The sequence below is a fragment of the Lepisosteus oculatus genome, chromosome 1, assembly GCF_040954835.1.
Source record: "Lepisosteus oculatus isolate fLepOcu1 chromosome 1, fLepOcu1.hap2, whole genome shotgun sequence".
Classification (NCBI taxonomy): Eukaryota; Metazoa; Chordata; class Actinopteri; order Semionotiformes; family Lepisosteidae; genus Lepisosteus; species Lepisosteus oculatus.
Window position 1 is genome coordinate 7318644 of NC_090696.1, and position 62178 is coordinate 7380821.

The 62178-nt window shown below is 39.2% G+C and overlaps 1 protein-coding gene across 2 annotated transcripts; it reads left to right on the top strand.

Annotated features, from left to right (window-relative positions):
• Positions 1–29950: 29950 nt before the first annotated feature.
• Positions 29951–60617, top strand: smox (spermine oxidase). 2 transcript variants are annotated; one of them, XM_015343925.2, is made up of 7 exons: positions 29951–30059; positions 37667–37901; positions 42191–42417; positions 45704–45877; positions 52016–52715; positions 58408–58568; positions 60145–60617. In XM_015343925.2, exons 2-7 carry the CDS (start codon positions 37694–37696, stop codon positions 60295–60297), a joined length of 1623 nt encoding a protein of 540 aa, XP_015199411.2. In that variant the 5' UTR covers positions 29951–30059; positions 37667–37693; the 3' UTR covers positions 60298–60617. The 2 variants fall into 2 exon arrangements, with proteins under 2 accessions (XP_015199411.2, XP_006629214.2); XM_006629151.3 differs by having other exon boundaries at positions 29957–30069.
• The last annotated feature ends 1561 nt before the right edge of the window (positions 60618–62178 follow it).

Sequence of the window (62178 nt, forward strand, 5' to 3'; positions counted from 1 at the left end):
GTAATCCAATGGCTTTTTTAGACTATTTCATGTGAAATTGTCCCCTGGGTCAACACTTTCTATATACCTTGGGTGTTTACACACAGTGCCTTGAAAAGGTATTCAGACCTTTCCCATGGTGTCCTGTTGTGCAATTACAAAATGATGTAGATGCATTTTTTAAACTGACTATTTTAGCAGCTATATCATCAAGCAACTCACAACTGGCACCCCACTGAAGCTCAACAGGTGTGATCCAGGCCAATACCTGGATAGGATACCTCCTGGGATAAAGGATGCTGCTGGAAGAGGTGTTAGTGGGGCCAGCAGGGGGCGCTCACCCTGTGGTCTGTGTGGATCCTAATACTCCAGTATAGTGACGGGGACACTATATTGTAAATGTCGTCCTTTGGATAAGACTTAAAACCAAGGTCCCGACTTTCTGTGGTCATTAAAAGTCCAAGGGTGTTTCTCGATGTCCTGACCAAATTTCCCATTGGCCTCTACCAATCATGGCCTCCTAATAATCCCCATCTATGAACTGACTTCATCATTCTGTTCTCCTCCCCACTGATAGCTGATGTGTGGTGAGTGTACTGGCGCACTATGGCTGCCGTCGCATCATCCAGGTGGGGCTGCACATTGGTGGTGGTGGAGAGTTCCTAATGACCTGTAAAGTGCTTTGACTGGAGTGTCCAGAAGAGCGCTATATAAGTGTAAGGAATTAATATTATTCCATGGATGTGCAAACTGGAGACTTATACTGTATGTGTAGGATAAATGATAGTAAATGTCAGCAAAAAACCAAAGAGAAAACTGAAGTGTTGATCAGACCTGTGAACTCAATATTTGGTGGTAACACCATTGGCAGCAAATTCAACCACCATTTACACTAGGTATGTTTTTGCCAGCTTTGCACGCTTGAAGCAATATTAGCTCAACCTCTCTCATATTGCTCAGGGATTATTAATGGACCCCACTTTTTAATTATTTTCACAAGCTCTGTGTGGGATTTATGTCAGGACTTTGCGTGGGCCACTCAAGGACATTCACTTTCTTATACTTAAGCCACTCCAGTGTAGCTTTGCATCATTTTCCTGCTAAAAGGTGAATTTTCATCTCAGTTTTAGGTATGGAGTAAGATTTCCTTCTCTGGAACTTTAGAGATTTGCCAGTACATTGTTCCATCTATTTTCTCACAAGCTTAGTCCCTGCTGATGAGACTTGGGACTACAGTATATACAGTAACATAATGTTGCCACCACCATGCATGATAGGGATAAGCATATTTAATCATGTGAACCACTATTGTTGCACAGGAACAGAGGCCACTCAATAACATGTGTGGCTAGTGAATTTTTGTCATCTAAATTCATTTACGTTTACCACAACAGTTGGTTTAAATATTTATGTTTTCCATTTTTCTTTCATATCAATTGCTTATTCCTTTTTGTTTTTTGTTTTGAATGTGTGGAGAAGGTCATGTATATAACACCTTTGAATAGCTTTAAAGTGTCAAGACTGCAAGCTCTAAAGTATCAAAATGCAAAAACTGTGCAAGGTGCTGAATACCTTTGCAGTATACTGTACTCGGATCTTATTTCCTCCTAATTTCCTTTGTTCTATACTGCAGATATTTAGCTTGCTGAACATGTTAGTGAGCTAAATATAGACATTCCTGAGATCCTTGAGATCAGGAATCATTTATGTTGTCCTTCTTTATATTATCCTTATTATCCTTAGTCTTACTAGTGTGTTGTTAAGCTTCTGTATAAAATCACTTGGCTTCACTCTGGGATGCTGAGGATTTGGGTTCCAATTCTTCCCTGTTCTTGTGTTTGAAAAAAGGTTATTTATAAATGAAAGTCATTATTGTTATTAATTTAAATGTCTCAATTTGTCTATATACCCAAGTACTCTGTTTCCTTTTTATTACTATTTCACACTCATGATGATGTTGAAAAAGACAATGTTATGACATGTAGTAAAGGCATTTAATCCCTTTAGTGTTGACCAGAAGGAGACCTGATTCAAGTATTCAAAAACTGGAGGACACAAGTATAAGGAAACTACAAGGATGAGCACTTAAAACTAGGAAGAGGAGTTTTTTTTTGCATCACCTGTTCTTGGAGTGTAACAATCTTAACAATTTGCTAAAACCAGTAACCTGGCTTCTCTAAGAAATAGGAGAATTACATTATTGAATCAATTAGCTGTTAGCAACTAAAAAAGCTAATGACCTGAATGACTTCCTATTATTTGTAACATTCATCATTTTCCGAAGTCATCACTCATTCAAAGAAATGGAGAATCTATAACCCTTAATTTTCCCGTATAATATTTGCTAGAATAGTGGCTAATAATTTTAAATGTCTTCAAGGAGCGGAAAGGGTGTGTAAAAAAGCACATTTCTCCTCTTGGGTGGATCCAATCAAAAGCAATAAAAGTATCAGCTGCAGAATTATGTCAACTAAGTAGTTGTTTTAGCAAACTGTATTGTTCTACAATGAGACTGCTTGATGCACAATGAGAGGCATGATGTGAGTAAAATGATGGAAAAAGTCAGTTTGCAGGATGAGTGAAACACAAAGTGAAAAAAAGGAATTTATAAATAATACTGTTTTTAAATTTCCACTATGTGATTAGTTTGACAAAGAAAAGTTTCAGCAATACAGGACAAGACAAGATTATGTATGGCACACATACTTGAAGGTGAAGAGCATGTTAATTAGGGGCAGAGGTGACACTGTGGCTAAGGATCTGCGCCTGTGGCTAGAAGGTTCCCCGTTCAAATCCTGTGGCCGGCAAAGGAATCCTACTCTGTTGGGCCCCTGAGCAAGGCCCTTAACCCCAACTGCTCCAGGGGTGCTGTTCAAATGGCTGACCCTGCGCTCTGACCCCAAGCTTCTCTCCTTGTCTGTGTGTCTCATGGAGAGCAAGCTGGGGTATGTGAAAAGACAAATTCCTAATGCAAGAAATTGTATATGGCCAATAAAGTGATCTTATCTTATCTATTGGATGACATATGAACATATGAAGCAATGCATTTAAAGGAGTGGTTATTTTGTGAAACACGAGAACATATTCTATCGAATTTCTCCTCTGTTAACTCCACTTCTTCAATGCCTCAAAGGCAAGAAATACAAATACAGAGTTGATTAAGCAAATAAGCAATTGTTTCTAGCAAATGCAGAAAATCAAACTTTTTTCCTAGCAAATATAACAATTGATTTGGTATGCTGTCATCCTGCCACATAAGGGCTCAGTTTAATTTTGACAATTTTTATTGATCTGAGTTTTTTGTGAAAACGTTTTTCATTCTGGCCACCTTTTCAGTAGTATCTGTTTATATAACAATTCCCCTGGATTATGAGTCTGGGAAGTTATTAGGTTTAAGTGTATAATCCCTCAGAAGTATTATTTTGGCTTGTTTTGTCCTTCTGTGTTTGTGAAGTTAAGTATTTTATCCAACCCAAACACTTCAGGTCTACCTTTTCATGAGCTAACTATTCAGATGTGTATTACAAAGACAGTGGCACAGTGTTTTTCAGTGTGTTTAAACTCGCTCAAGTTTTCACAATCTTTTCTTCCCAACTTGGAAGAATTCAGACATTCTTGCAGCCTACTGCTCTTGGAGAATGGAGGGAATGACACAGGGCTAACCACTCACTCAGCACAATGAACGAAAATAGAAAATGTTCTAACAAGAGGAAGCTATTCAGTCCATAAATCCTGTTTGGTAGTGTGTAGTGTATTAATCCAAGGATCTCATCCAGGTGTTTCATGAAAGAAGTCAGGGTACTGAAGTGCAATCTGTTCTCACTTTTAAATATTCTGCATAGTGTGAAGTTACAGTACAGTATGTCTTCTGGTTCATGTTTCACAGTTCATTCTGAAGAGGTTCCCTGGGTTACGTTTATTCAGCTCACTTGAATTCAAAAGCAATTCGAAGGAATTCAAATTACTTCGAGCATTGTCATGGGCTCAGTACATATATCACGCCCCATCATGGCTTTCTCTGTGCAGAACCAAAAAGGCTCAGTTCTTTTCCTTTGTCAGTGTAGGACATTGCTTTAACAGTGGGAATGTATCTGGTTACTCTTTTCTGGACTGATTCCAAAGAGTGTTTGGCAAAGCTGTAGGAAAGTTCTAAATCCACCTTTATTTCTTGCTTAAAGTGTGCGAGCTAGGGAAGTTCATTCTATGAGAGCTGTATTCATGTCACAATCGCTACTCTCCCTCTTAAGGGCGCTCAACCCTATTCCTCGTTTCCCTCATTGTTTACACCTGTTCCTTATTCCAGCCCCTCTTTAGTTCCACCTTTAAAGCCAGACGCAGGCGTTTGCCCGAGGCTTCTCATTGAATCCCGTTTCGTGATAGCCCAGGGTCCTGCGTCTGGCTCCGTCATGGTTTTAGTTTCCTGTTCCTGATTCCCTGCCCCGCCGGTCCCGACCCGGTTCTGGTTTTTAATTACTTTGGATGGATCCCCTGGTCTTGGACTCTGCCTCCTGTATTGGCTTTCCCTTTTGGATGTATGCTTGGATTGTTCGCCCCGGACTCACTTCCCCTGGACACCTGCTCACCTCGGACATGCCCCCCTGTCTCCTGACCCACTCCTGCATCATATTTTTCCCTATTGTTTCTTCACCTTCCGGATCGTGTCGTCCGCATAGGGCCCGGAAAGAACTGTTCGTGACAATTCACTTTACCCATTAAATCAATTAAAGAGTGTGAGTGGCTAGTAAGCTGCTCTGCCTGCCTGGTTCCTAACAGTGCAGGTGTCTGTTCCTCAAGGACACGCTGACTGGCTGACAGAACAATATAATAATACAAAGGCATTTCCGTGACCTCAGTTCTTGGACAAAAAGAAAATCAAACCAGTCCAGGGAGCCCTTCTAGGTTATATTGCCTGTGGTCAGTTTTAGAGTGGATAGACCCTGATTTCCTTTGTTAAAAAGGTTTTATTGTCCATAAAGCATTTACAATTTTCAAAGCACTACAAGCTTCTGCCTCTGTGTTTCTTCCTAGCTTGCGCAGAGGACTGGCCTCCCGTAGGGTTTACAATTGTTCAGTGCCGTTAAGAATATTATTTTGTATGACGCCTTCACACAATATAAGTCACAAAAAGCATTGTGAGTAATATCTTGAGTTCAGCTGTCAAGGAGACAGAAGGGGGGGCAGCAACAGACAAGTGTTGTGTGTGGAATAAACAGAACATTGAGTACCGACAGATGACCAGGGAGGATGGAAAAAAGAGAAGTAAGAAAAAAAGAGCTGCAGCCGCAAGTAAATTCAGGAAGCTTCACATACGCTGTGTGGAAATCTTGTAGTGCACTGAAACTGCTAACACTGCTTGCCACAAACAATGTGACCATGAAAATAGAGTTTAAAACATGAAAGTATTATTATTACTATTATTATTTGGCTAACACGTAGATCCAAAGCAATTTCCTTTTTTGTCCATTTAGAAAGTTTTGCGCATTGAACTGGACTTATCTGTTTCAAGGACCTTGCTAAAGAGTTCCCTAGTGCCCTAACCACTACTCCACACTGCAGTATGTCAGTGTAAAATATCTTAAAACGAGTGGTATTTGGGACAGTGATAGGTATGCATCTTTACTAGCTGGATAAGCAAGATTCAGTACTCTAAAAAAATGCCATACTGTATTTCACAGAAGCTGATATTATACATCCTTCTAAGTTTGTGGACATTAACCTTCAAGTGATTGTAAGAAAACATCCCCTGATATTGCAAAATGTGGATATTGTGTCACGCAGAGGGAACATTCAAGGTCACAAAGTCTATAACTATAAAAATAATGACTCATTATCTAGGAGGCCATTCTTTTCTCATCTAATATCGAAAGTCAGAAATGTTCAGGGGAAGAGATAGTTAATGCAAGATAACTACTGGAAGCTGCGGGTCTGTGCTGATCCACTGAGTATCTGAAAGAGGAGGAAGAGAGAACTTTTAGTTTCACGCTAAAGATAAGATCACTTTATTGGCCATATACAATTTCTTCCATTCAGAATTTGTCTTTGTGCATACCCCAGCTTGCTCTCCGTAAGACACACAGGCAGGGAGAGAGAAGCTTGCAGTTAGAGTGCGGGGTCAGCCACTTACTGTATACAGCAACCCTGTATAAGCCACAGGATTTGAACCAGCAACCTTCTAGCCATAGGCATCGATCCATAGACACAGAGCCACCACTCCACCTTGATGCCATACATACAGAACAAAAGATTAGAAGTAAGAATGAAAACTGGTGTCAGAGAGGAGCCAAGGTTTTGAAAATGGCACCTAATCTCTGTCACGTTTCAGGATTACAAGAATCTTTAGAAGACTTTTGCATTTGTATAAATTCTATTTGAATAATCAAAAGTAATAAAGGAAATAACATTAACAATAACAATAAAAATAATATTAATAATAAAGTCATTGAAATCCAATATGCGCTACGCATATACAGTATATGGATCAATCCATCCAATACAGTAAATTGAATTTTATAATAAAGACACAGAGTATTTCGTGCCTCGCTCATAACATACAGAGAATTTTGGTTTTGTTTAAATCACAAAACAGAAAAGGACATAAGGAATGTAACCATTGTGAAAATGATTGGCATTAAATAAATTGCTTTCATCATAGCAAATTAGATTTTTGCCTGTCAAGTCTGTAAGGAATCTGCCTTCTAGGCATGAATCATATTCAGCTTTTTCAGCTTGTCTTCTCCTATTAAATGAAAAACAACAATAATATTTCAAGAGGGACATTAATCTAAATGCATCCAAAAGTCTGCCAACTCATGTACCTACGTACCTGGCCCATCCTTTATGGAGTTTCACCAATCCTGTCACACAGAAATGTCTTCTGTACAGAAATTCTAGGATTTAGCCTGATCAGGGAGCCTAATGTACCAAGACTGCCTTTTCAATGTCTGGACTTGTTTCTGTTTAGTACAAACTTCTTCTTTCACCTGATACATCTCCGAAATTTGGAAGCAAACTGGACTCACTTTGCGGATTCCAGAGTGACTCCTTCTATGAGTTTGGAAATACAGTCACTTCAACTATTATTTACTTTGTTCTGGTGCCTCAAAGCTTTTGGGGCCCTGTACATCTAGGAAAGGGTCTAGGTTGCCTCACCATGGATAAGTGATTTTCTAGTAATGGATGGATGGGGTCCTAAACTGTTGATCAGTGCGACTGGGTGCCAATCCAGGCTCTAGCATAAAGGGAGAGACCACCGTCATATCTCTTGCCATTTGTCATGTTATCAGCTCTGTAGTACCCTGTAAGAGAGCTAGCACAGATTAGAGGAGTGGTGCATCTCTCACTGACAGCACTACAAGCTCACAGTTGCTATTGATGCCAAGCTGAGCATACCCTGGGGTACTCCAGACCATCAGACTTTGTGGCTAGCAGTCTAAACTAGCAGTCCAGACTATGGGGCTTATTCTGTATATAAAAAACAGCCTAAGCTCTCATCACCATAATCATCTACTGTATATACTGTACAATATGTCCACTAGGATTCTTACGAAAATATCATCTTATTTCAATTTTCCATGATCATTTTAAGTTATATTTTCTCATTTTTCACTTAGCTTCATAAATGATAAAACTTAGTTCCGGTGATTATTTCTCTGAATATGGTATACATTGGCGCTGTGTCTTTTTACCATTTGGTTTAAATCTGCTATGGGGAACCATAAAAATATAAAAAAATGTTACTCTACAAACCCAATTCAAGATGCATCTAGGGTCCGAAAAAACCTTACTGTATTAATATAATTTAATTGCTGAAAATAATTTGAATTTATGTTATTCCATCAAAAAATAAATCAAAACTATTTTACCTGGGTATGTGAGCAATCAATAACAATCAATAACACACATCTAGTCCTAATGTGAAGTTATCCTTGTCAACAATAAGGCCTGTATTCAGCAAACCACTTGGCTCACTGTTACTGCTTACAGTCAAAGTTTGTAAGGTTTATAAGTCAAATGTTACTGGCCATGAAAACATTAATTTTGCACAAGCCAAGCAAAAACAAAAAGACAAGGACACTATATTTTATACATGAACATTACAGAATGTGCTGTAATATATGCTGTTACCCCCTTCTTGGCTTTTATAGATAGATAGATACTTTATTGATCCCGTGAGGGAAATTGCAGTGCAACAGCAGCTTAACACACACAACACAGCCACAGTGTAACAAATTATATACTAATAGTACAATACATACAATACAATACAAGAGTTACTCACAGTCCGGACACACAAGAGGAAACTAGAACAGAACAGTACACAGAAAATCTTATCACACATATGAATATAAATATAGATGTAACTATTGATATAAATATAAATGTATTGCACAGGTCCCTGGCATATATTGCACAAAAGTGGTTGTAAACGGGAAAAAGAAAAAGAAAAAGAAAAAGAAAGAGAACAGATGTAGCAGTAGATGTTTATATGCGTTTAGTCCAGAAACAGGTCACTGTCGATGTTGCCTCTGCCAAGACGCAAGGTGGATGCGTTGTACAGTCTTATGGCAGACGGCAAAAATGACCTCCTGTAGCGCTCCCTGTCGCACCGTGGATGAATCAGTCTATTGCTGGACGTGCTCTTCATTCCTGCAAGCCTGTCATAGAGGGGATGGAAGAAGTTGTCCATGATGGCCTCTAGTTTGGACATCATTCTCCTCTCAGCCACTACCTCCAAGGGGTCCAGGTCAGACCCAATGACAGAGCTTGCTCTCCTGATGAGCTTGATAGATTCACCAGAGACAACATACAGTAGCTGAGAAATATCTCTATTGCTTTGCTGCTTTTGGTTAATGAGGGCCTTATGGGTATCTTTCAAGGGGTTTGATTGGTTTACTTTTGGTTTAACTGGGAGGCTGACTCCTATTAAGGTGTTAATTTAGGAGACCTCACAAACTGGAGAACCCTCTAAAACGTGTGATGGTGGGTACTATAAAAAAAAACTTTTAACTTTTACTTATTTGTATTTATAAGAGGTGGGATGTTCTCTGTTAAATACCATCCTATCAGATCTCTCGTTCTGATTAAGATAAGATCACTTTATTGGCCGTATACAATTTTTTGCATTAGGAATTTGTCTTTTCGCATACCCCACCTTGCTCTCCATGAGACACACAGACAGGGAGAGAGAAGCTTTGGGTCAGAGCGCAGGGTCAGCCATTTATACAGCACCCCTGGAGCAGTTGGGGTTCAGGGCCTTGCTCAGGGGTCCAACAGAGTAGGATTGCTCTGCCGGCTGCAGGATTTGAACAGGCAACCTTTCAGCCACAGCTGCAGATCCTTAGCCACAGTGTCACCTCTCCACCACTAATTAACATGCTCTTCACCTTCAAGTATGTGTGCCATACATAATCTTGCCTTGTTCTGTATTGCTGAAACTTTTCTTTGTCAAACTAATCACATAGTGGACATTTATAACAGCATTACTTATAAATTCATTTTTTTTCACTTTGTGTTTCACCCATCCTGCAAACTGACGTTTTCCATCATTTTACTCACATCATGCCTCTCATTGTGCATCAAGCAGTCTCATTGTAGAACAATACAGTTTGCTAAAACAACTAATTAGTTGACATAATTCTGCAGCTGATACTTTTATTGCTTTTGATTGGAATGAAGCATTTAGCATTCTGGCAATCTGCTTCTTGAAGTCTTTCGCTAATGCCAGCCTAAAGCTCATCTTCAGAACGATGCAGTTTCCCAGTAAATCCAATTTTCACACATCTGTAATTCCATTTAACTTAGATTGGCTGCACCATTTGTTTTTATAGCATTCTGCTGCCAGGCTGTGTTTCAGATAACTGGGATGACTTGTAATAAAGCCATCACGACACCGGTAATGCAGAATAGAGGTGTGAGTGAGGCTCTGGACTCCTAGCTGGTTGATTGTAGGTTCAGGTACCAATTGCAGAAACTACTGTAGTACCTTGAGTAAGGGTCTTGCCCAATTGCCCTGGCTTGACCTTAACCTTGTTCTGGATAAAGTGATGAGAATTGTATGAAACACGAATGCATTCAATCAGATAATGTATGCTATGCTGTAGTATTTCATTTGCTAGTCAAACGGCACAGACATCTGCGTGGTTATGCATCTGAGTGGTTATATCTGTGTGTGCCCTGCGATGGAATGGCGTCTCATCCAGGGAGTGGCCTGCCTTTTCCTGAGTGTTTCCCAGGATAGACCCTGCGCCTCTGGGAGCCTGAATGGGACAAGCAGTTCGAAGTGATGTGATGGGGTTTTCCATTTTGCAATAAATGCTCCCTAAACCCAGAATTGATCAAGTCTAATAAATAGGGGGCAGTAATCTAATTAATGTCTTCAGTTAGCTCTGATTCCATTGCTGAGACGCTTACTGTACATAAGGGTTTAAACCTTCGGTTGCTATATTGTTAAATGTGAACAACAATGAAATATGAAGTATGCATTGCACATTACAGATGAGTTTTCAATTAATTGTGTGGCATTAATTGTATTCTTCTGGATATTAATTAATATGTGACATAAGTATACAGTTCTACAGTAAAGAGGTGTGTGTTTGGATACAGTCAACCATTCTATACTGCTACCACTAGTAATTATTATAATACCTTAAACTGCTCTCTTGTGATCAGATCTTATTTATAAATGACTGATGATCGTATCTTGCAACTTGCTTGAATTTTACAGTAGTTAAATAACCATACTACAGTACATACTGTAAGAGATTAAGAATGTTCAGTAGCTATGAGAAATGTTGATCATACACCCTAAATCCTTTTTTGGCTCAGCTGGGTAGTTAAAAAACATGTGGCTATCATAATGGTCAAAGGGCATTTATGAATTTCATTAGAAAACAAACGTTCTCTCAAAATCTTACATACAGTATAAATGACCACTGTTGCTATGTGGATATACAGTACCTTTTCAATTTTGCAAAGTTGCTTCATTATTTTGTTCCACCACCTGTAACCTAAAGGATAGCTGTTGACCTGTTCATTGATTATACCTTTATAACCACTTGTAATGGCACACATCTTTCCTGCTGAAAACACCACACCAAAGATAACGTTTTATTTCTGTGAAAACCTGCTTTGTCTCCGCTTTGCTAAGCTTGTGTAAGCAGCTTATGATCAGGTCCCATCTGACAAGCGATCGGCTTAGGAGTCTGCACCTTATGCTGGTTTGAAACTTCCTGGCTTGGGAAGCTTGGGATTTTACTGCCTGGCTGTCCATGTGGCACTTGCTGATGGACCTTTGGTCAGATTGCTTTAGTTAAGGAAGTGACTACTCAGCAAAAAGTTTCACAATGTCTGCAGTAACCGGGGAAATGCAGAAGAGTGTAGTTGGAGCTTGACGAAAGGGCAGAGAAGTCATGAGAAGGCAACAACATAAGCTTTCTACTTATTACTAATTCAGCTCAGGTTTCCCAGTCCCGTTGGTTTTAATTTATTCAGCTTGTTATACTTCACAGAAGTCACTTTCTCTCTCAACCTGTAAGGGTTTTCTTTATGTGTCTGTACCCTAAAAGCCCGCTCTTACATTTTTTAAGAGTGTCTGCTCATGAACCCCTTCTACTGGACTGGAGTTTCTGAGGTATTTTTTGTACAAAAAAAAACTGACATCTTAAAAAGCACTACAGTAATTGTCTAACATTTTAAATCTGAAGTTTTAATGGGGAACTGCAACGTTGTTTTCATCTTTCGGGGTTAGAAAGAATCAGCACTGCTGAGTGCATTTTGAACCTCAATGAAAGTAAACTGTACACAGTAACCTGTAAAACCTCCAATTTACATCACAAAAGAGACCACGTTTCCAGGTCAGCTTAGAATGAGGCATCAAAACGTTTGATGATGTGTGCAGCCCTATGACATTGTAAACAAGTAGGTTTGTGAATACATCTTTTTTAATCCAATAGAAATACTTCTTTCGGTTTGAGATGGTTTTGCCAATAAATACTAATTACTAGTTAACTCTGCATTCAGATCACATTGGAGCAGATTTCTGAGGTGAAATTTCTGTTGTACAACCTGTACCTATTCGCTCGTACATCACATGACATGAGTGAGCAGGCAGGCCCGCATCACATCACAATTTGTGGGAATTCAAATGCAAGTTTGCGGCAACATGGTAACTTATAGCACTTTTACAAACTTCACAATTTCGCGCTTAATCCGAAATGTGTAATTTTTTTCTATAACTTCAATTAGTGATCAATAACCGTTCTGAGAAATTGGGCCTGTAGTTCCCCTTTAAGTTATTTCTGTCCAATCAGTTTAAATGACTTTCACCTTTCAATAAGGTATCTAATTAGTGTAATAATGGAAAGGTGACATGAACATTTATTGTAAATAATTTCAGGAAAAGGTTTGGCAATTGTTATCCAGATCTGACAATGGGGTCATCTTTTACGGTGATACACAAGATTTTGATTCATTAAAACAGATCAACTCTTTCCAAACATTTGACAAATGTAGTTAATTTTTTTTGTTGTTTTTAGTGGAAATTGTGTTTTGTTTCTTGCTCTCAAGTAGACCAGTTATGGCAGAACAGATTTTTAGATTTCTTTCTTAATTTGTACCAGTAAATTTGACCTATTCAAAGTTTTGCTATGAACACAGAACAAAAATACATGGGGAAAAAATGTTTCTTACTGATTAAACAGAAAAATAGGAGCATTTGCTTGCAGAAATTCTCAATAGCAATCAACAGTAACAGAGACTAATTCATTCAGAAATAAATGGAAAAAATGCTCTGTTAAGCAAAACCCAATTTTATAGGCAGGAAAAAGGGTCTTAAAATGGTAAAAGGTCTTGGAAAACAACCTCCTTTGTTTAATCCCATAGATATCTCTTAGACTGGCAACTTAGAAAACCTTTAACGTATTACAAACAAACAAAAAAGCTTCTATGAATTTTATGCTTGATTCAAAAGCCTATTTTGTAATTTATGTTTTTCTGTTTCTCAGGTTTTTTTTTCTGAGTACAGTAAGAGTTTGTTCTTATTAAGCAGTCAAGGAATTATTTTATGGCTCTATAAAGGCTACTGTAGTTGTAGCCTGGTAACACAACTGCTTTCCTGAGTTTGTGTACTTGCTCCCCTTTCAGTGAAAAGATACTTTCTTCTCCTCTTTTGTTTCTGATAGGGCAGAGGGTATGTGAGGAAACTGGCAGTGCGTAAGTACAGGCCCAGCTCACAATACAAGTTCTATTGGCTGCCATTGATGGAAGGAACAGAGAGTTCTTTCTGCTATCTTAGAGGCTTGGCACAGAAAGCAATAACATTCCTCCTTTCCACTTAATCAGCAGCTTCATAGATCACGTGGAGAGTAAGTTTGGACCTTCCTCTTTGTCAAGCGTCTATTCAATTTATGTCAAAAGCTTCTGGGCTACAAAAAAGCGACTTTTTAAAAATCTCATACTAAAGCATACAAAAATAGAAAGATCAAATTGTTCTTTTAGGAGAAGCTACATATTTTTTTGGCAGCATGCCAAAGGAGGTACCTCTGAAGTGTGTCAATAATGGCTCCTGTGTATAAAACATAGGAAAATTTAAATGCTCTACTGTCCTTTTGTTTGCATTGTATATATTAACTATGTGTAGTAGTGTGATAAAGTGCATGTCGGACTGCTCGCATCCAGATTTATAGAAACAGAGGCACAACAGTTCTTGTACTGGTGCAAACCAGTGCCAGTAGAAATACTGTAATAAATGAAATAAACATCTTTATGTTCACTTATGGACTAATGTTGTCATGTTCTTGCCAAATAAATTAATGCAAAGATTTTGACCTTACCAGTGTGGCTAAAGGTTACCTGTAATTTGCTCTTGTGTCATGTTGTGTTGCTATGAGGTCAGAGTGATCTGGGGAGATCTGTCAGTGTGTGAGCTGAAAAGAAAGCGAACAGAGATTGGGGGCCCCACCTCTTCTGCTTGTCAGCAGTTACGATCTTTTCGTGGACGTTTTCTCAGGCGCTGCACCACACACAGATATTTAGTGTTGATTTGCAGAGCTACAGCTTTCTTTGATAGTTTTACAGTTTGTCTCAGGCAGAGACAATTTGCTAATACATTGCTGTGACATTTTCATTTTGCTGAATTTTTTATACATGACAATTGAATGAACACGTGAGATCGAATGCTGTGCAGTACTAGCTTAGTTATATGTGTGGCATTTATGCATTTGTTTTGAATCATTGAGTAATCTATGGAATTTTGTTTGGATTATAAACTTTCAGTGGTGTCCTCAGACCCATTTTTTATCAGATACGGTTACTAGTATTCTCCAGTTTAGACCTACAGTACTGGTGATTAAAAATAAATTAAGACATCTTGGTGACCTTCACAGTCAAGGATGGCTGTTAGCAAAGCTTTATAACCTGTTTGCTTTCAGAGGATCAAGGGGGCAGGCTACACGTAATACGTTATTTAATTTCTCAATCGACTTCAAGCTCTTACTGAGCTCCTCTCTATGATAAAGCAGAGGACAGCATAACATGGGCTGGAAAATTAAGAAAAACAACAGTTTTCGCCTTTTTTTATATTTTGTATCAAAAATTAAAATCTTGCTCCCATGGAAACCATTGCAATCAAAAAACTGTTACAAAAAAAGTAGTAAAAAGAATAAAAAGTCTACCAACATATATATGTTAAAATATAAATTAAATAAAGACGGTCTTGGCATCTGATGTGTTAAAGAAAAGAGATGCTAAAAATTTCATAAATAGATTTAAATCTCATTTTCACTGTGACATAAAACATTAAAAAAATCATTTCAGTTTCTGAGCTGCAAGTCCTGCTTTTCATTCAGCTGTGCTGTAATCTATTTTTTCACCCTGCGGGCTGATCTAATGTTCCATTAGCAATTTACTCATCATTTCAATCACACTTTCTGTCATTCAATTCAGGTATTTCTTGTGAAGCGTCACTGGAATTGAAAACATTGTCAAAAGTTCTTTGTCTTTTTCTTGTCAGTGTTTTCTAGGGTACTTTCGAATTGCAATTTTGCAACAGAATAGGCATAACACACAAGTTTCAGAGTTTTGTGAAAAAAGTCTTGTAGCTGTAACAATGTGGCGCAAAATGTTACAGAGATTGGAAAAGGTAAATACCAGAGATCTTTTTAACTGCTAAATTAAACTTCTCTTTAAAGGGCTTGGAAAAATGCCATAGGCTGATAAGAAAGTGGTGGCCAACAACAGATTAAATACTACTTGCTCAATAAAGCACAAACATACAGTGGCTGATCAACACCAGCACATTAATATAATAATAAAAATGATAACAAGTCTTTGTTCAGTTAATATCATTTATTTAAGAAAATAGGCATTGTTGTGAAAATCCCTTTAAAAATCAAAACATTGGATTTCATTAAGCCTGTTTCACATTTGCCAAGAAGAACCCAAACAAGACCCTGATGCTATGGTAGACGTGATCATTTACTCACATGGGAAACCTTATATTAAAAACACCAGCTTTGCAAAATGGATCATGTAGTTTGTAGTTATAGGGTGCTCATTGCAATGTAGATTCATGAAGCCACCTTTCTTTTTCTCTCAACGGCTTAATTTACTCTTTCTGCTGTTAAACCTCCAGCTCTGCATCTGCAGCCTGGACACTTTGAGGGCCTACTGTAGAAGGCTTCCAAATGGTGACTTTGTAAAGTAGGCAATGAATGTTTTCGCAACCCCATGTGAGATCTGAACGTGAACTATGTCTATTGTGCTGAAGCATAATAATGGACTCCATTTATGAAACCCTGTGTTTTGCACGTGGTTTAGTCTCCCACTGCTTTACCATGGCATGACACATTTATAAATGGAGTTTTTGATGAATGTTCGGAAGGGTCAAACTAAAGGTCTCCTTAACTACTCTAACTCTTAATTGCCAGTGAAGCCATTTCTTGAGAAGCTATAAACTCCCTGTGTAGACCCCTCTCTCCTCTTTGCATCTCTCCTTTAGTCCATGTTTCTACATGTTTGTCGCAATTCTTACATGATCTCCTCACTCTGCGAAGGGGTCCGAACTTTGTTTCAACGCTCACATAGGCAAGCAGCTTTCAGGAGGATTTCAATGGATGAATAGATGGATTTGGACTGTGACAAAACAGATCTCTTAAGGGTTTTCTAAGCATGTTCAGGCATAAACAGCTGTTAGTGGCCCATTTTCTCTAGACACAGCATGGAATTTTAAAGAAAACCAAACACTAAATGACATGGAGAAATTCTACTCCAACAGCCAGACCAGTGAGGCTCACATCCCTGTTTACAGATAGACTAGGGTTCAGTGGTGTGCCTTCAGGCTTTAACTAATGTGCCGTGGAAAATTTGAAAAGTTCCATCTGTACTTTCCACTTTTCAGCAGGAAATCAGTCTTTATTTACCTTTTGTAAATTAAATATTGCTTCTTCATATTAGGCTTTTGGAGCAAGCAGAGGGTTTTGCGGCATGAGAGGTGTATTCACACGAGACCAAAGATGGTTGAAGTGGAAGTTTTCAAGTTCGACAGAAATGACAAAACACAGCAAGTCAGAGAAACAACAGAGAAAGTCATGTTAGAGTGCTGAGCATTATTATTATTATTATTATTATTATTATTATTATTTTTAGAGTACAGAACAATATCATTATGCTATCAGAAGGGTAAGATAATCAAGTGTATTTATTACCTTTGTCAAATTCAAACTACTGTAAATGTAGAGGATCATAAGACAGGTCCCAAATGAGAAGAGGCCATTTGGTAGGTAATAGTTAATTGATCCCGTGATCACATCTAGGTGTTTCTTTAAAGAAACCAAGGTATTGACTTCAACATAGCTGGGTACTGTAGTTTGTCCAATATTCCACCCATCCCATTTCTAACCTAAACAGGGAATTACAGGCCTGGAGAAATCTTTGATTCCCTTGTCCAAAACATTTCTTGAAAGATACAGTATATTTGGTTACAGAAAAAAACAACTTTTTTTCTCGAAAGGTTTTTAAAATAATTCAATTTGGCAGCCAGACAATGTGTTTTGCCAGTGTAACTTTCACTGAAACACAATTTCTCTTATCTTAAATCTTAAATCTCTGCCAGATGTCCTGAGTTTGTGTAGAGGTGTTTGGATTTCATAAGCATTTGAAAGAAACAGTACATAAAAATTAAATAATCTGAAAAATAGCAATAGCCTTTCTCCTGAATCTTTGCTGCTTGGCCCCATCATGAAATCTATTATGAACAATAACAATAGCCTTGCTATTGTGATTCCTATAGTAGCCTAAAAGTGCACTTCAAAAACTATTGTATTTACTGTCATCTAGGATTTTCCAGCTGTGTTGTGTGTTCAAACATTACACCACAGCATTCATTATCTGATTGAATGCCGGCAAGAAATGGGCACAAGGCAGGATACATCCTGGACAGGGTGCCAGACCATCGCGGGGCACACGCAGACACAAACAACGCTCACACCAAGGTCAATTTTCCCAGAAGACAATTAAACTAACAGTATTGTAGCGCTCTCAGGTTCACATGGGTATGCGCCCTTGCCGCCTCCACCTCAGGTCGGACCTCCACTGACGGGGACTCAAACCCCGGCCTCCGGAGTCACTCAAAAGGGACCCAGCCAGCTGAGCTAAAGGGAAATCTCCCTTCAGCCTGGCGGCTGCAGTCCCTGCTATTCACAGGAAGGGTGGTGACGTCACCGCACTGGTAAACCAGCTTGAACAACCTGCAGTGGTGGCCATATGCGTTACACTCTCCCCCACTTAATTCACCATCCTCAGCGAAGGGCTATCCCATCCCACTCTGACACCAGTTTAATGATCTGGGGTTCAAGTGGGTGTATGCCCTCGCTGCTGCCGCCTCAAGACAGCCCCCCACTGTCGGGTACTCGAACCCAGGCCTCTGGGCATCACTCAACAGGGACCCAGCCTTTTGAGCCAAAGGGAAATCTCCCGTCAGCCCGACGGCTACAGTCCCTGCTATTCACAGGGAAGGGTGGTGACATCACCGCGCTGGTAAGCCGGCTCGCACAACCTGCAATGGTGGCCGTACGCGTTACAGTATATATTTGGACTATGGGAGGAAACCATGGCACCTGGTAAAAACCCATGCAAACTCCATGCAGACAGCACCCCAGGAATTGAACTTTGGGCACTAGTGCTGCAAGGCAGCACTGCTAACCACTGCACCACTATACCAACCTATTTATGACTAATGTGAAATAATTCCATATTAATAATTTACACTGCAAACTTGTGTTGAAATAAGTTGAGTTTTTATTTTAATTTGCCATCTTATTTTGCATAAAACCTTTCTTAACATTTTTTTTTCTTGAAGCTTTAAAATAGACAAGGAGCTTTTTCATGTGAAAACACTTTCAGTGCACTGCACCATTTACTCCAATAACTTGTGCCTGTCTTGCTTATCCTAATTCTGATCATGACTCGGTGTTTCACTATGTAAGATGTCAAACTGTCTGTGAACTGTTCCCGTACCTTTCGTTAAGGTAGCCTCGCCGAAAAGCCACAGGCATTGAGGTCTAGAGAGTACAGTGATTAGATTAACATCGACCAGAACACCAATTCTGTCTCAACTAACATTGGCTTAAATGGGACAGAAAAATGTCCCATTGTCATTATAGGGGACCATGACCAAAATACGAATTCTCTGTCAAACAACATTAGCTGAGATAGGACAGAAAAAAAAACAGTATTGAGGCATTTAAATCCTTTTTAAGACATCCAATATTTTACTTTACAGTGAGATTAAAATATATCCAGGCACACAGTGCCACACACCCCAGCACGTCTGTATATATTCACATGGGTGCCAACCACAGACAATTAAGTCATTTACAGGGCACTCATCCTATCAATAAGCTTTTCAGAAGCACCATCAGTAGCTTAAGAATTTAGAGCCGTAGGTTGAGATAAATTAATGCATAATTAACACTGACATATTTTAGCAGAATGTTGGATACCCTCCATTCCTTATGGGGTAACAGTGTATCTCTAACAAAGGGGCTCGGATAAATTTGATAAAAGACATGAACGTGGAAACCATTAACGCAAAACCTTCAAGAATACATTGGTTTAAGTTAAGTAAAGCATTTTTGTCAAATTGTTGAAAAATAAATGGTTCCTTAATTGTCGTTGTTATTCTTTTAATTTCAAAGGCATTTTGAAATGGACAAAATCTGATTAATAACGGTGACTGCCTTTGGAGTATGCCAATAATTTTTAGAGAGATAAAAGTGGTGCAATATCAAAACATAACAGCAAATGCCCTGCAGAAACACACATTTCCGCAGTAATCTTTTAAGGTATCTTCTGCACTCACAGTCCAGCCAAAGAACAGATGTCATATCTTTATTGTCATCAGTCAACACTGCTGTACTGCAATGTATGATTAAAGCTTTTCATTTGATTAAAATGATCGATTGATATAACCCACAGAGAATCTGAGTACAAAGAAAAAACAAACAGGTAAAACCATGAGGTTCTAAAGGCTATCATTGACCAGCATGCTGTAATAACAATGTGAAACCGTTATCTTGTTTTTAAAGGTACATGAAATTATGTGCAGATTTTAGCTAAAAAAAACACACATATGCTAAATAAAATCGGTCCTTCCTTGGAGACGTAAACTTTTAAAACATTGCAATATGCAGTCAGGTATTAAGAGATACTCACAGGCCAGTCAGAGAACAGTCTTAAGGGACAGATGGTTTATCATATTCTGAGTTTTGCGTGTACCTATCAAAACGTCCTCTGTGGATACCATCTGTAATGAAATCTGCATGTTTCAATATTTGAAAGAGAGACGAAATCTGAGCCAAAAAAATTGAAATTCTACCTAATAACTTTCAGATGCAAGGCAAAGTACTTTACTGTTTGAGAATGATCAATTCTGTAGGCTTTCCTATCTGTACTTTGATCTCAGTACAGTACCTTACATGGATTGTTTGAACATGTCCTTCACAGTCTTTCAACTTCCCTTCAAAATTCACATCTGAAACATGGAGCACAACGTTTGGTCATGTCAAAGATTTAGACGTTTTCAGACAGGTAGATTGGTCACATGGTTTTGACCAACAGATTGGATTTCACTCAAAAAACATTCGAGCAACATCTTTTTTGAACTTGCAGTGAACATGAAAAGTTGTTCAAGGCAAGTTACTAAACAGGAAAAAATTTTACCCTAAGGAAATCTACTGCTTAGTACAGCATGCGTAATCTCTAATGATAACTGTGTTTTAAAAACGGTTGAATTAAGTCTTAACCTAGTAGTTCTACTCTATTAATTCAAGCACCTAAACCATTAAATATGTTGGGTTCCTGCTTAAGAGAAGTTGGTCAGTTGTGTTGATGTTCATAGCACAGATGTACATCTCTGGTGACATCACAACATCCATTTTACCCTCGTGTATTACTGAAATGAAAACTGAAAAGTCCCCAAATATTCTAATTAATGGGTCTATCCCACAGAGATGACAGAACAGGGGTAATTCTCCGATTGGGATGATGTAATTATTGGGATATCACAGAGATCTGTATAACCAATTGATATTTTATAAATGATTTTATATTCTGGTATAGTTATCAGATTAAAACTTTGCCGAAGTTTGCAGATTAAAAAATACTTTAGAAGCTGCAAAGGAAACTTATACAGAAGTAATGTAGACAAGTGCAAAGTGTTACATGGGGATATCAAAAACCTAAAACTGCAAAAAGGGAAACTCTTAGCTTTAAAAAGTCAACTACAGTATATAAAAGTGACTTAGGACACTAAGACACATATTGTCACGAACAGTTCTTTCTGGGCCCTATGCAGATGACACGATCCGTAATTGTGGAGAAACACTGGGGAAAAAGTCATGCAGGAGAGGGTCTGGAGACAGGGGGCGTGTCCGAGGGGTGCAGGTGTCCAGGGAGAGTGAATCCGGGGCGAACAGTCCATGACAAAATCCAAACGGGTAAGACAGAAGGTAGTGTCCAAGGCCAGGGGATCCATCCAGGGAATTAAAACCATGAACCGGGTCGGGACCAGCGGGGCAGGAAATCAGGAACAGAAGTTTAAAACCTGACAGAACCAGACGCAGCTGGACCCCGGGCTCTCACGAAGCTGAATTCAATGAGGAGCCTCGGATGACGTCTGCGTCTGGCTTTTAAGGTGGAACGAAAATAGGGAACAGGTGCAGGTAACGGGAAAGAACGAGGAAGGGCTGGAGCGCCCTTAAGAGGAGGAGCAGCGATCGTGACACATATGACTTATGGTTATGGAGCTTTTGTTGTAACACTATGCACAATATCCAGGCAACGCAGAGAGGCAATAAAACATGGAACAGGAATTTTAGGGTGTACAGATAAAGGTATCGAATTTATATAAAGGGATCAATTGCTACAAAACAACCACATAAGATACAATGGGTCAAATGGCTTCTTCTCTTGTTTGTAGCCCTTCTTATGTTCCATGACTAAACTTTGAAAAGACAAACATTCTGATTGTAGGTTCTCATGAACAGCTTGACAGGTCAAAAATAGACTCGGGTGAACTAATTCCTAATTTGAAACTGGAAGTGTGAAATCTGATTATTTTGATTCTCCTTAAGGCTTTGAGTCACACATTAAAAAGACTGCAAATACAGTTTTGTCCAAAAAAAACCCTGTTTATCCAATGTTGAGAAATGAGTCCATGCCTTTATCGTATTCCAGCCTGAAATACAATAATGCTTACTTTTCTGGATTGCATCTTTCATTGCCACAATATATTTTAAAAGTCTCTTGTTCATGTCTAAACATTGAGTGGCGTGGCACCAGAATGTGTCTTCCACCACTCTTCTCTTTCTGGACATAAATCTTTCTATCTGGGGCTGAAAATGCCTGGGTGTTACAAACCCATTGATTCAAAAAGCTGTCTCCTTTATAAGGGCTCTCCGGCAGAGCTCATTCCATTCCAGATATAATAAAAAATGTCAGTTTTTCCTATATTCCTCTGCCTTTGTCGCTTATGCAGTGATGAAACTGACTTACACAAAATCCCTCTTAAAATGCAATCTTTTTGTATTTACAGGGGATATCCTTCACCTTCCTGACCACATTTCACTTGTCCTTCCCTTCCACCCTAACTATTCTATCCCCAAGTCTGCAAAGGAACAGGTAAAGGTTTATTTCATACAGAGGATACAACGAAAAGGCTTGGAGCCCTCTTCTTTTGTTTTCAGCATGAAATCAACCTTTATCTCTGCCTTTGCAGTTATGCGTGCTGACACAGCTCCCTGCTTGAGCTTCTTAATCCCAAGGTTGTCAAACTTCTCCATTTTACAGGATGACCATCCAACTGCAACCTTGATTCCAGACCTACTGATTGCTTAAGAACACCTAAGCTTCACATCTAAACCATCCCTGAAACATCTACAGCTGTCATCCATGTCAGACAAACTGCTTGTGACAATGGGATCTGCAGATATATTTCCAGCAGCACGTACTGTACATGCTTGGCTCCTGTGGAGATTTCAGTATCATCCAGATGGCATGATGGCCTTTTGGCAATCTCACTTGTACCTCCATCACAGAAAGTGCCCTGCCATTTCCATTGGTGAACCAGGAAGAAGACTGACTGACAATTTCATTCAATATTTAAGAGCAGTGAGGACGAACGATTTCTTAAACTCCACACCGCAACTCATCGACCTTTCTGTCTGTATCCTTTCTAGGTTCACTACTTTAGTTTTAAACCTGTCCAAACTTCCACTGAAATGTCTCCCACAATTCCACCTCTATAGAGCCTCTTTCTCCCCTCTCCACCCGCTCTCACATCCTTTTTCTTCAGCTGTCTGTTCTCCTTATTTTCATATTCCTGACTCCCCCACACACGTGAAAAAGGCTTCACAGCCCAAAATGGTAAGTTTTCTCTTTCTTTTTACTTTTTAGCATAGAATCGGTTTGTTCCTATAATGATAGTCATTTTTATGTACTGAGAAAGAGATTTAACATTGAGAATTGAGAATTCCATGATTTCAGGAAATGAGAACTGCATTGCACTAGTTAAGGTTTTAAATGCCTCTCTATTTCTTATACTTCTCTATACTGTGACCCATTTAAACAGCATTTCACTTTCTTTTTTGACTTGATCATTGTCTTGTAAAATTAAACACTTCTGAACCCATTATCTACAGGGCTTCTTATGCAGAACCTATATAAAGCTGTGTATTGTGTTAGTGCTTGTACCAGGTTGTTGCAGGTTGGGTTAAAAAGAAATAACAGTTTACAGGATTAAAAAGGATTTAAAAGACTCTATTTTACAACTGGAAAAAGAATAGGTAAGTGAGTCTTGCTTGTCACAGTTATTTGTTTTCTTCTCTCTCACCTAGCAGCTTCCTTGCTGTTTTTTGTCAAGGCTGTCTCAACTCTCCTGCAGTGCCCTGCTGTCCAACATGCTTCCAGCTTGACCCTCATTCACGTCTCCAAGAGAAACCTGGGTAGTATTTAGATTCTCCTTAAAGTCTGGAGTCATTAAAAAGACTGCAAACAGAGAGCTGACATGAAACTGTTTATCCAATGAAATTAGTCCATACAGAAATTTATACTGGGTGGACTGCAGATGCTGTCCGTCAAGGCAGCGTTTAGAAGCAAAGGTGAAAAGCAAATACTTTTTAGAAAGATTTCATTAACTTGTTTTACACAGCACTTGTCATGATACATCATCAAAAGGCAGTATGCAATAACAAAACACACAGGTGCACACAGAATTAATACAGGAAACTATAAAGAATAAAAAGCTATAGTACAAAAGTGAGAATTCTTCTTCTAGATCAGGACTGTCCAGTGCTGGTCCTGGAGTCTGTCTGCATGTTTTTTAGTCCTCTTCAAAACGTTTCTCAAATCAATCACTTTGTTTACTGAAATGTAGGAACGCTCAACATGTTAGAACTGATTGTGCTCAGAAAAAGGAAAAGGATTAGCTACTCCCAGTTTAAAAATATATTGTTCATTTTTTTACATCTTTTATTGACTCTCTAGGACAACTGAGATCCCCTGCTTACACCACACACTCTGTAAGGGCCTGCAGGTGCACACAGTTCCTGCTGATTTCATCCTGTTGAATGCAGGTAGCAGCTGGACAAATACAACAGAAATGCTATTTCACTTGATAGGAAAGGCATTAATGGAAAACTGTGTTTTTTTAAATAATGAAAAATGAAAGAACTAATTGAAAATAAAATGCAATTATTTTGAGAAACATTTTGAGCTTTTCTCTGGAGACATTTGTACTTTATGTAAATAAATCTTTCAGCTAGTACAATAATGTAGTAATTGTATACATTTAGGGGAAAAAAACATTTTAAAAAATATTTAAGGTTTCTAGTTTAATATATACAGTAAACAAATAGTGATTTTCTAATTTCTAAAATGAATTGTTTTTAAGCAAGCAAGCCATAAAGTGCATTCATTACAAATGATTTTACTAGATTACTTTACATCAGAATTTAACAATGTAATTCGGGCTATGTTTTTATGATAAACCTGAAAAAAAGTAAAAGGTGTACATGGAATAATAATGAAGCATAAAGTTTCTAATTAGCATGTTTGTCTGTTTTAAATAAGAAGAAGCGAGTGGGGAAACTTAGGGAAAGGTCTGAAGAACAGAAACCTTAATTACAACATGAAAGAAGAACAGTATTCATAGAATTTTTTTTTCAGTCATTAAAAATCAAAGAAGTATCCTAGATGACATTCTATAAAAAGAAGGTTAACAAAGTGTAAGAAAAATAAACACTATCACAACCCTATTTCCCTCTGTACTAGTAACTCACCATCCATGACGTCTCTATCATTTCTGTGTTCTGTGTTCATGGATCTAGGAATTTTCATAAACACCTCTTCTCGAGAGAGAAAGGCACTGTAGAGAATGGTGAATGTGGCCCAGAAGATCATCGGCTGTGGTCTCACAGAGACTAAACAGCTCTATGAGGACCACTGCCGTGGTAGAATTCTGGCCATCACAGAGGACAGTCACCACCCCGGGCATGAGCTCTTCACCCCACTGCCCTCAGGCAAGAGATATAAGAGCATATGGACACTTACCACCAGACTCTTCAAAAGCTTCTATCCACAAGCAGCGCGATTGGCGAACACATTTGGCCATTTGGCCCCTCGAACCACACCTACACCATCTACCTCATTATGATTTCTTATTTATTGCACATCTGCAGTCATTGTTTACATGTCTGGATTGTTTACATTCAACTGTTTATTTGTTAACTTGTACATTGTCTACTGTCTGTTTGTATATTGTCTTGTTGCACTTTGTGTTTTACTCTTTTTATTAACAATCGAGAGACTTTCTGTAAGTAAGAATTTAATTGTACCAGTTCATGTACCGGTTACATATGGCAATAAAGTTCAAGTTCAAGTAATGAATTAATAAAAAGGTAAACAAAATGTTAGAATGGTTAAAAGTATGGAGTGTGCATCAACGGTCGTGCAATGAATTACAAAAGCAAGATCTAGTTTAGAGTATTATGTACAATTTTGGTCACTCAGATATGAAATTATATTTTGGCTCTGAAATCAGTTACGACTGTCATGATCCTCCTCCCTCCTCTTAAGGGCGCTCTGACCCTTTCGTATTTAAGCTCATTTTGTGCACCTGTCCCCTGTTTGTCCGTCTTTATTTAAGCCTGGTGCTCTTGCTATTCCAGGTTCAGCATTAGGAGATGGACGGCCAGAAGCCCACCTTCCAGCGAGTCCGGGAGAGACCCGATGGCATAGGCTTCACCATGGCGTACCGACCATCTGAGCCCGGGGCTCGGAGCCTCGTTATCCTCGTTTTCCTGGTTTTATTCCCTGCCCCTGTTCCGGATTTTAGCCTTGTTTATATCGTCTTGGATGCATCCCCCGGTTTTGGACTCTGGACTGCGCCCTGGATTCCCCTTTGGACTGCCTGGATCTGTTTGCCAGTGCTGCGCCCCCAGAGCACCGGATCACTATCCTCACGCCCCCCTGTCTGTCACCCCATCCTATCCTTCTGTAACTTCCCCTGATGTCCTTCTCCACTTACTTCCGGATTACACCGTCTGCATAGGGTCCTGAACTACGCTTCGCGGGAGCCTGGACCGGCTCCCGTTACAACGACGAGGGCAACCAGATATATTTCTGTGCTTACAGACATACCCCACACTGACAAGAAAAAACAACTAAATCTAATCTTGACCATGGGAGGGGAATATGAGGGAACCTGATTCACATGTTCAAAACTCTCAACAGCACTGACCACAAAGGACACAATGTGATTCAACACTGAAACACGACCAAAAGACACAAGTAACACAAGGACACCTAAAACTGAGAAAATGAGTCACTTCTTAACACAGAGTTTAGTGGATGTATGAAACAAGCCACAGAGCTATTTTGCTGAACCCGATACCCTAGCTTCTTTCACAAGATGGCTGGAAATTGATCTTTATATAATTTATTGGCAAAAACCCAGCAGCCATATCACCATGCAACTCACAACTGGCAACACACTGAAGCTCAGCAGGTGTGAGCCTGGCCAGTACCTGGATGGGAGACCTTCTGGGAAAAGCTAAGGTTGCTGCTGGAAGAGGTGTTAGTGGGGCCAGCAGGGGGCGCTCACCCTGCGGCCCGTGTGGGTCCTAATGCCCCAGTGTAGTGACGGGGACACTATAATGTGAACAGGTGCTGTCCTTCGGATGAGACGTAAAACCAAGGTCCTGACTCTCTGTGGTCATTAAAAATCCCAGGGCGTTTCTTGAAAAGAGTAGGGGTGTAACTCTGGTGTCCTGGCCACATTTCCCATTGGCCCTTATCAATCATGGCCTCCCAATAATCCCCCTGTATGAACTGGCTTCATCATTCTGCTCTCCTCCCCACTGATAGCTGATGTGTGGTGAGTGTTCTGGCGCACTATGGCTGCCGTCGCATCATCCAGGTGGGGCTGCACATTGGTGGTGGTGGAGGGGAGTCCCCATTACCTGTAAAGCGCTTTGAGTGGAGTGTCCAGAAAAGCGCTATATAAGTGTAAGCAATCATTATTATAAAAATCAAACACCCTAAACTGGCCAAATGGCCTCCCCTCTTTTGTAATTGTTTTTATGCTCTTATTCTGTAATGTCAATTTCTGAGAACAATTTCCTTTGAGAAATCAGTCTCCCTCTTCTATTAATATATTTTCTAAATTTCCTGATTAAACGGTTGAGATTAAACCTTAGTGCAGTGATTACCCAAACACAAAGCTTGCAACACAAGAGAAAAGACAACTGAATATAATTTCGTAGAGAAACTATATTGTCATGTTTCATTTAATTGGATGTCAGGGATATTCGCTGAAGTGCAAATGACTTGCCTGTCATGATTTGCCATTAAAACGGACGCTTTTTTCATGTGAGGTACGAATGACACACTCCTTCAAGGTATTAATGAAATAATAGCATGTTACTATTGGAGAAATTAATATTTCTCAAAAATCTTAAAACGAGGTTAGATCGGTATTAAATTAGCAATAGTCAAAAACAGGGGTTCACCCACTGGATTAAGTTGTTTACACTAAATATTGCAAGCGCGAAAAGCACTCCAATTCTGTGTAAACGTTAAAAGGCACACATCAACTGAGAAATTAAGCAAGATTAAATCAAAATATTGAACCCCCACTATAATATAATACAGGCGCATTTTTTTCGGGTGGCCTTAAATTTGCTTCCTTATTACCCACCCTTCGGTATCACCCATACGTGAGTTTGTCGTCTGTAATGGTCTATCTGGGTTAAAGAATTGATCGGCTGCGAGAAAGGATTCGTAAACACACATAACTACACATTTTTAGTAATCTTTTACTCTTAATAATTTAATATTTTAGAAAGAAACTGGGAAAAAAAGTTTTACAGAACTTTAGGGAAAGTTGTCCAACAAGTACCTAAGGATTCATTCAAGAACAGCATGAATAAAAACACATGTGTAGTTTGCATTATACAGTAATAGAGTTCACTAATGACACCATTTATACGGAAGAAGAGTGGCTCTGATAATTTCAAGATTCGGTTTGAAAACAATATTAATGTTTAAATACTTGGCCACGGAAAATCAATATTGGGGGTACTTGCTTCTGCCGTTTAATTTTACGGGTTCCTGGCTGTGAGCCAGCACTCCATCATTAAGTCCTATTTGTGGTCACAAAGTTAAGCGCTTTCCTAGATTTACATAATTAATTACATTCCTTCAGTCATATATTGGAAAGAAATGCAGCAGCATTCTTTCAGCACTGTATTTTAAGTTGCTAGTGCTAGGTGTAGTTTCACATGTGGTCTGTCAAACGTAGTTTGTAGTTACTCCGGTTGCATTTTGATTCCACAGTCTTAGGAATGCAAAACGTGGGACGGGCTTCGGTTTTCCAAAGACGTTTTGGTGAGGCTTTCCCATAAATTGTTCAGTGATTCTCCACGACTCTTTATGACTAAGATAGCACTGTACATGTTCAAAATAAAGCGGATACCACGCCCTTAAGGAAGACCTGGGAAATCAATCAGACAGCCCAGCCAGCAGATTAATCGTCATTAGCTTTGTTGTGTTGCAGTGAAAAGAAATGATTACACATAGTAGTAGGAAATGGGTGTTCAGGATCTACAGCAATTGCATACTCCCATTTATCATATTAAGAGGATACATGATGTCATCTATATATAATAAAACCTCATTATAATGTCACAGGACGAACACAATTTAAAAGAACAGCCTGAAAGCACCCAGGATCAAATTTTGATTTTTACAATACAAAGTATTGTTGCAATGGAAGTAGAAGGCAAAACAAACAAAAACAAGGTGAATGTGTGCCACATAATCTGTCCATGGGTTCCCAAAACATAATAATACATACTCAAATTCTCCAGTTCATCTAGTGTTGTCAATTGGCCTCAGATCGATTGATTGCTTTTAAGACAGGATGTGCCTTGCTTATAACCTATGAGGTAAAACGAGTTAACATGGAAAACTGAGCAAAAAGCAATATTCTAGTTTGCTGAGTTTTTTTCAATTAGGGCAGTGGACATTAACGGTAATAGCACATTCACGATGTAGATACCTGCAAAATAATGAACATATAATAGAATATGAAGTGCGATAAATTATAAAAAAATGCTTAATCCGTGTTATTGTTTCAATTAAGTCTCCTTGAACTGTCCAATTAATTAATTCTAAGGCCAGTTGGTACCCCTAAATCCAGCTGGAATTGAGAGCATGCCGAAATCCAGTGTCTCTAGTGTCAAGTACTGTATAAGTACAGGAACAAAACGTACAGAATTAGTTTTATTGTTTTATTTGAACGGATACGTGTGACTTCAGATCTGTGTACTTTTAGGAATAAACATTAGGCCTTCCTCTATAGTAAAACATGCTCTTAATAAAACAGGAAGAAAAACTTAAGAGTGTGAGATTCTGTTATATTGGACCAATAACAGTAAATATCCACTGATGCTATGGGTGTCTATGCATTTAAAAAGATTTGGAAAAAATATTAATTCAAACAATTGGGCAGCAATTCACGTAATATAGCAACCTGTGGTACGGTGTAATTGAGCACAGTGCATGCGGTGTAATGAATTTTATTCAGCTTTAAACTTTCCAGAAGGAAAAGACCTTGAAGATGTGTTTTTTTTTTTGTATTCTCTCTCTCTCTCATCGGCCAGAGATTTACAGACAAAAAACCCCCCCGGTGAATGTATCATCGTATTTCCGGGTTGTGGACAAGGTTTCAAAACCAAAAAAAATGAATAAATAAAATAAAAGCTACAGCGTTGAGAAAACACAACCCGCTCTCTCCTCAGCTGTGATGGTCCGGTGTTTTTGCATAACTGAGTTTTTTGTTTTGTTTCTGGGGGCCTGGTTTACACTAAGCACGTCATCGGCCGCTCATGTTTATTGAGCACAAGGCATTGAGGAACTGGCTGCCGCTGGTTCCAGCACCAGATACAAAGCCGAGCTGGAGATAAAGAGCAACACAAAGGAAGAGCGAAGCTTTGAGAGTAGACGCTTTCTGCCGAAGAAGATAGAAGGTAGTGCCAGGTAACATGCAATTTAACGGCACCTATTCGAAATCGTTTCGCCAGTTTTGACGCTTTTTTTTTTTAGCGTAACACACCAGAAAGGATGTAAACGTTTTTGAAAATAACTGAAAACGAAGAGGTCTTGAAACTGTCAGCATACAGGGGGGGCATACAACAGTTTTTGAGAATACACGTATTTCGAGCTGATTCCTTTATTCCGTATTTTTTTGTTTTTTTTACTGGGCACTGTCCCCGTGTTATTGGGTGTTGAGGTCGTAACTTAAAAAAAAAAAGGTACGGTGCCTGAACTTGAAAATAGCAGGTTGTATTTGATCAATTTACAGAAAAGTGTTTGTTATTCTATGGTCTTGGTTGGTAAGGAGCAGTGTTGGTGACATATTAATCATTTCGTTTTGACAGGCCAGTCCAGCGATTCCGAAATATAGCTGTCTTTTGCGCATCTGGTACTGTTTTTCGCTGTGCCACAGTGGCATTGTTACTGTGTAGCCCTTTACGTGGCAGCAGGGGGACAGCTGTGTGACAGGCAGAATCCGCTGACTTCCTATACCGTGAACGTGGTCAAGAGATGAAGTCAGAGAAGTTGGAGTCGCCAGTGATTTTTAAACAATGCGTATGCAGTTTTACGAGCAGAAAAAAAAAGTCATTTAAAATCTTTACAAATAAGGTACCCACTATTCCTACTGTACGTCAGATTTTTTTAAGGGCAAGGCTTCTCTTGAAATGCCCCAGGGCTCAACGAGAGGTTTCAACAGGATAGTTTTTTAAATGACGTTTTTTGTTAACAACAACAATAATAACAACAACAAAAAAGCTTTCTTGTGTGCTTTACAGCGGTTGTTCACGGGTCTACAGTTACAGCTACGGTTGTCGACTGGTTGTTTCAGTCTCAACTGAGTGTTGCGAAAAAGTAAAGAACGCATGAAGTTCACAGTCATTTTCATCAAGGTGTTCTTGAATGTTTCGGTGAACATCTTAAGGGTTTTAAAGGAAGAACGATTCCGTGCGATACACTCTTACTCCTGTTAGGCAGACATCATTACTCTGGCGAATGTAACAAACTATTAAGAGTTTAAATTACAAACGACTGGAGGCTGTTCGCTCAGTAGTTACTCGATCCAAGGATCTCATCCAGCCGTTTCTCGAAAGAAACGGGGGTATCTGCTTCAACGACGTGGCTGGGTTGCATGTCCTCTACTTCCACCACCCTTCATGTAAAGTCTTGCCTACTGTTTTCAGGTTTGAATGCATTTTCACATACTTTGCATTTGCACCCTGTGGTTTGTGTTCTACTGTTAATTCTGAAGAAAACGTTTCGGCTGACTTTGTCCTGGCCTTGAAGGATTTTGAATATTTAGGTCACCTTGTAGTCTTCACTGTTCATGACCTAAGAGATTGTGTTCCTTCAGCCTGCCTGTGTAGAACGTTCCCTTAAATTCCCAAAATGTGTCTGGTCGCTCTTTCTGGATGGATTGGATTGCAGAGCAGCATGAACTTTTCTGTAAGGAGATGTCCACATTTAAAACGTGCAAAGCGGTAACGTTTTAGGAGAATCATTGAAAAAATTGTCATCGCCTGTCTGCTCCTTTTACAGTATATACAGTATGACAGCAGTGTGGAGTACTGGTCAAGACTCCGGACAAGTTAAATAAATGTTTACCTCATCCTAAATATGGTAAATGGGTCAGATCCTGAGTGTGGTGCTGTTGATTTACCTTTGATCAAGGTACTGCACCCGGACTGTTACAGTAAATTGCCCTGATGTATAAATGGGTAATCTCCAAAGTGTTATTACAGATTCTTTTCAACTTCGACTTAAATCGTATTAACCGGTTAAATCGTACGACTGGTTACATAGTTTTAACATTTCGTATGAGCTTTAATTTTAACATTTGTGATGACTGCAGGTGTCTGACTTGGAACTTCCAAACACCTGTACATCAGACATCTGGTATCTTGAGCCTGGCAATTTCCAAGTAATTACTAAACCCTACAGTGCTGCCTGCCTTTTGTCTGTCCTTTGCATTACATGTCCTTCTATCCTGGAGTTTATAACGAAAGTTCAGGAGGGATGACAACAACCAAGTTCCATCGGTCTCATCTGTAATTATTATTTCCTACACCCGAAGAAGGTTCCACAGCCGAAACATTGCGGCTCTTTTCTTCTCTTTGCAACGTAAAATAAACCTTTACTTTTCCTTTGCATTATTTCGTAATTATTCCTGATGTCATTTCCTCACCTAAACATTATAAATACTGGACGTGATTCCCTTCTCTCCCTCACAAACATCTTCTGCATCCCCCCTCCACCCCATCTCCACCTGCTGCTGCCCCTTGGTCACCCCTCAATCTGCAGGGGGGTCCCAGTCCCCTCATCCTCTGGGCAGGAGGGTTTACTGTGACTAAAACACTTCATAAGCCTTTCTCAATATGCTTAATTCATGGGTGTTGGGTGTTGTTATTACTAGTGAAATAAGATAAGATCACTATTGGCCATATACAATTTCTTGTATTAGTAATTCGTCTTTTTGCAGCTTGCTCTCCACGAGACACACAGACGGGAGAGAGAAGCTTGGGGTCAGAGCGCAGGGTCAGCTGTTTACACGGCACCCCTGGAGCAAATAATTAAGCTGGAGGAGCTGAATGGTCCCCTCTTGTTTGTAATCTCTTATGCACTTATGTTCAGCAGTGTTTTTATTAATGTCCCTATTAGTAAATAAAAAAGAAATGGCTCTGGCTTTGTGAATGCTGCTTTTGAATAAGAACGTCAAAGATGCAAGAGGAGTATTTCACTTCTGTGCCATTGTTTGTTTCCTTTCAATTCTTGCTTTGAATATTAACATTGAGAAAATGTTTATTCCCGTTTTTTATATGAGGCTGTATTTCTTCAGGCGTGCTCTTGGCCTTCCCTTTGTAGAGGGGACTAAGCACCACCTAAGCTGGAGGAGCTGAATGGTCCCCTCTTGTTTGTAATCTCTTATGCACTTATGTTCAGCAGTGTTTTTATTAATGCTGCCAAGCGGTTTGGGTGACATACTAGACACAACACATGCGTGAACATCTTAGCAGTGAGAGGCTAGGAAGAGCTTTGCAGGAGAAACAGATCTGTCTGGAATGATGGCACAAGCCACAGCATGGATTGGAGCTTGGCAGGAATCCATTTCTTTTATGTATTTTTAATAACAAGAAGTGAGTTCCCTGCTACCAGTTTGTGTTCAGACTTGTTAAATAACTATTTCACAAACAAAGGTTGTGAAAAGGTCCCCGAGTCCTTTAAGGCACTTGCTTGAATCCATTTCTGAATTTACGTTCATGCTTTGTAGGTTGAATTTAAACTTCTGTCGATGCACCCTTAGTCTCCATTGAAGAGATAACTCTGTCGTGTTAAGTGACTTAACAGCGAGCAGATAATAAAGTCATTGTGGTCGTAGAAGTTTTTTTTTCTTTTTAAAGATCAGGTTTACCGAAATTCTCGCTTTCACTAGAAAGGTTCGGCAGTGCCCTGTTTTTTAAATAATATGTCTTGCATCAAATAAAATAATCTGGATTTATTTGAGCATTGAGGAGAAGTATGTATTAATCCATTGTTAAATCTATTCTGAAAAAGTTTTCCTTGTACTGAAGCCTAAATGAGTCCCTGTGCAAAGCTTTGCTCTGTTGTCTACATTTGGGGAGAAGACTCAGCTGAGCATCAGCACACCACTTGAGAATAATGATCCCATAATAGAGGAGAGAGTAGTATTTTATTTCATACCTTTCATACAGGAGTCTTGACAGGAGGTTGTGAAAAGCTAAAAAGCACTCTCTACCATTTGGAAGGTTTGAAACTCAGCTCCTAAAATACAATGCAATCTCTGTTACTGTAACACAATGGAACGCTTAAATGTGGTTTTGATTATAATTGTTTTCTTTCTGATTTTGTAGGCTACGCACTTAAAGCTTCATCATTATTGAACCCTGATCTTTGTTTCAGACTTTTTTTTATCAATTCCCACCTAGCAATAAAATTCTAAATAGCTCTCCAAAAATCAGTGTGAATTTTCTTAAAGGGTGTCCTTCCTAAATGAAAAATTGATGCTGTCTTTTTACCTAGCAGACGGTCTCTTCCTACGGTATGACTGAAATTAGGTCCTTTGCCTCTGGGGTATTTTCTCAAACAGGCATAGCTAATTAGAAATTACAATTACACCATATAAAAGCTTTCTTCAAGTGTGGGCAAGTATTAGAAAACAATGTGCACTGCATATGTGGTTTGCTCGTGTTTGCTAACCTTCTTTTTATACTGGCTCCTAGATATTTTGAATAAGGTTGAAATAGTTTCTGGAAACTTTTCTCAAAATGTCTTAGAGAAGAAGAAAACGTCTATGTGGAAAAGAGGATAGGCATCAGATGGAAATATTCACTTAGAATAAACATGAAAATGTAAAATTGTGGCAAAATCACTTTAATAAAAGCATTCAAAAGAACAGATCCAAGCTACAGTGTAGCACCTGGTAAGCAAATTAGATTTTTAGTCCTTGTTAATTGGTTTTAGTAAAAAATTATACTGGGATAAATGTAATTCTTGAGTCTCTCAAAGACTTCATATATAATAAGTCATGTTGAAAGGAAAATTATCTTAACAGAAAGTAATACAAGCAAGGGCCAGAGGCTATGGGAGAGACACGAACCTTGATAATTTAATGACCTTTTTACTGACTTTTAATTTGCAATAATATAATTAAAAACAAAATGTAAAAGATGTAGTAACGTCATGTGTATTATTGTGCAATGATTGTGTTCCCTTAAAAACAGAGAACAGTACACTCAGTCAGGTTGATGAATAATAAATCTCTGTTACAAGAAGGAAAACATATTTCTATGGAAAAGAAGAAAAAACATTTAGTTTGGAAATGGATCAATCTGCATTAAAATGAGAGCAGTTATATAAGGATATTGGCTCTGAGGAAAAACAACTGCCTGTGGGATACACAGTGATTTTTGTATAATAATTATTATATTCTTGTTCTAAAATTCAAATGTTAACTTTGAAGGTTACAGTGACAGTTCTTTAGAAGTCATTCGTGGGTCAGAAGTATTTTTATTTTATAGAGCTATAGAGTGTTCATATTATGATTTCTGGCTTCTTGGAGCTTTAGGTTCTGGAATATGTTCTCTGTGTTGTTGTGGTAAAGAGAGGGATTCTATTTTTGGCAAAGGTGAGTCATATGGAAGTGTGGCCGGGCTGGGGCGTTAGTTAAATATGCTTATTTCCTTTTCATTATACGTGTAGAATGAAGGGTTCTTAACATCTGTTGGCAGGTTAAGTTTTGTCTTTGAACTCTGGTAATCAAATGGAACAATCAGTGGTGCACAATCCCTGTTAGTAAGAGATACGCATCTGAAACTGCCCAAGGCTATTTAAAAAAATCAGACACTTTCAGATTTGTCAAGAAAGTTGGATGCCTTCTGCACCTGCTTGTCACATACTGTAGGCTTTTTCGTTCTGTTTCCAAAAGTACCTTTTATATATTTTTTTTAATTTGCCTTTCTTTAGATATATAGTGATGTAGTGGTCCAGTATCTACTGTATGTGATTGATATCTCCAGTAATGAATCTAATTGAGCAGCGATGTGTTTGCTGTGAACTGGAATGTCCAAACTCTGGGCAAACTGCTACATGTGTAACAGAAATACTCTTGTGCCCTTAGTGCTTTTTACATGGTCAGTAGTTTGGTTAGTTTCTCCCAGTGATGACTGGTTTTCCACACGCTTTTAGCCATATTTACTACAGTCTCTCATTAATGCTTATCTGCCATACCAAGAAAAGAAAAAAAATGTTTTTTATAAAATGTAAATATACAGTACCGTATTGCAAAAACAAATCTAACAGTGCTTGATCTTAAACACTCTTTCTTTATAACTCCACTTTCCAGCCTGAACAGCACAAATATTGATTAAAGAAAAGTCCTAATTCTCAGGCCATGGATTTGCTTAATTCAAAAAACAATTATAGAGAATGCTACCGTTCCAACTTTCTCTTTTTCCATTTTATTTTGGTTGAATAGCTTTCAACATCCCCTCTGTGGAAATGTAGTAATTAGATGGATTGTTCTGTATGTGAAATATGCACATGAATTGTTTAGTCAATTGTATTTTGAAATCCCTGCGTTTTACTGTTGGACTTGTTCTTTTTTTTTTTTTTTAAAGACTTGTTTCCCTTCATCAGAAGTGTTTTTCTCCTCTTGGTTTAACTTCTAAATGCAGAGTATGTGTTCTGTGGCACCACAGTTATGATTTTCTGAGCCGTGTGCTTTAGTACCTTTAATTGTGGCTGCCAGAGTGGCGTTGTTATGTCTGCTACAGGGCATGTATTATACCATAATCCTGAAATTATCTGTAATTCAGAAAAAAATGTAATTATCCAAACATTAAATGGGACCCTATAAGGCTCTTAGTGGTAATTTACTTTATGAAGGTTATTGAGCGTGTCTGAGAGAGACACAAAACGATAGGAACAAAATCTGAAAGAGATCATATGATAGGCTTTTGTGATTTTTGATAACATACAGTAGGCATGAAAACTGTATTTGCCTTTCTTTAGATATATAGTGATGTATAATTGTGTAATTTCACTCACTGCCCACACCTAAACAAATTACAGTTTCACTGTAAGATACACTTATATAATGCAATGCTGGGTATTAAAGGTCATCGATTTAAACTTTATATATTTCTGAAGTTTAAATCAAGCGAGGCAGGATCAGTGTGTGGGCTAACAAGTAACCTGCTGTACAGGTGTTGCGTATGTGTATGTGTACTTGTAGCACTGAGATATAACTCGCGTATGATCAGCAGTGTGGAGCAGTGGGAAAAGTTCTGTGTTTGGAATTGCAAGTTTGTGGGTTCAAACCTCAGCTTTAGCACGATAATTCACCTGTGTTGTTCCAGTAAATACCCATGTTTAGATACTGTAGGTGCAAGTGTAAGTTGCTTTAAATAAAAACATTCGAGAAATTAAAAACTGCAGAGGTAGGTATACTCTATTGAAATTCTATATGCTTTCTGTTTACTTCTAAAAAAACTTTTAATTTTACTTGGAACTTTAGGGTCTTCAGTTAATCTTTTAAAATCTTCTTTGCAGTAGTTCCAGTAAGTGTGTGGCCAAGCATGCAGATACTGGGATAATGATTATGACGTTAAATTGTAGATAAATCATGTTTATTACCGCACTAAATTCTTGAAAACACAACACTTTTTTGGCAGTTTGTGGCATTTATTGCATATTTAAATTGATTATCTCTGAAGTTGTTTTTGGGAATACATCCTGTGCTTCACATGAAGAGGTACTTTAGTTGCTACAGTGCAAATGATGTTTCCGAATCCATAACGTGTTGATGCAGAGTCATGTGTTAAAATACGGTACTAATGAAATTCAAGGCATAACTTTAGAAATATACCCAGTTGTATAAAAGGGTACCATTTTAAGTCGTTTTGACTAATAGCATTTACCAAGTTAATATGACTGATAAATGTGATATGGATAAATTTAATATCAAATGATTATTTAAAATATCTGTTCTAACAACCCTGTTCTGATTGTGTTTCTTCCCATTTAGATCCCCTAGAAGAAGAGTTTGGACGGCATGCAAAGTTGTGAAATATCTTCAGACAGCACAGATGATCCTCTTAGTAGTAGCCTACACAGAAATCGACAGCCTCGAATAGTAGTAATTGGTGCTGGTTTGGCTGGCCTTGCAGCTACTAAAACCCTCTTGGAAAACGGTTTTACAGATGTCACTGTCCTAGAGGCGTCAGATTGCATTGGAGGGAGAGTGCAAAGCGCTCAGCTCGGTAAGAGGTCTTATCAGCGTCTCCGTGTTTTTGAGTGATGCGTTTCAAACCTTCGGAGCTGTTCCTGGTTCTGTGACAAGTTTTGACTGAGGATATAGCATCGGAAGAGAGTGGTGTTAATCTGTAGGAGTGTGCAGTTAATTGTTAGGTTTTTGCGCCAGTCGCTGCAAGGGTGCGGTTTCAAATCCCAGGTGAGACAGTGCGGTTGTACCCATAAGCAAACGGCACCCTTTCCAGTGCATTCAGGACCTTACTGGCAATCGTTTAAATGAGTAGAATGCAAAATGAATAATGTTACAATAATGTGTAAGTCTCTAGGCTTTAAATGGCACGATCATAACTGCTGCAGTGTGGTTATGGTTCTGGACTGGTAAGTGGAAGGTTGTGGGTTCAAATTCCAGGTGAGGCACAGCAGTTGTACCTGTAAGAAAGGTACTTCATTCAGATTACTCCAGTAAAATGCCCAGCTGTATGAATGAGTGTGAACGTAAGTTGCTTTGGATAAAAGTATGGGACAACTGAGTAAAACTTGGGTAATATAGGAAAGGTTACAAATGAGAGTCTGACGTTGGATCCATGTTGTTAGGATGAAATATGAATCTATTAAAAAGAATTGTGTCTGGGAATCATTATTATTATTATTTTATTAGTAGTAGTAGAGTGGCTTTCAATGAAGGTCATTGTAATAGATTCCTAATATTTTTCCTTCAACATTGTACTGTCAGATAACTCTCAGCCTGGAGGAAAACTGATTAAAACGGGTTAATATTCTGATAAACCTCCAGGGATTGGTAATGGGAAAACCCTCTGAAGGTCTAAGTCGACGTTGTCTGCATATAATACCTCCTTGATTGCTTATATGATGTGAAATCATGGCCGATTTATAAAAAATGCATGTGCAGTAACTGAGAGAACAGACTATACTGTTGTGTTCAGATGGTGGAAGTTAATACAGGGGTGCTGTGGTTTTGAGTGAAGATTTGCCTTATAATGTAGGATCAATTCCATATCTATTTAAATGCTCAATAATTCAATAGTATGTAAGATTATAGCTGCATCTCCTTTTTTGGAAACATTTACCTTATCCATTTTATCCTTTATTGAAGATAAGCAGTAGCCCTGATCTGCAGTTGAGTTTCTTAAAAAAAACGGGAAAAGTTTTCCGTTGTCAACTGGCAAGTTGCTTATTGTTGCCATTATCATTGAGCGGTTAGATAGGAAAACTTGGGTTTCTTGCAGTGATTTTTGAAGATTTATCATCCTGTATCAAGTGAGTTACGAATGTTTTTTCTAGGAGAAATATTCAGAAATAATTTAAAAAACCTCCACATCTCAGTGTATACATGTAATGCCCTATTAATATGAAAATCATTGTAGGGTAAACATCAGGTTAAATTCAATTACAGTGCAGGAATGATGAAACCTAATGATCATTCTGTATTTCACTATTAATGTCATGAAGGGCCCAGTTAAATTAGAATAATACTTACAAACAAGAAAAGACCATTCTCCCCTTCTAACTCATTTTAGAGCTCAGGTTACCAATATTGTAATCTGCACTGCAAAGGTTGTGGTTTAGGTTCTGGCTAAATTAAAATAGGCAAAATGCTGATGATTCTCTCTTCAGTGCTCCTGTAACTCAAGAAGTTACAGTATTGCTCCTTGAGTTGCTGTATTGCTGTGAAGTTATTGAAACAGAGTGAGTAGGGAAAGGTGTCTGAACAGTGATGGTCATCTACAAAATAGGCATTGTGGTTGAGAACAGATCAACATCTGGTCTTTTGAAAAGCTTGGATAGAGTTTTTTTAATTAAATGCTCTTTTTTTCAGCAGCAGCTTCGACAGTCCGTAGTGTTTTCAAAAGCCTGTTTAAGCCGATGTACTGAAACAGTAGGGAGGATGCGTCGATGCCAAGTACAATTCTACCTTGAACCTTTGTTTTTCTATTCAGTCGCCACCTGTTTGTGGTTATGCTGTAAACGGATCTTAGAGAATTCTCTAATTGAGAAGTTCAAGCTGGCTGCGAGTGTTATTCGTGAGCGAGGTGCGAAGACACAATTACTGTGCTAATGGAACCGGGCTCAGTAGAGCTGAGCATGTCACAGAAGTGTATGTAAATGAATCCTTGCAGGGGCAGAGCAGAGCTGCACCTGTTGGTGAGGTGACTCGGAATTCATAAGCTGGGGAGAAGAAGGAGGAGTTTAGAGAGAGAGATGGCCTGAGCATATTACAGAACCAAAACAGACCCTTTAAAAAGGCCAACTTTACCTGTATGTTGGATCTCTAGTGTATCATGGTCTCACAGGAGAATTCTCCTGCAGCACCGGACCTAGTCACTTTGTGTAGTGGGGTTCGCTGCTGTCAAGAGGGCACTGCTATGGGGCTCTGAGCCCGTGAGTGACTATGATCGATTCCCAGCAGGGGCAGAGTGGAGCTGTACATGTCACGGTCACACAGATTGCCTCTTGGGAATTACATTTAATCTTTTCAGAATATATGCAGTGCCAAGGAGAAGTATGTATTTATATAACTATGTGTGATACTGTTTTACAACTAAAGTACTGTCATTAAGAACAAGGGGATCTATGTCCAAGAGATCTGTCTGTCTTGTTCTAGTGTGAAATGACCCTAATATGACCCTAAAATGACCCTCCTGTGGCTAAGGACCTGTGCCTGTTGCTGGAAGGTTGCCAGTTCAAATCCTGCTTCCGGCAGAGGAATCCTACTCCGCTGGGCCCCTGAGCAAGGCCCTTAACCCCAACTGCTCCAGGGGCACCGTACAATGGCTGACCCTGCACTCTGACCCCTGTCTGTGTGTCAGTGTCTCATGCGAAAAGACGAATTCCTAATGCAAGACATTGTATATGGCTAATAAAGTGATCTGTATGTTTTACCTATTTTTTTTTTTTAGTGTTGAGAATGTTGAAGAAGTCTTTTGGCTCTTGCATATAATTATATGTAATTGTATGATAATTCATGAGGTGTTGATAGAGCCCTTTACATGTCATGTACTGTACAAGAAGCAGCTTGTATTTAGGTAAAAGCTGTATCTCTGAATAGCTCTAGGTTTGTTTTTCTGTAAATGTGTTTTGTGATAATTAAGAATTGATTTCCTGAAATTATTTAATTCTAGGTAAAACCTTGTGGTACTGTCGGACAAGGCATGTTTTCTTTTACTTATAAAGTGCATTAATGCTGGTGAACTGGTGTTGAGATAACATTCATGTCCAGGTCTTAAAATCAACAGCATTATGTGATGTCATCGTGATGCACTGAAAATTATCAATGTAACAACCGATAGCACTGCTGTTTGCATGAGCTGTAATTGTGGTGTTTTTATGCCATTGGTAAAAGAAGAAATAAATATTGTATACTATAATTTCACATTTACTGTTTGTAATGTTTATTAAATATCTTACGTAAGAAGACAGTGCAACTTATGAAATTTAATGCTGAGAAGTTCATCTGACATATTAATAGTAGTGATGAAATATCATGATTGAAGCTATTTTTTTTTCCTCTTTGATAGTTTGTAAAAGGTGTAAAATGTTGCTTTATGTGGAATTTCCTTCTTGCTTAAATACCAGGTAATATTTCAGTGAATGCCAACAAAACCCCTTTTAAATTGATTATCTTCTTGTTGTGCATAGTTGTTAGTTTTCGTGACTATTTTAACAGCTTTGGTTTAGTTCTTTATCTTTTATGCTTATGTGGAAGCAACAGTTTTATTTTGTTTTGACAGTTACTCATAGCAGGAAGCTGTAGTTGTGTTTAGATTCAATATAAATGTTTTCACTTAGGAGACTCTGAGAGTGGACTTACTTATCAAAGTTTGTATAGAAATCTGGTTGCTCAATTGTGAGGCAATCTCTCTTCAGCACTCAGACACAGAGCCCTATTTTCAAAGCACTTGGGTGCTTAAATCCACATTTCTTCCCATAAGGAGTTAAGCACCTGCATGCTTTGAATATAGGGCCTTATATTCAGAGGCTGTAAGAGAGGTAAAGATTGCGATCGATGTGGAAAGATGAACTGCATTTCTTTAAATTAGAGGGTCAAGATCAGGTGGGTTTCTTCAGTGGTTCATTCATTGGTGGTACAGCTTTTTGCATTTTTCTGCAAAGATTGGATGAATTGGTATGACCTGATGCCTCTTACTACCTTTGGTGTGCATTTTCCAAGACTACAGCAGACAGTGGCCACATACTGTACACTAGATGTTCAATCTGCTAATAGAATTTGGAAAATTTAAAGACCTTTTTATTTCTTTATTTTTCCTTATTTAATCAGGACAAGCGACCTTGGAACTTGGAGCTACTTGGATTCATGGTGCCAATGGCAATCCAGTCTTTCATCTGGCAGAAGACAATGGCCTCCTTGAGCACACCACTGATGGGGAGCGCAGTGTGGGCCGCATCAGCCTTTACACCAAGAATGGTGTGGCTCACTACCAAACCAACAATGGCAAGAGGATCCCCAAAGACCTTGTTGAGGAATTCAGCGATTTATACAACGAGGTGGGAGTTCATTGCTGAGTCCGGAATCAGGGAGGGGGATGGGGCATGGGTTATATTCTTTGATGCTTAGAAATTCCTGTGTATGCACGTCAGATTACAACCTTTTTCCTTTTGTTACAATGTCAAGAGTTCTTCTTCCCCCCTGACTTTATTTCCATGTGGCTTTGGAATTGGAGGTTTTGCATGTAAGACATTCATGCACATTGAAACAGGGTCATTTAATTGACTTTAAAGACCCAAAAGCACCAAAAGTGTCATCAGTTGCGTGGTGAGACTTGGCTTGTGTGGGATGAGGAAAGGATCCTGTTGAACTCTGCAGCTCTTGTTCTGTAACTGTTGCACCATGACATGAAAAAGGTAGCTATTCAAAAAGAATTTAAAAATGAAGCTGTACCTACAATATATTCAGCTCTATATCCTGTGATATCCTGGTTTCGTTTCAAAATAGGAACCCACGCAGATGAAAGAGTTTGAGTGCGGTCTCTTTTTGATAAAGTAATCAGGTTAAGTAAAGGGCTGTCATCAGTATATCAGTCTTAGGTTGGTGTGGTGAAGCGGACAAGTCTGTGGAATCAACACTGATTCCTGTCCCAGCTGCAGACACTGCTGTTGTACCTTGAGAGGGGTGCTTTGACCCACTTGCTCCAGTTCATTCAGCGCTGTAAATGGGAAATAGCAATGCGGGGTGTCATACTTGTGATGGACCAGCGTCCCATCTAGAGGGGTGGGAGAGTCAGGTGTTTATTATTGTGCTTAATGACCCAGAAACCAGGACAAGCTCTGGCCTGATGAGCCAGTGTGGCTTGGATGAGGAAATTATCCCTGTGGCTCTTATGGAAGGTCGCTGCGTCAGCATGTGTAGGCTACAAAGAAACAAGTAAAGGTTTATTCCACGCTGAAAAGAAATGTAGTGCCGAAGCACAGTGCTTCGGCTGTGGCTGTTTCACTAGTAGAAGGCTTCGCGGCCAAAATGTTGTTCTTCAATTCTTCTCTTTTCAGCATGGAATAAACCTTTACTTGTTCCTTAAAAATGAAGCCAGGTTGGTGTAAGGGAGCAGCTGGATCCGAGGTGTTGATACTGGGTCAGCCCACTAGAGGGCGGTGTAGAGAGAGCTAAATAAAGGTCTGACATTTTGATGAGTTTATTAGAGAAATTGACTTCAGCTGTCTGCAAACTAATGTCTATATAGAAAAACTGTCTGCAAACTGACTTCTTTACATACAACAGAGATGGTCTATTCCGGCTTCGGGGTAGAGTGGTGAAGTTTCGTCATGAGTCGGTGCTGAAAACCACGGGTTCAGTCTCGTGGTAAGACTTTAATAATATACCATCACACCTACTGCCGCTGTGTCAGTGGTGCTAGTTTTGCATGTTAGAGAAGCATTCCTGGCCAAATAGGATCAGCCAGATGGCTTAGGTTCTGATTAACAGGGGGAAAGGGAAGGCAAAAAGGTTATGGATCTAGTTCTGAGCTCCACCGTATCTGACAGGGGGTTTATGAGCACTGGTTCTCCATTCCATGCTACTGGGTTAGGAGGATCTGCTGCAGTGGGTTATCATTTTCTTGCTGGTGATCCTCAAAGCAGTTTTTATTAAGAAAACCTTTTATCGTTCACAGTGAGCTGAAGGAGTTTAATATTGTTTGATGTTACATGGGGTCGTTAGCGAATGTCGGTTTCAATCTGATATATGCACAGTATAAAAAAACCTTTAGAGTGCTTCCCTTAAGAAGGTGTGTTTAAAAGCAGTATTCAGTTTCAATTCAGTTCAGTTTTATTTGTATAGCGCTTTTTGCGATGGACATTGTTACAAAGCAGCTTTTCAGATTTCCGGGCCTTAACCCCCAGTGAGCAAGCCCAAGGCGACAGTGGCAAGGAAAAACTCCCCCAGACTAAAGGAGGAAGAAGCCCTGAGAGGAACTCCTCTGGCTGGAAACCGGGTTAAATTAGAATGAACTCATACGAGAGCCATCTGTATTCAATACATGGTGGGAAAAGCACAGTCATGTATGGAAATGTCCAACAGTGTTCCGAATGGTCAGTTGGTTTCCTTCAGCGGAGATTTCTTTGGGAAGGGCTTTGTAGAGGATCGGCTGTTGATTTCACGACCGGTAAAAGGAGCTGGATTCTGGACCTGGGCCTCCGAACAGTCCAGCCTCAGAATGGGTGGATAGAAAAGAGATAACACAGTATTAGTGAATGGCAGTGAAATTAAAATTGGTCATTTGCATGTCTTGCTACTCCTAAGTATTTGTCTGAAAGCTTGACTAAACAAATGTGTGTTTGGCCTAGATTTGAGCATTGAGATCTGAATCTGAATCCCGCACATCCTTGGGGGAGGCTATTCCAGAGTTGGGGAGCTCTATAAGAAAATGCTCTGTTGCCAGCTGTGACTTTTTTAATTTGAGGAACAACTAGGTAACCTGCTCCTTGTGACCGAAGTGTAAGAGAAGAAATATAAGGGACTAAAAGATCACTCAAGTATTGTGGGCCAAGACCATGCAGAGCTTTATAAGTGAGCAACGACAGTTTATGATCTGTGCGGAGTTAGCCTGCCTCGTTCCTTCATGGCACAAAGTCCGCAGCGAATGGGGGACAAAGGTGTTGTCTTAAATGAACGTCTCGGTGTAGGTTTGTTAGCAGAAAGAGGTGAAGGACTGTTTATCAAGACAGCTGCATCCCTCTTTGTCTTGACTCAGTCGTGCCCCGCCAAGCTGGACGTGCACCAGATTCTGAGAGAAATCACGCAGCTGCCATTGTCTGCTTTTCTCATCTCCTTACTCCGTGGTTATGTGCTAGAATTAATTACCCCCGACATTCCCAAGAAATCCTTCAGTGGCCTGAAAACAACACCTTTGCGTGTCTGTGTTTTATTCTGTGGCTGATTTTTTTGTTGTTGTAGTGGAAACATTGCCAGTTAGCATGTTGTTATTTACACAGCACGTCCGAGTGTCTGTCACGGGAGAGGAACTACAGTGAGCTGCTGAGGCAGCGCAGTCAGAAGTCCGTGTTCGAAAACCGTTTTTCATGTGAGAGCAATGATGACTGGCATGCCTAACCTGCCCATCCGGCCCTATAAGACCGGTTCCTCATTGAACGAAATTGAATGGATTGTAGGTTGTATTTTAGCTCTGCACTCTGGTGAGGTTTTCTAACAGCGGGCAAAAAAAATAAATAAAGCAACCACGTTCTCATCCCTGTCACGGCTGATCCGAAATGTTTGCAGCGGCGTTTGAGTTTCCCGTCGGAAACACCCGTCCTGTTGTTTTTATTTCCTACCCTGCAGGTCTACGAGCTGACTCAGGAGTTTTTCCAGAGTGGAAAACCCGTTGGTGCCGAAAGCCAGAACAGCGTTGGAATATTCACACGTGACGTGGTGCGCAAGAGAATCATGGTCGATCCGGAGGACTCGGAGAGCACAAAGAAGCTTAAATTGTCCATGCTGCAGCAGTACTTAAAGGTGAGCACAACTTGCTCCTTCGCAGGCTGAAGTAGTCCTCATGAGGATCCCGAAAAGGGCCTGACGAAGTGAGCCCCAGGCTTCGGAGACCAGGGTGCAGCTAGGCGGCTGCTAGCCTAAACTGATCCAAGATACAGCCTGTTTCCTTTTTGTGACCCTTAACGAGGTGTTAAAAGCTTAAAAAGATGATCTCCTTTTAACAAATTCTATATCAATGGTTCCTAACCCTGGTCCTGGTGATCCCCCCACACACCTGCAGATTCGTTCCATCCAACCTTCATTAGGTCATTGAAGCCGTACTTGATCTAAGAAGTTTATTCATTGGGATATGTGCATTGTGTTCCAATTGACAAGTTTGGGATTTCCAACATGTTTCAGAGCTGGGAACAAACAGTCCAGATTGATCTGATCATTAAGTGATGGAGGGGTTTGATTGTGTAACGGAGGGCTCAACGGTAACAAAAGCCAAAGTTGTGTTCGTCACCAAGATCAGGATTGGAAACCACTGCTCTATATGATCCTGTCCATGTTGTAATATGAGTCATTGAAGCTTTGAAATAACTTTTTTTTTTGTTTAGACCTAGTGCTGCCTTTTTGGCTCTAGATTTAAAGAAAGATTTATACTGTAGTTACGCAAGAACATGTACGTGTGCCTAAGCATCCATACACCCAAATTGTTCTGTTAATAGAGAAGCTCAATTTCTGTTTATGTCTTTTTATTTTTGAGAACTGTAGTTATAATTGTAATTATAATTATAGTTTCAGTTATTCTGTATCTCAACAAATTCCTTCAAAGCTTAATGTACAGTACTTAACCCCCCTTACATGTAGACCAATATTCAACAAATGTGTGCATTTGTAATTTAAGAGAAAAAGTTAATTTTTCCATGATGTACATTTCATTTATTTATTCAATCCAACCATTGATTGTTGGTAAGTTTAGAAACAGCCACTTACTTGTTTTAGTCTTTTTACCAGCAGATAAGAGAATTACACAAAGATATTTGTCAGTACTACTTATATGAAAATCCAACTTGCCAAAATATAGAACCTCAAATGTAAAGGGTAAATTGCTTTCAAATATGTTCTCTAAGGCCCCATGTAAATCCACCAGAAAGGCCTTATTTTAGTGTAATTACTTGCACTGCAATTACGGTTACTGTTTAATACCATTATGTTTTCTTAATAATGGTGTAAATCAACACAGAAACTGAAAAAAGAGTTTTTGTACAATAGTAAATCTCCTTCGAGTCTCAGGCTTAGCAAAGGGAAAATGATAGCGCCTGTGTTGTAGGTTGTTCCTGTACTGCCCTGAAGGAATCATATCTGAAACTAACAGTTGCTTTAGTGAAGTGAGACGTGTGGTATTGTTGAGAAGCCACAATGAAAAGATTGCTTATTTCTGGCACTGATGGGCATTGGTTCTTTTTACTTTGCTTTATTTGTGATACACAAATCCCGCAGTAAGATAACATCATGTGAATATAGACATTGGTACTCCTAAAAATACAATGGTATTGTTAATCTCATGCAAGAAATGAATTAACAATACATTGTCTGTAATGATGCATGGCTTTAATTTTCACTTTTTAACTTGCCTATAACCAGTACTATTCAGCCAGAAATACATTTTAATTTTTAAACTCTTGCCATTAAAGTGATTTTATCTACATATTGTAAAAATCTGGCACCTTCCTTTGTACTCTTTGAACCTTGGAAAACAATGCGTACCAAAGTTGAAAAAAACGCATCTTGAGTTACATTACTGCTTGTTTTTTTAATACACATGAAAGAGCAACACCTTGGTCTAACGTAAGCAAAACTAACAAAAAGTAGGTTAGTAACAGATGAAGAAGTGCTTCAATACCAAAGAACATATTCAGAAATGTTCAGAGTATGCAGAGGAAATTCTGCTTAGACCATCAGCTTTGTTGAGGGAGTTTTCTTGTGTTGCTCAAGCCAAATGAAAAGTGCCCCTTTTTTCTGTAGGTTTCCTATTGAAGCAGTTTGTTTTCCTGGAGGAGAGTAGGTGGAAAATTACCCCTTTTCCACTTGAGGTCATGGAAATGAAAGGAAACGTTGCAGGCGCTCATATGCTCATTAACCACACAGTTCTGCAGTTTTCACTGGAAAATGGGAAAGTACACACGAGAGAATCACACCTGGAAATACCCGATCTAATATAGGGTAGTAGGAGATTTAATTACGCTTTGAACTGGGAAACTGTTTTGCCTGACGAGTTAATAAGACATTTTACTGCGCTGCCTCAAATTATCTTTGAAATTTCTTTGGTGGGGTGGCGTATATTGTCATTATTTCATATCATAAAGTTTCATGACCTTTTGAAAAAATAAATATTTCCTTAACCTGAAGGTATAAAGTGAACTTGCTCAACCCATGTTTAATTCACTATGGCTAAAAACGAGCAAAACAGGACTATCAAGATCCGTTACATCCCTCCCACACATACTGCAGAGGCTGTATTAGGACAAACCCGTTTATAATTTCATATGAAATGTGGAATTCCATGTAAAAATGTTTGAGGATTTTCCATGTTTTGTGCCTTTTTTTTTTGCAAGCGCTTTAAAATGATCCAGTCTTTCTCAGCCACAGACGGATTCTCTCTTTCTTTTCTCATAGACGTCCATGCTCATAGCTACTTCTTGTGCCAGGATATTAAACTCCACCAATATTAAACTCCACCAATGTCATAATTAAGAAGCAAATTCAAACAAAACGGAACCTGATGAATGACATGTCTAGTCAAAGTTACTAATTTGAGACGGACGATACATTTACAAAATAAATTAAAAGGTAAATTTCATAAGGTAACCTCATTTAATAAGTTATAAGAAACATTAATGAGAAATAGTTATAAAAAATTTGCTTAAAGGTTTTTATCGCAGGTTGATGTGAGTGTATTTAGAGCTTTGTGTTGCATCGTAGGTCTTGCCATCTTTAGACTTAGCTAAGCAGAGCCCAGGGAACGTTAACTAAATCCATATTGGGTTGCTGAAGAGTATGGGTGCATCATTGTGTCCTCGCAATTCACAATTTGCTAGCATGTTTGTCTCTGACATGTTTGTCAGAATGACATGCCTGTATGTGACTCAGTGTTGTGTTGTGCAAAGAAATGCTAAATAAAAAACCTCTGTGATCTTCTAGGTTACCACAGTCTCAGTTCTTACATGTCTTGTGGAAAAAGAAAGAAAAAGAAACTAAGAGACAGAATTAGACAAATTGCAGGGGCAGGAGAGTTGGTTGAGAGGGGAGGGAGTGAATACATTTATTTACTTTCAGTTATTCCTGTGCTGTCATGAAAAAAATGAACTCTAATACAGGGTAAGCAGTAGTATCATAACGATGATCTCATGTGTTTGTTTGCATATGCAATAACTGTATGTAAAACAATACTTTTTAAGTTTCCAGTACTGATTTTCATAAAAATTATTACTAACCACTTGCCATGGTTAATTATTACGTATCATTCACCGTGGTGAACACCTATTGCTGAAATAGTGAACAGTAATAACAGATATTAAACAGCAGAAATGCTTGTTTTGCAAACTACGGAGAAGTAATGTTTCCCCTAAAAGGTGTTATTTCCTGTATTTACAAATTCACCAACCGCAGAAACTCCAGCAGACCTAACCCTTAGAAATACCGAATTTTAACTGTATTTGGCTCTGCCAGAAGACAAAAGCCGCTCTGCAAGCCTGGCTCCAGTGCCTTATTGGGTTAATAACAAAAGAGCAGGCTTGACTCTTTCAGTTTTTGTATCACTTACGTTTGCCACATCAGTTCTTGTATCTAGTTTGTCTTTCCATTCCTTTTGCTGTGGCCTGAAATGGCAAAATGTCACTTAACGGGATTTGGAGAGATGTTCTTGATCAAAGAAAATAAAGCCACAGCAGCCTCCAGGTTCTGGGAGGTGGGCATTTAAATGAAAGGGCTAAGTTCTGCTGACATTGACTCACGGCTGTTGACTTTGATGTAGATTCTGTACTTGTGTCTGCTGGAGGGCAGGATAACCAATTAAAACCATCATGACTGGACCATCGTGGCATTATTTTCTACCATTGATGTTATATGTCCTCATTGAGATTATTGAGATGAGGCATGAATGCAGTGATGTTATTCAAGTGACAAATTGCAAAGTGTAAAATGTTTGAAAGTGCAGAACACACTCTAAAGACAAGTTATACATTTAGCTTGAAAATGAAACGTGAATGGGGTTGCTTGTCTGATGTATACAATCATTAAATCTAACAGCGCTCAGTCAGTATCTCCCAGACTGATATAGTGTTTAATTGAAAAGCGTGCTACAGGAGGTATTATTTCAGATGCTTTGATTGAGTAAAAAAAATCAGATGAGGAGTTACTTGCCAGTTTAAGCATCTGAAAGTCCGTAGTTTGGGATGATCTATTTTCTGATTTGTTTAAACACATTTTGTCACTCACGACCTATGGTTTTGAGAGAAATGGGTTTGATAACAATCGTTCATGTGTAAAACACTGGTTTATTGAAGCCAGTGCTGTTAGGCTAGGCTGCTTGATTTGAGCTTTTTCACATTCCCAGTGAGGACAGTTTTGGAGACCGCATGCTTTCCTAAAGCTGCAGGAATTAATTGCTTACTTCCAAACTGTTTTTGAGTTTCTGATTACAGAATTTAAGAACGGTCTTTGTTAGATACTGTAGCAGTTAGAGTTTGCTCGTCTCAGATTTGTAAAAGAAGCTCTGTGAAATGTATGTCATAGTGAAAGTGTCATAGGAAATACACCATCAGCTTCTGACCAGGGTATAAATATTCAAGAGAAATTTAGGGAAACAGATCAGTTTAATGTTAATTTTTTTTTTTACAAGAAAATAATTTACCTGTGTCCCCTTGCTATCAAAAACCAACTAAAGGAACCAGCTGCTCAGTTAAATTTTAACTGCAAAAACTAAGCAATAAATTGAATTGTATGAAATATCCGATTAAATTATGCTTCAGGTTAGCCTTGTTGATTATATATAGGCCTATACATATTTTGCAAGGCACTGTTCTTTTTTAACCTCTGAATTCTGATTCATGGGGCTTCCAAAATGTGAGACTTCTGCACTTTTTAGTGCAACAAAACTTTTAAAAACATTTTTAATTCAGAAGCAGAAGAAGAATGTGAAAAAATTGATTTATAACATAACATGTGAATAGAGAAAAACAAGTATTCAAAAGCCAAATGTATTCTTTCTTTATGAGAGGTCTGTTTATATAGTATCAAACCTTTATTTCTTTGCAGAACAACAACCATTCAGTGGTGTAGTGAATCCAATTGTGATCTAATTACTAAAATGTTGTGCTGCAAGGCTTGTGTTTTCTGTGCATATTTCATCTGCCCTGGTGTGTTGATAATATTTGCAATATACACCAGTTTCTGTTTGATTGTCTCAGGTTCAAACTGGTTTCTCAGCAAGAAGAAACAAGACTGCATTAAGAGGAATGTAGGTGGAAGCTATGCTACTTGTTTTTTCCTAGACCAAGCCTGTGTATATTTCAGTTGCAGAATGCAGTGTGTGTGCCCTGGCTTCACATTTACCTAGATCTTACTAGGTTTTACGTTTTATATTTTTAGTATTCAAGCATTTCTGTTGCTGTTGCTTTAGTGTTATATATTAACATTTTTTTTCTGTTGAGTTAAGGATGCAAGACGCTTACATTGTTTTTTAAACGATCAACACAGTGACAATAATGGGCAAAATTGATTTGAACTCTCTTCAGTATTCCAAGTGCAGAACACAGGTTGCACTATTTTTTGCAGATCTCCCTTACTCTTTTAGAGAAGGTGTTGTGTGTTAGAAGTAATGGTCCGCCGTGTATTTTATCCTTAATGTTTGTAGGAATCCTGGTTCTTCTGTAGTGTTGTTATTTAAATCCGTTATTGCCAAAAAGAGTTGTAGGTGTATGGAATAAGCTGGGAGCCATGTTGTTAAAGCTGATACACTGACTTCTTTTGAGAAACAGCCGGATGAGGTCCTTGGATCATTTAACCACTAACTACTCATTGGGCCTGCTGGGCTATATGGCTTCCACTCATTTGTGACCTCTCTCATGTTCTTACAGTATGTCCCTTTAATCTGCTTCTATGTTCTGTCCTCAGGTGGAAAGTTGTGAGAGCAGCTCTCCCAGCATGGACGAGGTGTCGCTGAGTGAGTTTGGGGAGTGGACGGAGATCCCCGGTGCCCATTACGTCATCCCCACTGGCTTCATCAAGATCGTGGAGCTCCTGGCACGAGACATTCCCGAGCGCGTGGTGCAGCTCAACAAGCCCATCCACTGCCTGCACTGGAACCACTCTGTGCGCCAGGACATAGCCCACACAGAAGACCACAACAGCGACCACCGGGGCCCATCTGCTCAGGGCTACCCAGTGTATGTCGAGTGCGAGGACTGTGAGTTCATCCCAGCCGATCACGTCATCGTCACCGTCTCGCTGGGCGTCCTCAAGAAGAACGAGAGCCTCTTCTCCCCCAGGCTGCCGGAAGACAAGGTCATGGCCATCGAGAAGCTGGGCATCAGCACCACCGACAAGATCTTCCTGGAGTTCGCCGAGCCCTTCTGGAGCCCCGAGTGCAACAGCATCCAGTTCGTGTGGGAGGACGAAGCTCAGCTGGAGAACCTCACCTACCCAGAAGAGCTCTGGTACAAGAAAATCTGCAGCTTCGATGTCCTGTACCCGCCCGAGCGCTACGGCTACGTGCTCAGCGGCTGGATCTGCGGGGACGAGGCTCTGGTCATGGAAAGGTGCGACGACGAGACCGTGGCCGAGACCTGTACAGAGCTGCTGCGCAAATTCACAGGTCAGTACAGGTGCCTTCAAGCCTGCGGCATTAGGCGACTCGATCTCAGAACCGTTGCGAGTCGCGTCACCTCTGTATTGACCTCGCGTGTTTCCAGACTAGCTCGTACCTTTCTTTCGTAACCCTTTCTCTTCTTGCTTGTGACTTTAAAGGATGATGTGATCCCAAGGGAGAAGGTCTTCTGAAAGTGGGGGATTCAAGCAAGCAGAGTGAAAAATTAAGGAGTTCTAAAACAGTGACTGCCATGCAAGGGCTCCATTGGTTTTTGTTTTAAACTAAAGCTTAATTAGTGCTGTCTTCATTTCCATGTTCACTGTTGTTACGGACACTCAAAAGGATTCCTCATCTCATTTTTGAAATGTTCGTTGTTTTGTTATGGAGGGAGTGAGATGTAGATGATATTATATGTTATTATATTATCATATAGATGTGATCTATATAATAATCTTTTTAGATGGTCAGTAGTTTGATTAGTTTCTTAAAACAAGTCTTTCACGCTAGCTGCTGAACACAAAACTGCCACTTTGACATTACTATCATATAAATAAATACACTTAGATACTCCACTCAAAGCACTTTACAGGTAATGGTGTCTCCCCTTCACCTCCACTAATGTGAAGCCCCACCTGGAAGCCAGTTCATAGTTCGGGGGTTATTAGGAGGCCATGACTGGTAAAGGCCAGCTGGAAATTTGTCCAGGACACTGGTGTAACACTCCTAACCTTTCCGAGAAATGCCCTGGGATTTTTAATGACCATGGAGAGTCAGGACCTCGGTTTTACATCGCACCTGAAGGAAGGTGCCTTTTTTACAGCTTAGTAGCCCCGTCACTACATTGGGGCATTAGGACCTTCACAAACCACAGGGTGAGCTTCCCCACTGGTCCCACTAACACCTCCTCCAGCAGCAACCTTGGCTTTCTCAGGAGGTCTCCATCCAGGTACTGGCCAGCCTCACACCTGGAAGAGGTGTTAGTGGGGCCAGCAGGGGGCGCTCACCCTGTGGTCCACGTGGGTCCTAATGCCCCAGTATAGTGATGGGGACACTATACTGTAAACAGGTGCCGTCCTTCGGATGAGACGTAAAACCGAGGTCCTGACTCTCTGTGGTCATTAAAAATCCCAGGGCGTTTCTCGAAAAGAGTAGGGGTGTAACCCCGGCGTCCTGGCCAAATTTCCCATTGGCCCTTACCGATCATGGCCTCCTAATTAATCCCCATCTATGAATTGGCTTCATTACTCTCTGCTCTCCTCCCCACTAATAGCTGGTGTGTGGTGAGCGTTCTGGCGCACTATGGCTGCCGTCGCATCATCCAGGTGGATGCTGCACATTGGTGGTGGTGGAGGGGAGACCCCATTACCTGTAAAGCGCTTTGAGTGGAGTGTCCAGAAAAGCGCTATATAAGTGTAAGGAATTATTATTATTATTATTATTACACCTGGAGAGTGTCAATTGGTTGCCAGTTGTGATTTGCAGGGTGATATAGCTACTGGATTACTTTAGTATCGATTCTATGAGATTGTCCTGAAGCAAAGTGCCTTTTTTAACTATTCTGGAATACTGTGTGCCTGTTTCTCATTGCTTCTTCTTTATTATATGAGGGCAGGCCCAAGGGTCTGCTTGTACAAAACCTCACGATACCCAATGTAGTGAAGTTCGAGGCTTTATTGCGTATGTGTTGTATTCCAGGATACAACAAATGAAAAATAATAACAAAAGTCCTTACTGCCCCATGTACTCCCTGTTTTAACAAACAAAAGCGTAATTACACCCATATGACAATGTGCTGGAACACCCTTCACCACTAATCTACTAATTAGAGAATTAACACCTGCTGTTTGGCTGTTCAGAACAATGAGAGTCTCTAGCGGCCGCTAGTGGCAGATTAGTATCAACGCAGCCCTTTTTAATACGGCGTGCCACAGTTGAGTGTAAATACTCTCAGCGTCCTTGAGTATTGTTATAGTTAATTTTTTTTATATTCATATAGTATATTTAAATACCATACTATTATATATATATATTTATATTTTATATAGTGATTGGGTTTGGAAAGAATATGTAAGGACAGGGTTGACTGAAAAAAATAAACTATTCTATCACTATCGCCAACAATTTTTTTAGCCATTCCTGAGGAGTTAAAAAAAAGTCCACAGCACACCCGAACAGGAAACAGCTGATAGAGCACTGAAGACTTTTTTAGTCTTCTTATTGAAGACTTTTAGATTATGCATCTGAAAATCCAAGTACTACTAAGTAGTGCTCCATGCCCAAGCTTATTTTAAAAAAATTGACAAAACGAGTCAAACAAGCAGTGTTTAAAATTATTAGTGTGCAAATTCTGGGATGACCAATGCATTGGCATCCAGCTTTTGAGTTTGCTTTGTAAACGTTTTAAAGCTGTAATATGCAAAATATGTTTATGTTCCCTTTTAGTTTTTATGTACTATAAATGCATTAATTGTATTGCCATTAAACAGGTCTTCAGAAATTTTGAAATATTAAACTTGTGTATTTTGTGATGTAAAATTTAAAAGTTTTCTGCAGACACAGTAAAGGTAAAATTACTGTAAGGTAAAATTAAAAAATTACTGCAAAGCAAAAAAAGGTCACCTCATTACTTCTCTCTAATTATCAAAATAATGGTGTAGAATTGTAAAAGCTGTAAAATACAACTTTTACTTTAGATTAAACCACAATTTTTGTTCAGCCTCTGTACTTTTCACACACTAATATATATTAGTTTTTCACAACACAATAAATAAGAGATAAGTGGGATAGTTTGCACAAATAAACTTCTATTGAAAACGTTGTTGATTGTCCCCCAAAACATCCAAGCTTAAAATATATCTGCAACATCCCTGTATATGATTTTAAAAACTGGAGAACAATAAGGTTATAAGCACTGACAGAGATTTTTCCATTCGGAAACTAATAAAAAAATGTGTAATTTGGCAGAGAACCATTACAATTCGGCATTTGAGGTCAGTGCTTATTTTTACAGTGACCTTATGTGAGTTAAGAGATTTACTTTCCACTGGGTGGAGATTTCATCCAGAAGTAAGTTTTAAGGGCTCTTCACCGTTCACAAGCCTTTCATTTGGCCTCAAGCTCTAACTTAAAGCACAGTGCGTTTTCTTTTACAGATACGATAATGTAATTGAGCAGGTCAATTCAGGCTTATTTTTCAAATAACTTTTTCTGTTTAGGATCTTCTCTAGGTATTATAATTAACATTTATAGTTCGAAAGCCTCAGTGTAAAGTTAGACATTTCCTTAATTGATATAATTAATCTTAAGGTTATAAAATAGTCATGTATTTCTGTGTTGAGCAGATATGGTAGAATGTACGATTTCTGCTGGTGGCTTTTTGGAGAATATTAAAGAGTTCATTTGAGATGGACTGGCGCCCTCTCCAGGTTGTATCCTGCCTTGCGCCCGTTGCTGGCCAGGTTGAGCTCTTCCCCAGGACCCTGAAGTGGATAAAGAGATTTGAAAATGGGTGAAAGGAAGAGTTCATTAGCATACTAGAGGTAGATATTTTCTGAGTCGCTGAATTTGGTTATTTCCAGTTTCAGAGAGACAAGACTATGTCTTCTTGCCAGAAAACATCTCAATAATGACAAATGACCCTGCCAATCCATTGCATTCTGGAAGTATCTATCTATTCTTCAGGCTACTGTCAATAATCCTGGAAGAAAGAAAAGGAAATAGGGAGAAAAAGGTTTTAATGGTCACAAGTATCTGAGGTTATCAGGGTAATGGTTTATTCCACTTCTTTTTAGATGGATCTGTGGGTCCAGGAGTTTTGTGCTCCTTTCTTCAATGTCATAAATTGTAGGTAAAGCAAGCAGAAGTGGTATTCCTGAACCGATTCAAGGTAGATGTCTTTAGATGCTGTTTGTGTGGTTTCGTATTGACAATAGTATAGTGGATAGTAAAGGGTGTCTCTCTGGAAATCACCGTAAGAACATCGGAAGGGTTACAAATGAGAAGAGGCCAATCGCCCCATCTAACCATTCTGATAGTAGTTAATGTAACTAACTACTAATTAATTAACCAAAGAATCTCGTCCAACCATGTCTTGAAAGGTGCCAGGGTAACGGCTTATACAACATGGCTGTGTATCTTTTTTCCTGCGCCCACAACCCTTTGTGTAAAGTGCCTCCTTTTCTGGTTTTTAGGTCCGCTGTGTTGACCTTGTCAGTGCCTTTGAGGATTTTGAATGCTTGTGTCAGGTCACTCGTAAACCTTCCTGTCCGGGGCTAAAAATGTTCTCTTCCTCCAGCCTGTTAAGAAAGGACATTTCCTTAAGCCTTATGGTACCTTACCAGTTGTACTCAAGGATATGAGAGCTGTTATTCAGAAGCCATTGAACCAACTCTTAAAGCAGTCCCCCAAGACAGCTTTAACACCCAGGACATGGAGATGAGCCAATGCAGTACCCAGCCTTAAAAAGGGAAAGATACTAAACCAAGTCATTATAGACCAATATGTCTTACATCTGTTATGTGTGAGGTTATAGGAATGATTTTTGATAAGTAAATGAGAGGATCACCAATACGGAAACAATATACTAGGAAGTAAACAACATGATAAAAGGTAGGTCCTGCCTAACTTGTTACAGTTCTTTGAAGAAGCAACAAAATAATGGGTATGCATATAATTTCGTACAGTATTGCATTTTAAGAAGGTTTTTGGTGACTCAGAGAAATGTGAGTTTGTGGATTCAGAATTGGTAATTAAATAAATATCAGGATTTTATTTCTCTTATACTATTTCTCTTAAATTGTGTCTCATACCTTCAAATTCTGATTTCTGCAATTCTCCTTTCAATGATTGTAATTCAGTACAGGAAAATGAAATGAGATAGAAAATTAGGTAAACTGTAATGCAGATGTCAGGGTAAGCTGAGACAGCCGCAAGAAACGGAGCAGACTGTTCTGATTAGATGCTTTTAATGGTTTAACTGTGGTCTGCACGCATGTTCTCATCTGTGTCCAAGTGACCATGTTTTGTAATCCCTCTTCCCCATTGCAGACAGAGTGACCTGAAAGAAGAGGTCTGTAGAGGCTGAAACAGTTCTGTTACAGTTATGACTCTATGAGATATTACCTGATGAACTGTTTTAAAACACATTAATACTCAGTAAATGTCACAATCTATGAAACAGACTATTTTTTTCACAGATCTTTGTTCAGTCTGGCTGCTCCCGGAAAACGTTTTTTGTTGAGGATGCTCTCCTTTACTTTTGTTTTAAATGAGAGAGCCATGTGTAAAACCTGATTTGTTACAGATTATCATCACTACACAGTAGAAATACCTTTCTCCACTTGAATTACACAGTCTGAAGTTCTGAACAGTAGAAGGAACTTTCTCCACTTGAATTACACAGTCTGAAGTACTGAAATGTCTGTAACACAGGCTCCCAAAAAACCTTGAAGCTTGAGGAGCTTTGTGGATCAGTATTACCCCAGAAAGTCAGATGCTGTATTCTTCCAGCTTTTTGCATCCTTAATACCAACGTGCAGTAGCAGCTGTTTAACTGTCATTTCCGCATCAAAAGTTCAGTGAACCAGCATCTTTGGTTGTTAGCACTGGAAGATGTACAGTAACGTAAATATACAAAGTGGATATGGAGAGGTATTCCATTATACTGTATGTACTTTCTTTCTTTTTCCCCTAACCTTAGGAAACCAAAACATTCCAAAACCTCGGAGAATTCTGCGCTCCTCTTGGGGAAGTAACCCCTACATCTATGGGTCCTACTCCTTCACTCGTGTGGGGTCCAGTGGAGTTGATGTGGAGAAACTAGCCATGCCACTGCCTTACAATGAAAGCACAAAAACACCAGTAAGTGACACTCAGCCCTCTCCCTCGCTCTGTTCCCAGCGGACCAGTTCAGCTTATTACTTCTTTAGCCTTTATTTTTTCCAGAACTTAGTTGCTCAAGATGAAAGTTATAATAACAATAATACACTTATATAGCGCTTTACTGGACACTCCTCTCAAAACACTTCACAAGTAATGGGGATTCTCCTCCACCACCACCTACTGTATGTGCACATCACCTCTCAGTGGGGAGGAGAGCAGAGTAATGAAGCCAATTCATAGATGGGGATTATTAGGAAGGGCCAATGGGAAATTCAGCCAGGACGTCAGGGTTACACCCCTACTCTTTTCAAGAAACGCCCTGGGATTTTTAATGACCACAGAGAGTCAGGACCTCAGTTTTACATCTCATCCAAAGGACGGCGCCTGTTTACAGTATAGTGTCCCCGTCACTATACTGGGCCATTAGGACCCAAACAGTCCGCAGGGTGAGCGCCCCCTGCTGGCCCCACTTACACGTTTTTCCAGCAGCAGCCTTAGTTTTTCCCAGGAGGTCTCCCATCCAGGTACTGACCAGGCTCACACCTGCTGAGCTTCAGTTGGCTGCCAGTTGTGAGTTGCAGGGTGATATGGCTGCTGGAAAAAGTTGGATAAACTGATGTATGTAACCATCCAAGATCTCAGAATGCAAAAAGTGCTGAGAGAGGTTTATTCATCAGCAGACACTTTTAGTGATGTTTAGTGATTGGTAATTAATGCAGCATATTAAAAAAATAGAGGCAAGTCCCTCACTCCACATTTAATAGGTTTTTAACAGATACTTCTTGATATCTGAATGCCTGATCCATTTTGAAAATTCCTTCTGCTGGTGCCTTTCTCCACCAGGTGCCACTGGTTTTCTTAAAAGCTTCGGTGTGGCTTATTCTGTCTTATTCTAGTGAGGGTACTTTCCAGTACACTGAAGTGTTCCTTTTGAGCATTCTAGTATTCTAGTATTTTAAAGTGAAAGGAGCTGCCAAATAAGTTTTTAGCTGGCTTTTACAGTAGAGGTTAAAGAACAAGAGATAAGGATGATGAGAAAACAACGAGGCTTGAAAGAATGGATACAGTTTTTGAATGGATAAAGCAGGAATCCTCCATAGAATCCAAGAATCCTCCATACTTTCTAAACCGCCTTTATTTCTATCTTTTTCAAAAAATGCCCAAGATGACTCTTAAAAATCCATATTTACTCGTTAAATCAGAGGACTGTGAGGAAACCTGCTTAAAGTATTCTGAATCTTCAATGGCACTGACGAAGTCCCTGCTGCAAACGTCATTAGCATAAACCCTGAAACAAATTAGAGGACACACGTAAAACCGAGAACAAGAGGCACCTCTTCTCAAAGCACTCTGGGAGTATGGAACAAGCTACCCAGTCATGTTGCTGAAGCCAACACTCTGGATTTGTTCCAGAAACAGGCTTTACACGAATGGCAGTCTTCATGTGTCTTCATCCATTATTTTCAGTATAGGGGTGAAATACAATAACATCATGCCTATGATCTAATTGCTATTTTTTAATTTTGCATTTTGTTTCTTTTTCTTTCTTTCCTAGCCAGCGCAGGTGTTGTTTGCGGGAGAGGCCACACACAGGAAGTATTATTCCACTACCCATGGGGCCTTGCTGTCCGGTCAGAGGGAGGCCAACCACCTTATTGAGATGTACCAGGATTTGTACCATGCAGAAAAAGCAAAGCCCAGCATTTAAAAAGAACCACTAACTAGTGATACAATTATATGTTTCATGCATTTTTATATTTAGTAGGGCATTTAAAACTAAAAAAAAAAAGAAATATTGTTATGGATGTTTGAATATAGAGGCTCCTTAGGAATTATTTTGAGTTGTACTGTAACGCAGAAAAAGGGTGCTCTTATCTCTCTGTTCTTAATTTTTCTGAGACTTTTTTTAAATTTAAAGTAATTCTTTTAACACTTCTTTTCTTTTTTGTAAGTGCCTTCTATATCTAAATTTATGTTATATAATGAACAACGAAAACTAATAAACCATATCATATTAATGATGCAAAACAGTGCTCAAGCTTTTTTTTAAATAATCTTGAGATTTTCCTTAAAATACCTGAATTCTGGAATTTAGGAAAGTTTTGATATCTTTTTTTAGGTACATAATTTATTTTTTTTAAACCTAGCAAATTATATATACTGTAGCACAGAAATACCCAAAGTTTGACAAATTCAGACCTGGAATCTTTCATATTCGCTATTTTCAGTCTTTTAATACAGGTACTCAAATTATTACAGTATATCTTTTTTTCTGCAGTTTATGAAGTACACAAAACAACACTGTGAAATTATGTGTTCTGTTGAGAAAGTACAATAGCTCCACCTGTTGGTAAAATTAACACAAATTCAAACTTCAAAAAACAAAAGTTCAAGTTCAGGTTTATTGTTATTATACTCCTATACAGGTATATGGTATAACGAAATGCTATTTAGCTAACTCTCAGATGATACGTAGTACAAAAAACAACAACAATACAATTGTATAATAAAAGAAAGAGACAACAGGCAATGTGCAAAAACAACAACAGGTAATGTGCAAAAACAACAAAAAGGTAACAGGTAATTTGCAAAAACAACATCAGATGTGCAAAAATATGCATAAACAGAATGAGATAAACGGATAGAAATTATGGGGAGTGAGCTATTTGACATGTAAGGTAGAGGTAGATTTCAATGTGTGAGTTTTTGGTAAGAAAGAAGGCACTGTGAGGTTCAGATCATAGGTATATATATTCGTATGAGCTTAACATGCAGAGGTTACATAGTTATATTGTCACAGTCAGGTGCCTCAGCCAGTCGCGGCTGGCATCATCCAAATCGGTGAAGTTGCCAGGGCACCTGAAGAGAGGGCAGGAGTATAGAATGTGGTCGGCCGTCTGCTCCTTGCCTTCGCCGCATTCGCAAATTGGGTCATCAGTGAGACCCCACTTGTGTAGGGTGGCCTGGAAACGGCCATGTCCGGTTCTTAGTCGGTTCAGCTTGACCCAGATCATAGGTGAGAGGTGAGGTGAGACTGAGAGAGGCTGGGAGTTTAATAGTTTGATGGTGCGGGTTTAAAAACGGTCTCTGAGTCTGGTAGTCCGGGCCCGAATACTCCGGTACTGTTTTCCAGATGGTAGAGGGTCAAACAGTCTGTAGCTGGGATGTGTGGGGTCTTTGATGATGCTTAGAGCTTTCCTCAAGCACCGTCTGTCATAAATGTCCTGTATAGATGGGAGGGCAACCCCAGTGATGGACTGGGCAGTTTTCACCACCTGCTGTTGCCATACTGTACTGTGATGCAGCCTGTCAGTGTGGTTTCTGTAGTGCATCTATAAAAGTTAGTGAGGATCTGGGAACATATCTTAGCCTTCTTCAACTGTCTTATGAAGTTGTGCAAGTACTGTTACAGTAAATTAAGAGGCTCATGTAAAACATTTAAACATTCATTTTCAGCATTTGGAGAAACATACTATAATGTAATATCATCTGTGAATGTTTGAATTGATAAAATTGTAATTGTAAATTTGTCACTTTCTAAGCAATTTGAGACTCCTAGGAAAATGTTGATACTGTTATTATTTTTGAG

Bases quoted from the DNA above. Each gene is read 5' to 3' on its own strand.
- smox (XM_015343925.2), top strand. From the start codon at position 37,694: ATGCAAAGTTGTGAAATATCTTCAGACAGCACAGATGATCCTCTTAGT. The intron at 37,902-42,190 runs GTAAGAGGTCTT...TTATTTAATCAG, and splicing joins AGTGCAAAGCGCTCAGCTCG to GACAAGCGACCTTGGAACTT. The intron at 52,716-58,407 runs GTCAGTACAGGT...CCCTAACCTTAG, and splicing joins GCTGCTGCGCAAATTCACAG to GAAACCAAAACATTCCAAAA.